A 53,706-nucleotide genomic window follows, 5' to 3' on the forward strand; every position below is an offset into this window, starting at 1 on the left:
AGAAACCAAAATGTCACATGATCTTCCTCCAATGAGCGAAGATACCAAAAAAAAAATGGTCGTAGGTTTTTCAACGATGCACGTGATTAGTTACCGGATAGGTTTGCGATAACACTAATTTTTGGTGATTGCAGTTTTATTAAAGGAGTAAAAACTGTGCACCATCTTTCGATGGATTTTTATTTTTTCTTTCTCTTTATAGAAAAATAGAGAAGAAAAGAAACCATGTCTCTTTAGAATTAATCTATAGATTTAATTCAATTGCACCCAAAAATTAAAATTTGGTGCGGCGAAGATACGAAATCCATCGCAGAAAAGAAGAAGAATCGTTCTAATGAGAACATATTTTATGATCTCATAGACATGGGTTTTGTTATTGTCAATAAGACAAATCAATAATATGCCAAATAAGGCTAACTAGATTGATTCAATAATCAATTATGTAGTTACCATCCAATAAAATAATTAAAAGATATAATACAAACACCTTAACAAAATTGGTGTATATAAAAAAAAATGGTTAGCAATGAAACCAACAATACCATTGATCCTGTCTGTTTACTTATGCATCAAAGTTGTATTAGTCCATCCAAGTAGAGTACATACAAAATGAAACCAAAAGTTAGCATAAGATTTATATTATACCATGCAAGCAAATCTAGAGATTTAAAAACCAATTACTAATATAAATTATTAGAAAGAAAATTTCCTTTTAACACCGATTCTCTGATGGTTTTTCAAATAGTGATTGTAGTAATAGTGGTAAAAAGGGGTCTTTTCAGACTTGTGAAGGTAACAAAATTTCTAGATTTAAATAAAATTTAGGAAAAATAGCAAACTGAAGTAAAAATTTATGGAGAAATAGGGGTTAAGATTCCACCAATCAACAATACTTATGTGATCTAATATTTTTTTACTATGCAATTTAAATAATTGGGTTGATTCTAAAAATTGCCAAGAGCAGATTTTCCAAAATATCAAATGTTAATCACAAGTATAATGCATCAAGAGTCTAAAACTAAGCATGCATTATCAAGGGAAAACACAGTTGATTAATAAAAACCATTTAAATCATTTTTATCAATGCAATTAATCATATAAAAATATTGCATAAATTAATAAAATAGAGATTACCACATAATTATTGTGAGAATGGCTTCCTCTGTCACCCCTTGGATTGGGTTTAGCTCCTCATCCCAAAAACATGATCATAAGATGTATTCATGGCTTAATAATGTGTTTTTATTGATGAAAATGGTGTAAAAAGAAGTTTGCAACGCTGTATAAATGTTACAGCGTCACTGTTACAAAGTGGAAGGGTCTTAAAAACAACGATAGTAGCACCAACTGCTGTAAAACAACGACAGTTGGTTTTGAAATAAGACTGCTGAAGAACGACGGACTCTGCGAGTCTGTTCTTCGTGTTCTTCAGGTTCTTCAATGGCAGCAGCAGCAGCAGCACCAATTCTCTGTAATTTCCTCTACTCGTCTCTAAACTCCTCCTAACTCTCTCCTAAGGGTTTCTAACCCCTTTAATGACTTGAAACAACTCTTATATATCCCACAGACCCCAAATATCTCGTATAAATTCCGACTTTTTCTTTCTTTTTCTTCTCTGCGCTGTTGAGAGAATAATCGCTTCTGTTGAGCTTTTTCACGTGCTGTTAGCTATAAAATAGCTACCAAACTCTTTCCTAGACTTGAATACCATGTACATGTTAATCCAGCGTCAAAGTCCTCCAGAAATCTCTCAAAAATCTCCTGAACTCGAAACAGAACACGTCTCTCTGTTGAGACTTTGAAACTCTCTCTCGGCCATTCCAGCCCAATTGGTTGGGTCCAATTGATTGTATCAGGCCTGTTTAGTCATGCAGAGTCCATACGTACCAAATACAGCAATTGAATCTCTTAAAATCACGTCCAAAATTCGATCTTCAAATCTGCCAGACGCTGCATGCATTTTCCCGCCAAAATTTGCTTTTAAATTTGAGAAGTTGACCTCCCCTTATCTGTGGCTGGTCTCCCTTTAGCAGATGCCTGGAAATGGGTCACCCCTTAGTAATTAGGTTACCCCTTATCCAAAATCAAGGGTCCGTATAGCAAGTGTCCTCTGGGGCATTTTCCGCACTTTTTTCGGGGTTCCTCCGGGGTATTTCTGGGATACTTCCGGTACACTTCTGAGGCGCTTCCGGTACGTTATCAACGGAGGTCCAAATGCCACATTTTTAGCCAAATTCGCCGCAAGAGATTATTTTCCAAAAACACCTACAAATACATAAAATAACCAAATAAGTACAATATCGAGTACTAACAATATATACAAATGAGCTATATTAGACACATAAATGCGTCTATCAAATACCCCCAAACTTATTATTTGCTAGTCCCGAGCAAATCAAAACTACAAAATAAAATCCTAACTCACTGTCGCAGGCATCGTCGATTGCATTTAGCGTATGCAATAAGCCTTTAAACCCCTAGGTGGCCCTAGTGGCCGAGTTATAGTCTCGGGAGGGCTTACCAGAGATATACCCACAAAACCTGTACTCCAGACCTTAGCTATCTACGCAGAACCTTGGAAGGCACTAAAGAATCTCCTTGGTTGGCATACTTATTGACTACAGGAAGAAGTACCCTGATGCGAAATTCCAATTGCTGTACACGAGTTTGCACTCAAGCATACTAAAATTCATATAAAGTGACAGAGCTCTACTCAGATAGTTGCACTATGGACATCATATTCGGAGTCAAAACTAATCACATGGATAGATCAAGAAGATGGATATAGAAAAACATAGATGGTTTTGATGTTTACTAAGTGAACGGCGTTTCCCATATCTGTCTGAAGGCCTCCGCCAAAATGAACCTATCCTAATGGATTGAGATACTAGTCTGACTAATATCAACACATTGGCATATACAAAGGTACCAGTGGTCGATAACCTAACTCTAGGTCAACACAACTGGCATATACAAGGGTACCAGTGGTCGACTTTATTGAATTTATTCCTTTTGGTCAAATGGTCTGGTCTCAATTTCTTTCTTCTTTTTTTTTTTTTTTTTTTTTTTTTTTTTTTTTTTTTTTTTTTTTTTTTTTTTTTTTGGTAACTACCATTTTTTTTTCATCTTTTTTTTTTTTTTTTATCTCTTTTTTTTTTTTTTTTTTTTTTTTTTCATGGTATCTCAATCACTCTAATTCACCCTAGCATTGGTAACAACTTGAATCGTGGGCCCCACCTATCACTTAGAGAAACATAGTTTAAAAACAAAATAAAATAAAAATAGAAGTGAAAAGGACTCAACGAGATATGGTGAAACTATCATGTTATTTCTAACACCTGAGCTCTGTGCTTTTATGAATAGACTCTTTAGATGTTTCCATCTAATCAGATTGGTTCCTCAAACTCCTACAATCAAAATGCTTCCATCCACTTAGATTAGTTAGTGCAATCCTCAATAGGCATAAATTTCTAGGCTCTGGAGTTTATTTATTGCAAAAATGTGACAAAAAGTGTTTCTTCCCCACCCCCAAACTTAAATCTAACATTGTCCTCAATGTTCTAAAGATGAAATTAAAAGCATGAACAAGGAGAAACTATTACCACTGGAGGAAAAAGAAATAAGGAAGGATATTACCGTATCACATGAACGCGGGAGCCTCCCAGTAAATGCTAAATTTATAGTCATTAGCTAGACATCAAATACCTCAAAAAGAATTGTCACCTTCCAAAGTCGTATACCAATAGTCGAAACAATTGTTGGTCCATAAGACCAAATAGAACTGCCACGAATAGGAGACAAATGCTCAAGATTAGAAAAATGAGCAGATAGAACACAACCTGATCTAAAGTTTCTCGCAAGACAACTGGATTTATCTCGGGTGACCACTTGGGCTTCATATGAGTGTCTCGGCAAACAGCTTCATCCGAAAAACGGGTCTCTAATATATGGATTTTTTCCTGGACATTATCAGGAGGATCGGGTTGTGGAGTCTGAATAGACTCATGGAATACCTCACTAGGCTCGAGTCCCAAGTTAGGGACTTCTAATAGGGATAATTGACGGTCACAAGAATCATTACTAGCCCCAAACTTAGGGTTTTCACTACTCTCACACAAACCTCTCATTATTGCTTGAATTTCCGGATCTTCCCAGTCCTTAAAATACTCAAGAGATTCTTCTAGTTCTCTACCCCCAAACTTAGAATTTTGTGTGCCTCTACAATGACTAGTCACAATGTTCCTAATTTCTAGACCATCGGGTTCTTGAAAAAGGTCAATTGCTTTCTCTAAGTCATAATCAGGTGGTTCATCCTCAGCTTGCTTCATATCTTCTATGGTCCACTCTAAGGCTTCCTTATTTTCTTGAAGCACGGTCTCTGGCCTACTTTCCTGAACACTATCCAAATCGGAAGCTATAATCACAGGGAAAGACTCGGGTGGGCCTAAAAATGTATAATTAGACTCCAACTCAGGAGGCTCTTTTAAATACGGTATTAAGATAGACTCAGAAGCTAGTAATGGTTCGAACCTAGTTTTCCATATATCAATATCTAACATAGGAACAGAATCCAACAAAGCATTAACTTGTTCAATGTTACTATTATCATCGAAATCCAGGCTAAAATGGGATAAACAACTCTCCAATGTATTTTCCGATACGATGTTTGGTAATGACTCCTGAACTAAGGTTCCTATCATGTTCACCTCTTCAATACATGTGTTATCTAGCTCAGAATGTAGCTTGTTTACATTAAAAATATTCAGCTCAATAGTCATATTACCAAAAAGATTCATAATACCATTTCGACAGTTTATGATCGCATTAGACGTAGCTAAGAATGGGCGACCTAAAATCACAGGTATTTGGTTCTCTGGGTCGGGGACAGGTTGGGTATCTAGGACCACGAAATCCACTGGATAAATAAACTTGTCGACCTCAATAAGAACATCCTCGATCACACCACGAGGGATTTTAACGGACCTATCAGCTAACTGGAGTGTTATCTGGGTAGGTTTCATCTCACCAAGTCCTAGCTTAAGGTACACATGGTATGGCAGTAAGTTCACACTGGCTCCTAAGTCAAGCAACGCTTTCTCAACACGGTACTTACCTATTGTACAAGCAATGGTAGGGGACCCTGGGTCTTTATACTTAGGAGTAGTGGTATTCTGAATAATAGAACTCACATGACTAGCTATGAAGGCTTTCTTCTGGACACTGAGCTTACGCTTTCGCGTACACAAGTCCTTAAGGAACTTGGCATAAGAGGGAATCTGCCTAATTGCATCTAATAATGGAAGGTTGATATTAACCTGCTTAAAAACCTCCAATATATCATTAAAGTTGGACTCCCTCTTAGTCGGAACTAGCAGCTGGGGAAACGGGGCTCTGGGAACAAAGTGAGGCTCAACAGGACCCTCATTGGTCTCTTTGGAGACTCTATCAGTCTCCTCATTTTCTGGCTCAGCAGGGTGAACTACAGCATGTTCACTATCAGGCATGGCGACCTTGTTGTCAACTTTCTTTCCACTCCTTAGGGTTGTGACAGCATTCACATGATTGTACGATTTCTCTCCTTTTGGGTTGGGATCAGTACGACTAGGGAACCTTCCATCTTCTCTCTCACTTATGAACTTAGCTATTTGTCCTACTTGAAGTTCTAACTTGGCAAGACTCTGGGAAGTATTCTTCAATTCTTGCCTAGTTTCTTGTTGAAAGCTCATGTGGTTCTTTGTTAGCATTTCATGGTTATTTGCTAACATAGTGAGAGTATCCTCTAAGGTAGAGATCTTTTTCTCGGAAGTGTTCTGAAACTGGGTTTGACCTGAAGAGTTCTTAAAACCAAAACCTGGGGGAGGCTGAGAATTGCTAGACTGGCCTTGACTCTGGCCCTTAGACCAAGAGAAATTAGGGTGGTTTCTCCAACCAGGGTTGTAGGTTTCTGAGTATGGGTCAAACTTCTGACGGTTCTCAAACCTAGAGTTGTTATAGACAGCATGGGCTTGCTCTTCACTAACCTGACCTTCCCAAAACGAATTATCGGCTCTATTCCACAACTAGAGACTTGAGAGGCTCTATTAGGTTCAACAAGGGACCTATTTTTAGTCTGACCCATTTCTAAAGCTTCTAACCTTCTGGATAAAGCAGCAAACTTAGCATCTGACGCAAAACTCGTATCTACCATATTGGTGCTACTTCTATTGACCAAGAGTCTTTTAGGGGGTTCAACACAAGATTCCCACTGTTGGGATTTTTCAGCGATAGCTCCTAAGAAGGCAAAAGCATCATCAGCATTTTTACTAGTGAACTCACCAGCGCACATAGACTCAACCATGGCTTTGGTCGAATAGTCTAAACCATCATAAATAATCTGTACAAGTTTCATATTATCAAATCCATGGTGAGGACACTGAGATAGGAGATCATTGAATCGCTCTAAAAACCTATACAGAGACTCTCCCTCTTGTTGCACACTAGCACTAATTTTCTGCCTAACAGCTGCAGTTTTATGCTTAGGGTAGAATTTCATATAGAAGGCAGCGATAAGTTCCTGCCATGTTTCTATGGATTCAGACGGTAGGTTATTAAGCCAGGTCTTGGCTTTATCTCTCAAGGAAAAGGGAAACATTTTAAGTTTCAAGACTTCATCAGTAAGGTCCTTTATCCTAATTGTCCCACAGATTTCCTCAAAGTCCCTAATATGAAAATAAGGGTTCTCATCATCTTTTCCTAAGAATATAGGGATCATTTGAAGAATACTAGGTTTTATCTCGAAATTAGCCGTAGTGGCTGGCAATTTAATGCATGAAGCTCGGTTGGTCCTAGTTGGGAACATGTAATCTTTCAAAGTTGCCATCGCTGGCACAACTGGAGTACTAGGGGTACTTTCCTCACAAAGAGACAGATTCTCAAAACTGAAGTTTCCAAAAACAGGGCTCTCAAAAGAAGAATCTTCGAGCTCCCTGCTTAAATCAGAAGAACTACTAGGTTTTTCGCTAATCAATCGACCTAGAGTATCTCTTTTCCAAGCCCTAACAAAATCGGGCATACACTAAAAAGAATTCAAAAAAAAAAAAAAAAAAAAAAAAAAAAAAAAAAAAAAAATCCTAACAGGAAGGTTCTAGCAATCACACAGCAGGATGACTCGAATTTACCACAGCAAACCTAAAGATTTCTAGCAAACAACAAGCATGATGGCTCCACTTAGATTGTTTCTAGACCAGCTTCTAATCCTTCGAAACGGAATTCGTTACAATTTGAGCAAACCCCTCTGGAATCAATCCGAGTTAAAGTAAGTTGAATCGAGGCGAGGGAAGCTCAGTGGAGCTTTGATACCCAAAACCTCACCGATCCAATGCGGCGCAGTCACGCATTCAACTCGCAGTAACCGTCAAGAACTTCAAGGTGTGCTTAAAAGAGTAACCAATATTTTTCGAATGATTGTCCTGTTAAGCTCGATACCCTATAGGTCTCTTTCTAGTCCAAATTTTAGGCTTAGGTTCGCTTTAGGTTTCGTTTTCCTAAGGCGGGCAAGAAGGGAGCGGTGATGAAATCCGAACCCTTATCTTATATGGTCCAGTCCTTGCCCTTTACTAGGAATTTAAAAACAGTCCATATTCAAGTCCTCAACATATATTCACCTTAAGGAGTCCAGTAACCCGCTTGCAGGAGATTCGCGGGTGTTTAGAATTTTACCTCCCGTACCAGACGGGCGAAGAACCGCTGAAGTCGACTCGGGCCACGACTCCTATGCCGTGTGCGAACCCGAGGGGCCGAGACGATATCGTAATCGTCGTCCTTCCCTGCAAACAGTTTATATTTAAGGGTACCCTTCCGTAGGGTTTAAAAATAAAAATAAAAATGTCCCAAAATTAATGTCCAAAGTCCATAAAAAAAAATACAAAAGAAAAGAAAGTCTAAAAAAAAAAATTACAAAAAAAAATGTCTCTCTTTTTTTTTCTCTTTTTATCAAAATAAATAAATAAAATTCTTCTTCTTTCGCTCCTTTAGCTTTGCTTTTCGCTCCCAAACTTTAAGTAAATCACCACAAGCTTTGGCAAAATTGTCTTTCGCTCCAACTTTCAAAAATCTGCAAGGAAACAAAAAAAAACCAAAAACGTAAAGAAGAACAAAAATAATAAAAATAATAAAAATCTAAAAAAAAATGCTAACTAAACACAGGTCCGCGTCGGCGGCGCCAAAAATTTGATGGTTTTTCAAATAGTGATTGTAGTAATAGTGGTAAAAAGGGGTCTTTTCAGACTTGTGAAGGTAACAAAATTTCTAGATTTAAATAAAATTTAGGAAAAATAGCAAACTGAAGTAAAAATTTATGGAGAAATAGGGGTTAAGATTCCACCAATCAACAATACTTATGTGATCTAATATTTTTTTTACTATGCAATTTAAATAATTGGGTTGATTCTAAAAATTGCCAAGAGCAGATTTTCCAAAATATCAAATGTTAATCACAAGTATAATGCATCAAGAGTCTAAAACTAAGCATGCATTATCAAGGGAAAACACAGTTGATTAATAAAAACCATTTAAATCATTTTTATCAATGCAATTAATCATATAAAAATATTGCATAAATTAATAAAATAGAGATTACCACATAATTATTGTGAGAATGGCTTCCTCTGTCACCCCTTGGATTGGGTTTAGCTCCTCATCCCAAAAACATGATCATAAGATGTATTCATGGCTTAATAATGTGTTTTTATTGATGAAAATGGTGTAAAAAGAAGTTTGCAACGCTGTATAAATGTTACAGCGTCACTGTTACAAAGTGGAAGGGTCTTAAAAACAACGATAGTAGCACCAACTGCTGTAAAACAACGACAGTTGGTTTTGAAATAAGACTGCTGAAGAACGACGGACTCTGCGAGTCTGTTCTTCGTGTTCTTCAGGTTCTTCAATGGCAGCAGCAGCAGCAGCACCAATTCTCTGTAATTTCCTCTACTCGTCTCTAAACTCCTCCTAACTCTCTCCTAAGGGTTTCTAACCCCTTTAATGACTTGAAACAACTCTTATATATCCCACAGACCCCAAATATCTCGTATAAATTCCGACTTTTTCTTTCTTTTTCTTCTCTGCGCTGTTGAGAGAATAATCGCTTCTGTTGAGCTTTTTCACGTGCTGTTAGCTATAAAATAGCTACCAAACTCTTTCCTAGACTTGAATAAGACCATGTACATGTTAATCCAGCGTCAAAGTCCTCCAGAAATCTCTCAAAAATCTCCTGAACTCGAAACAGAACACGTCTCTCTGTTGAGACTTTGAAACTCTCTCTCGGCCATTCCAGCCCAATTGGTTGGGTCCAATTGATTGTATCAGGCCTGTTTAGTCATGCAGAGTCCATACGTACCAAATACAGCAATTGAATCTCTTAAAATCACGTCCAAAATTCGATCTTCAAATCTGCCAGACGCTGCATGCATTTTCCCGCCAAAATTTGCTTTTAAATTTGAGAAGTTGACCTCCCCTTATCTGTGGCTGGTCTCCCTTTAGCAGATGCCTGGAAATGGGTCACCCCTTAGTAATTAGGTTACCCCTTATCCAAAATCAAGGGTCCGTATAGCAAGTGTCCTCTGGGGCATTTTCCGCACTTTTTTCGGGGTTCCTCCGGGGTATTTCTGGGATACTTCCGGTACACTTCTGAGGCGCTTCCGGTACGTTATCAACGGAGGTCCAAATGCCACATTTTTAGCCAAATTCGCCGTAAGAGATTATTTTCCAAAAACACCTACAAATACATAAAATAACCAAATAAGTACAATATCGAGTACTAACAATATATACAAATGAGCTATATTAGACACATAAATGCGTCTATCATTCTCCTTTGCTGATTTTCTTCTTAGAAGCTCCGAAATTGTACTAGTCCATCCAAGTAGAGTACATACAAAAAAAAAATCAAACAAAAAAATTAGCATAACCGTGCAAGCATATTCAGAGATTTTAAAACAACTACTAATATAAATTGTTAGAGAGAAAATTTTCTTATAACACCAATTCTCCTTTGCTAATTCTCTTCTTAGATATTTCAAAGCTCAGTGTAGAGCGTGCTCATAACGTGTTATAAACTAAAAGAAGATATAGAAAATAGAGAGAAAGAAGAAGAAAAATTCTATTAGATGTGTATGATTACAATAGAAATGCTCTCTGTTTATAGGGAAAAGAATATGAGCATTTACATGAGCATTTACAATGACATCAAGGCATGCACCCATTTACTACCTATTACTACTAATGGTGGTCGTTACAAAGTAAAGAGGGAAGAGAGGAGGTGAAAGGGTGATGGTGTAAGTGTGGTGTAAATCCACAAATATGTTATTCGATAACAGAAATCTATTTATTAGAGACTTATACTTTGTTACTTATGAGTCATGACGTGTACCTAATTAAGTTAAATTTATCCTTTTTATTAGAAATTTTTACACTTTATAACTCCAATATGAGGTTTACAAAAAAAAAAAATCTTTTTTTGATATTTGTGCATGCAAGACAAACTCGAAAATATCGCTAAATGACGCGTTTTTCTCAAAAATCGGTTTGAATCAGCAAAGTCAGCCGCCTCGATCGCTAAAAATAGGAATTGGCTTAGAATCGCAAATCACACCGATTATATAGCGAGTAGCATTACTCGGTGATTATACTGATCTGATTAGAGGAATTTTTGCAGCAAAGAACCTCAAGATTGAACATAATTTTTCAAAGAAGTATATTGAACATCGAAAACCCCCATTGTACTTCGAACATGGACTATGAATTTCCCTTTGTCCAAAATTCACAATCCATTTTTGGTTATTCTTGCAAGCAAATTACCAAACTGAAATAAAAATATTAAGAATCTCCATTAAAATATTTACCGAAAAAGAAGATTTTTTGGAAAAATAATATGAATTATCATTTTTTATGATGAAAAGATTGAAAATCCAAGAATGTGAAATTATCATTTTTTAAGATAAAAATATCGAAAATCCCAAGGTTAATCGCTATGGTCCCTTGATTCGAGATTCAACTTGACAAAAGCGTGGCCAAACCCCTTGATTCAAGTTGTTGTTCAGGGACTGCTTGAATCAAGATTAATGTGCCAACAAAAACTTAACTTTTTTGCGCTCAACCGTTGGGCGCCTCAAATCTGAGCCATTAACCATTGACCACCATTGACCATTAAATGTTGAAATCTAACAATTTCTTTCTTGAATTATCATAGCAGTTAGCAACTGATTCAAGCGGACACGGTTTCAAGTTAAAACTTGAATATCGGAGCGCCAAAGAGGTGAGCCAAACATTTTGGAGCCCAATGGAGAAAACATCGTCATACAATAAAATCCCTAAATTTCTTTGTATTTTCAACAACGGAAGAACTAGAACAATTGTTGCGATTCCAAACATTTTGTTGTTGCTTGTCGTAATTCTAATAGTTGTCACTAAAAACTATTATCAAAATATCATGATTTCTAAAAACCAGATAAGGAAATCAAGAATGGATGAAAAACAAAGATTCCCCAACTATGTAAAGAAGAATTGATTTTTTTTTTTTTTTTTTGATAAACAGGAACCTTTACATTAATTTGATTTCAAGATCGAAAATAAGAGAATACAAAGTAACAAGAACATACCGTAAGAGTACAATACCGAGAAATCCGAAAAGAGAGAGAAGGATTACCGGAGTAAGACAAATACAAGTATGAATAAGATCCGATTAAATCAGGAGAAGGATGGTTTTTCTCGGAATTAAATTCCAACCATTTTGTTTGTTTTTCTTCTTTAGAAAGAAATGCTCCCAAAGTAGGAGTGATTTGCTCAAATCTCTTGTAACTGGTGATGAAGTCTCCGTCATCAAAAAGACCACCAATGAAGATTTCATCGCGCGGATAAGTTGATGATGAAGATTCCGACGAGGAGTTCGTCGCTGGAGACAACAAAGATAGAGATTTCGTCGTTGGAGAGCATCACTATTGATCTTAAAATCCAACCTAATAACCAAGAATCGCCATTAAAGCAAAGATAAACCCCAAAAGAGTAGATAAAACCACCAAAACGGTGTAGCGAAGTAGAAAACATAATAAAAACTAAACAAAACTATTGACTAACCTAGAAAGTAAGGAATAATGAAGAAATATTCTCAAATTTAGTCCTTATTTGGACTAGATCCGAACAGAAAATGAAAATGGTTGTTTTCGATTGTTTTGTTGGAGAAGGAGTGAGAACGTCTAGAGAAAAATTCAAGAAGAATATGACTTTGAATGTGAATAAATCACAGTGAATTTCTTTTTCGAGAAAATAAAATTCAGAAAATTTTAGAGTAAAATCGTCACCTCTAATACCATGAGAAATATCAGAATGAGAACAATAACGTTATTGACCGGTATATTTAGCGACTGTATTACATGTCAGACACAAAGACTTAGTCAATATGATTTGACTAAATATATTCCTCATAACCTAGGTCCACAAGTTCTTGCCAACGCTACAGAAAAACTGAAACGCATAATATCCGTTTTCTAATAAGTTATACGATTTTTAAGCAAAACATCACCTTTTTTTTTTCTATGGACTCGGCGAAGTTACAAGGCTTTTAAAAAAAAAACGGGGATTAAGCCAAGGTTTTTTGGAGCTGTAAAACAGGTTAGTTGCAAGAAAGACACTCTGATCAGATTTGTTAAAGTCATAGAAACCTCAACTTAAGAACATATGAAATTCAAATTCATAAAAAATGTATTCAAGTACTAACTGAACTACGCAAGCAATGCCTGTGAAAACATGCGCAAAATGATAAACAGTTGCTTACTCTAGATGTACCCTAATTTAAAATTTCTTTATACCAAATCAAAATTGCTGCAGTCAATACTGCTAATTCCAAGTCAATACAAGACTCAGGAAAATAAAACGAAAAACAAGGTTACAATATAGAAGCAACGTGACAGTGTAGTTTATGGATACGATGACCAGTGATTACAGTGCTACCTAACTGCATTTCTAGAACCAAAAAGACTGATGGGTATGCCAGTAATACAAAAAGCTCCTAAAAGCTATCACCATACCTCACATCGCATTTGGTAGTGCAATGCCCAAAAGCTTAAGAAAGCAAATCGAGAAGTGAACCAGTGAAGCTTTTCTGTCAGTTCATCTCAGGCCATTTCATCTTGCCCATCTCACTGTTTTCTTCGTTTAGATTGGTTACGGTCAGGTTTTCCAGATTCTTTTCTCTTTCTCATTGGCCCTCTGTGATGCTTCAGATCTTTCTTATTCTTCCTAGCTTGCACTTGGAATGCTCTCCCAACCATGGAAGGTTGGTCTTTGAGCCCAAAACTCTTCGCCACGTGTCCTAAGTGAAGTCTCTTCACCATAAAGATCCTCTTCAGGTCACCCCGATGTGCTGTATACGCACGTATCCAAGAACAAAATGCATCCTTCGCCATCTGCTTCATCTTTTCCTGAAAGCAGAAACCAGATCAGTTTTGGGCCAAACCAAAATGAACATCAACAGTGCTGTAAACATACAAATTGCATAGACATGGGAAGAGATAAATAACAATTGATTGCGGAGTACCTCTGCACCAATGAAAGATTCGAGTGCTCTCTGCAGAATCAAAACCCATGGATGCAACTCCAATGGTACAAACTTCTTAACGTGCTGAGGCTTCTGAGCAGTTATAGGGAAACTGTCCAGGACCTTGAGAAGAGGATACTCTTTAAGCGACACACCATGCTTTTCCAGGTCTCTTAAATAATCCATTTCAACGGGTTGTAAAAATAACAATGCATCTCCTTTTTCTCCGAGTCGAGCTGTTCTTCCAACTCTGAAAACCCCAGCAGCAACAATGCCAGATAAGAGAACTATCCATTATAACCTTTTTATTGCATGTCCGAATGACTGCTGAAAGTGTGGCAGAAATGAAAGGCACGCAAAAAACAGTTTTCATATATCTTAGCACTACAAGATCTAGGAAAAGCATCCACACCACTCTCTTTTTTCGTTTTTAACCTGTTGATTAGGAAGCTCATAAAATATGAAATATACATACCTGTGCACGTATTCACTAGCATCTCCTGGAGAGTCATACTGAATGATACATCTCACTTTCGGAAAATCTAATCCTCTTGCAGCAACGTCTGTGCATAAGAGAAGGGCTGATTTATCAGTTTTGAATCCCTGAAACGAGGTACGACGGCCTTCCTGTTCCATGCTACCATGTAAGCGTAGAAGTTTACCACTGAAAAATTTCTGCTTCTGCTGTGTTCCTGATTCCGTGTCAGAGGACAATTGAAATTCACTTAGGAGTGAGTAGTGGAAATCCACAGCATCACATGTTGAGAAGAATACCACAATCTGTCCAATAACAAAATCAGTTCACATCAAGTTGCGAAGTCAAAGAAAATACAATGGAGGAGTCGGGGTGTGTTCCTCACCTTTTGAGAAGGTTCTTTCTGAAAAAGATTTTTAAGAATGGACAGAAGAACCACTAGACGGGAACCACAGGGCACTGCATAATACAATCAGAAGTTCAATTTAAAATGTGGTACCAATATTATACATGAAGTGTTCACCTGGTTTCAGTAAACAGAAAGAATACCTTTTACGTATGTCTGAACTAACTGAGCTGGTAGGTTATAGCCCGCATCTGAACCACTTTTTAGTGTCGGTACTTCAGATTCTACATCGTCATTAGATATTAAATCCCCTAGATGTTTATGTGATGGTTTTTGCATTTCACCAGAACTCTTCTTCTCATCAAGACCAACCAGAACCGGGTTTTCCAAGCTAATATTAGCTAGATGGTTAACTTTTTCATTTAAAGTTGCTGATAATAACAGGTTCTGCCTAGGGAATTTGGGAAGCTTAGACGCTCCGTCCGCCTTATCATCCAACCCATTTTTCTTTGACCCCAAAACATTAAGTATATCTTCTATCTCTTTACCAAAACCCAACTCTAAAATTCTGTCAACATTACAAACAGATATGCACTTCTATATGTTATACATCAAAACCGGAAAGTGCATCCATACATTTAGCTATTTATAAACTGATGGCTACAAAGGAAAAAAAAGACCAAGATCGGAAAATAGGATCGGTGATGCAGATCAGAAAGTAAGTAAATAGGATCATACCTATCTGCCTCATCAAAAATAATCCACCGCAAGTTAGAGTGCACAAAAGATGACGTATTCTTTAAGTGGTCCAAAAGGCGTCCAGGAGTTGCCACAAGAATAGATATTCCTGTAAATCAACACATGTCAAGAGAGCGTTGAAATTGCTCAAATAATGGAGTTTGCGGGAAAATCATACTACTGCAACAGTTTAGAAATCAAACTGGTAATCAGACATATTACCTTTGCGAAGCCTGGCTTTCTCCTTTGACCTGTTCTCACCTCCCATAACAAAACCTGGAACTATCCAATGAAATCGGTGCAGTAACTTTTGAAGGATTTCATATACCTGAATACACAATTCTCGTGTTGGCACAAGCACCAACGCTTCAAAACCAAAAAAAAATAAAATCTCAATGTCAATCCCAGATCGCCAACTTAGATCACCAGTAATCAACTTTTAAAACAATGAACTCACAGAATTAAGGCTTCACACGTACCCATCGTTCCATGAGACCGATCAATTCTCGGATTGTACATTTGCAAATGATGAATTAGTGGAACCAGATACACTATCGTCTTTCCAGTACCAGTCGCCGCATTCACAAGTCTATAATTTCACTTAAGGAACTCAAACCCACAAAGCAAATTCAACAAATGTCACTCACCACCGCCATAAAACAACAAAAACTCAAATTTAAGCATGTAAATAACAAATGTCACCCACCACCACCGCCGCCACCACCACCGCCGCCACCACCACCACCACGAAAACTGAAATTGAAGCTAATAAACGAATCAACAAAAAGGATACACATGTTTCCCAGAGAGAATAAGTGGAATAGCTTTAGCTTGCACCACCGTTGGAGCTTCATACCCCATCTTATCTATCAAAAAAGACAAACAAAACTTGAAACTTTACTAACAGATTGATTCAAATTCCATATCTTTCAGCATCAATTGAGCTCAAAAACATGCCCCAGATTGTATTACCTCATTTTCCCACAATTTTAATCAGCTCAAACTAGAAACAATCAAAAATCCCCCAAATAAAATCAAAAAAGTCAGAAAAAAAGGAATTACCTTTCAGCTCATCACATAAGGTAGATTGAAGACCCAAACTAGAGAAAGTACAAGAAGCAAACACATCATCTTCTTTAGGTTTCTCTTCTTCTCCTTTTTTCGCCATTTTTAGGGTTTTAGCAACTGCTCCTCTGAGTTTTCTTTCGAGGTTTAAGACTGTTTAACAGAGCAACCCAGATTCAACCTATAAGTCAAGCTGAGTGGGACCCACATAAAAAATCACATCCGTCCAATTCTAATCACCGATCATTGGATGTATTTTCAGCCGTTGGATAGAACTAATTTCACCAGATGAGATGTACTATATCAATCACGTCACCTCCAAAAATTGGATCTTTTTTGATAATTTCGATTAGAATTTCACAATTAGGGATATGGGTTCTGGAGAAATTGACGTATTAGAGAGTGGGTTATTATTGCCAGATTCAAGAACTGAAGATGAAGATGATGAGAGAGTAGTTTTATATTCAGCTTCATTTGCAGAAATGGAGGAAATTTATGTGAAATATCAAACGATTCAATGGGTTTTATATTCTTTACTTTTAGTATTAGCATGGGGGATTGGATTGTTCATGTTGATTTATATACCAATTAGAAGATATATTCTTTAGAGCTGAATTTCGTTCTAGAATGCTTTATATTACACCTAATTCCATTGTTTATAAGGTAAAAGAGTTTCAATTTTTAATTTTGTTGATTGAATCAATTTGAAACCCTAAGCAAATGGCTTGATTTGGATTTGATTTTGATTTTATTGGGTTTGTGTTGTGTTGTGAAATTAGGTTGTAAAGCCAGTTGCTTTCCCATGTTTTGGAGTGTTGAAGAAAGAAAAACACATTTTGCTTCCTTCAATTGTTGACATTGTCATTGAACAAGGTAATGTGATGATACTACCTTGGTCCCATAAAAAATGATACTTTTGCAGGCCAAATTGAAAAATGTGAAAGTATCACTTTTTCTGGGACGGAGGGATGACTTTAGGCCTGAGCGCTTAACTGTGGTGTTCTTTCTGCAGTTGTTTATGTTGTTTGCGTTACAGATATTTGTTGTAATGAGACATTGTTGTTCTTGTTGCTGTGTATTCAATTAGAATTGAGAATGTAGGTGTAAGGAGGTCGTGAGTGATGATGTTCATATCCATGGGGTTGCGAACCCAAGGGAGTTTAGAAAGGTGATTGATATTATGAACTGAGATTCGTTTTGTGATTGAAATTTATAGGCTATATTGACATGGATGTATTTGTGTCTCGGATTGTCGGGCGATGCACTCAGGTTGTTTTAACACATCTTGCAAACTTAAAGAGAGCGACTGTGTTGACGTCCCATGGGGTATGAATGGTTTACCTCGAGCTTCTTTATTTCCCTTCATTTCTCGAAATATTTTAGCAATCAATGCTTGAATGATTGTCTTGTACCTCGTATAACTGCAGTCACCATCAAGAACTCCCAGGACTGGGAATGTTCCTTCGTCAGGAGAACTTATATTGCAGAAACTGGAGGAGGTTGGAAGCTCTGTAAAGGTATACGACATTAAATACTTCTATTTGGCTTTATGTTATCCACTTATAACAATTGTCGACAAATCTGCAGAGGGTTGAAAATATAATTGAGGAGCAAAAGCATCCCAAATCGCAACCTGTAAAATGAAGACACTGGAATTTACAATTATTCGACCATTATATGTAAAATCGTTTATCAAGGTGTAAATAAAGCTTGCATCATGGGGTTCTGAGTCGGGTCCTAGAGTTTACAGTGCTGCTGGAGCTAGTCGTACCCCCTTCTGTGAGGGTTCCTAGTAATTTTCCTGGTTGAACTTGTTTGTTGTTTTACATTATTTGCTACCGGGGTTAACATCTAAATACAGCTTATTCCTGTATCTTGATGTTTCTCTGGGTTGTGGTATGTTGTAGTACTTCTTATCAATAATATAAATTTCCAGGATATGTTTGATTAGTGTAGACAATGATCTTCCTTATAGCAGTATGCAAATAACCTTAACCATCAATAAGGGAAAAAACGAAAACTTCGAACTTTCTGCTGAAGTGGAACCTGCGTAACATGAATGTAACAGACTGGAGTCTGCAGTAACAAGCTGAAGAAAAATATTTATATGGCTTCTTTGCCAGGATAACACATAACAAGGTTGTTAAAATTTCTGCTTACAATATTAAACTACAAAAATTGGAAACTACAAATATTGGATTCTGACATCAAGGCTGAAAATTTTTGTTCAAAGAAACTACTTGAGTTGTACCAAAATCTGTTAACCGTAAAACCTCACTCTAGTATTTCCCAGCAGTCTGCAGTTTTCTCCATGATAACACCTCCTTCAGTTGCTTGGGAGGCCATCCAAGGTGGAAATTGAAGCTATTCTGAGCAGGAGCTTCTTGAAATGGAAGCCTAGTGCATGTGGGACTCCTTGGTAGACAAACATGTGATTGGAGTGATAGTGACTGCTAAACCCTCATATCGCAATGAGGAGCACTGAAGTTCGACTCATTTTCATTGGGGTATAAGGGTTTAGCAGCCTTCCTCACTCCAATCACATGTTTTTCTCCAAAATAGCACCTTCCTTGAGGATAGTTTTGACAGACCTGCCGCTGCAACGGAGCCCAAGAACAGAATTATGGGGAGGAGCATTAAAGCTTGAATAATTTGCAGTAGCATGATGAGATTGATGAAGTTTTTCTGAAAAGTGATTTTGTGCATTCTTGGCATGTGCATCATGAACATTTCTAGAAAAGTTTTGTTGGGTACTGCCTGTGGTTGGCAACACGATATTCATTATTTTGGTTGTGCACAGCTTTTATACTGCTATCGTGGTGTTGTTCAGTAATACTTGATGCCATCGTGGTGTTCATGCAGACTTCGGCAAGAACCATCTTTGGTAGGCAGCAGGTGTATGTTGTCTAATCTGAATGGGTTGTCTTGTGCAGACTGCTGCGAGTTGACTCTGAAGTTGAGCAGCTAGTTTCATCTACAATTCGTCTGGTGACATCCTTCTTTTTGTCTCTTGCACCGTATTCCTTTCATTTCTCAACACCCTAAAGTCAAAAAATCAAATGTGTTAATGAAGGAGTCCTTATGGAATACCTACTAGCTGAACTGAAGACAAACTGCACATAACGTCTCGACTTCCTATTCTGTTCAATACCAACTTTCTTTTCTGGCAGGAGATGAATGTTCACTAATATTTTATAACCCCCTTGGATTGTTTAAGGTATATGGTTGGCTGCACATGAGTTTATTGTATCGGGGATAAGAACAATAAAACTGAACACATATCATGCAATTGCAAGAGCTTGGTTTCTAAGGATAGGAAAATGTTATTAGTGTTACTATAAAGAAATTCCACCAAATAAATCTCAGAAGGTATCTGATGTAATAGGCACGAATAAATCAGAGGTTGAACCGGTTTGTCCTGGAGCAGTTTTCTTGCATCGACTTTCTTTACACTTATTCACACTTATAAAAAAAGCTTGTGTCAATGAAAAAAAAAGGTTACTCCGGAGCAAAGGATCCAACATCTGATCGAATCGCAACAACTACTACATCAAACCCCTACAAAGCATAACAAGGTGAAACATTTCTTCTGGCCAGTTCATTTTAACTTATGCAGCAAAACCTAAGATGATAATAAAAATCAGGCTAAGTGTGAAGGTTAATTTTTCAATCAGATATGACTTTGGCTCTTGGAGAACCTCTAAAACTACCTAGTCAAACGATTATCTTTTAATAATTATCTTTTACCTTTCTTTAATAATATTAAAGATGAATAAAACACACGCCTAAACAACAACAGCAAAGAAAAACCGTAACTGGACTGACCTGTCTCATTGTTTTTAGCTTGTAAAGGTTTCTACCCTTAAGTGGTTTTACTCCTTTGCTCCATAACACAGCAATCTGATCAAATTGAACAAAGTTGAAGTTTCAATGTGCACAATGCACAAATTTTAGCCAATAATATTATTTAGTAATTCGCAGTAAATGTGCCAGGATAGCAATGTTACATATCCAACAATCAAGCTCACCGTAAATGTGTGTTGTTAGTTGGCAGAACCATAGTTTTCTTTCACAATACGACCTGCAACTGTTCTAGTCCCACAGGGAGGGACAGTCGCACTCCTAGATGCTATGTTATACCTATGAGAGACAATATAATCAAACTCCAAAACAATAAGCATGGATACCAAATGGCTAGAATTCAATACAATTGTAACTGCACCAAAGATAAATAGTTTGCTAGCTCACATTTCATAAACATTTTGCTACGTCTCCAGTGCAAGCATCACCTGTACATTAGTAGTAGTAGTGTTTCCTTTCTTACCTCTTCTTTTTGGTGGTTCTGCTAATACATGGTTATTGATAAAATCGTTTATCAAGGTGTAAATAAAGCTTGCATCATGGGGTTCTGAGTCGGGTCCTAGAGTTTACAGTGCTGCTGGAGCTAGTCGTACCCCCTTCTGTGAGGGTTCCTAGTAATTTTCCTGGTTGAACTTTTTTGTTGTTTTACATTATTTGCTACCGGGGTTAACATCTAAATACAGCTTATTCCTGTATCTTGATGTTTCTCTGGGTTGTGGTATGTTGTAGTACTTCTTATCAATAATATAAATTTCCAGGATATGTTTGATTAGTGTAGACAATGATCTTCCTTATAGCAGTATGCAAATAACCTTAACCATCAATAAGGGAAAAAACGAAAACTTCGAACTTTCTGCTGAAGTGGAACCTGCGTAACATGAATGTAACAGACTGGAGTCTGCAGTAACAAGCTGAAGAAAAATATTTATATGGCTTCTTTGCCAGGATAACACATAACAAGGTTGTTAAAATTTCTGCTTACAATATTAAACTACAAAAATTGGAAACTACAAATATTGGATTCTGACATCAAGGCTGAAAATTTTTGTTCAAAGAAACTACTTCAGTTGTACCAAAATCTGTTAACCGTAAAACCTCACTCTAGTATTTCCCAGCAGTCTGCAGTTTTCTCCATGGTAACACCTCCTTACCATGAACATTTCCAGAAAAGTTTTGTTGGGTACACGATATCTGTGTACACATATATCTCACTATCAGACACGTGTATATAAAAAGATACGTGGAAAGCATGCAGGACGAAACATCAAAACATGATGCGCTACGAAACACCAAATAAACCCCGAGGAGTTACTTTATCTCATCCCCAAAAGAGAAGCTAAGATCAACGGTGGAGAGAAAGTTAGCTGACACGGACGTGACAGGGGCAGAAGACACTTGTCTGACACGAGCAGACCCCTCAACTACCCACATTAAACACTCTGAGCAGTGTACGTGTCGATCAACCTGTGGAACGAGCGAGGATGCCTCTGCGGGATCAAGGGGCAAACGCAGACCTCTGCGTGATAGACGCAAGGACACAAGAAGATAAGGTTCCAACGGTCTTAAGAGATGGGTCCCACATTCTAACCTTATAAATACCCCGTTTGATAATCCTGACTCTATCATAGTCGATAATCCTGTTTTGTGCTTGTGCTGGTTGATCTTGATTTCGAGTCTGTTTTCTTCTGTTGTTCTCTGCTCCCATTCTAGATGTTTCTGCTCTTTCGATCACTCATTCTTCTTCCTGCAATTCTTCTACTTCTTCGAATTGATGACGGTTGTGTCTCTTTGTTCATTTTTCTCGCCATTTCTCTTTCGATGATCTTTGTATTATGATTATCACTCTGAAAACTACTCAAATTTTTTACTTATTATTTCAAATTCTCAAATCACAATTTTGAAACTTATTTTCTAATAATCTCTACCAATCAAGAACAGTTCGGGCCTGTTTCTAGCGCCAAAATGTAGTTGTCGGTTTCCTTACAACCACACCCTAGTATGATCTAAGAAATATATCACTAAATATGAAATTCAACACTTAACTTTTATTGATTTTTCTTATTGATTTTACAAAACTCTCAAGAACACTCAATGGGAAAACAATTCTCTCTACAGACTTTCTCTCTCTTACTTTCTTCTTCACCACTCCCAAAGATCTCTCTCCTCTACTCGAACCACTTGGCCCCTTATATAGGGAATTACACAGTGGATGACAGCTAAGTTTCCCAACATTTTCGGGTTTGGCATGCGATCTTCTTGCGGGTTCACAAAGGTCCTTCTCGCACATGCTATTCAATCTCGCTAAGTCTTCACCCTTTTCTCATGTTCGAGCTGACATCACTTGCTACGTCATTCTTCTGTTTATCTGCGACGACTTCGCATACATTTGTTAGTATAATTTCACCAAAACGTTATTGCTGCGATATTCTATTCCTACAATTTTAAAACGAAAGGCAACTTGATTAGAGGATGAAAAGAAAACTTTTACCTTACTGTTCTTATTAGAATGACGCATAGCTTCATAAGAAAATTCATCTAGAACATCCTCCGCATCATAAAAAACATCCTTGAGCCTTATTAACGACGTCAAGAATATGTTGGCACTAACGGAATATTCTTTGCAGAAACTGTGTCTTGCTGACTGGATTTGTTAAAGACGTGGCACTCGCTGATTAGTTAGTTCCGCTGACGTGGCATCCTGACACAGTACCGTTTCCCATGGACTTTTCTGTCAATGTTTTGCTACACTTTTGTGGCCTTTTCCGGAACTTTTTGAGATATTTTTCTGGGGATCTTTCTTAGGGTTTTACCGTCCCATATCTTTCGTATGTGCAGGTGGTGCAAGTAGCTACTGACTTGGAACTCGGACATGGTGGTGTGATTCCGACAAACTACGAACTCGAATATGTTACTGCTATGCTATCGGGGAACTGATTTTTTTCGAACTTTGGACTGTAACATGATGCAGATCGAACATCCTGTCAACAGTTTTAGCGATCTTTTTAGTGAGTCAGCTTTGATGGCTTCCGACCGTGAAGATGGACTGCAGCAATTGCGATCAACTGGACTGCAGTAATTGTGATTAACTGAACTGGAGCAGCTGCAATCAGTTGGACTGCTGTGATTGAAATCAAACCCACCCATGTTGCTTATCGAATATCCAGCAATAATTTTGATGATGTTTTTCGCCATCTTGTACCGTGGACCGGACGTCCTAGGGGTGGTCTCATTGATCTTAATAGTGATGCAGTTTTAGTGGTTTCCGAATATAATAGTTTTAGCATATCCGAACTGTGAATCTGGATCGCAGCAGTTACGATCAACTAGACTGTAGTAACTGCGATTATCTGGTCTGCAGCAGCTGCGATCATCCGGACTGCAGTAATGGCGATCAAACTGGACTGCAGCAGTTACGATCAACTGGACTGCAGCATTGATTTTTCAAGACGTTCAGACTGCTTTTTCACGGACACGATTTTGAAGCATTTTTTACTACTTTTCTCAATGGGAAAACACGATTCCTTTTCTCTTAATCCTCTTAGTCGGCGCCAATGTTTGCACCCAGAAATATTTCCAGGCACTAAACACGATGATTTTGGTATTGTTGATGAAAACAGGGTTAAAACATGAATTAGCATAAAAATGAGAAACACGAATTTAACGTGGTTCGGCATGGTTTGCCTACATCCACGGACGAATCCCCTTGGGGAGTGATATTTTATTGATATTTAGGATTACAGTGGATTTTTTCCGTATTCGCTAGCCCCTTTCCCCCTTTTCGCTCTCCCCTATTTATACAGTTGAATACCTAATTTCAATATAAACTTAAATGGCATTAACCGTTCATTCATGTTGGGTGCAATAATCAAAATAAAGAAAAAAATCAAATAAGCAAAAGTTAGTGATACTTAGCTCCTTTATAATGGAAGTGATCGATTGACGAAACGAACGAGCTTCCCATATCTCCACAACAGCAACAATGCAAAACTTTGGAAAAACAGAGTGAGTCACGTGTTCAACACGTTGCCCTTAAGACATTAGCGCCCGACTATACTCAAGAGTGATGTTATAGACCTCACGGGACGGATATCTCCAGGATAAAACACCCTACTACACCTACTACTAGCATATGTAGTAGATGCTCAACTTGAGCTTGGCAACTCCGAAAAACCCGTTAAGGAAAATCGCGAACGCTATAAAATATTTTCCCTTAGAGGTCCCTCTAAAATATAGAGCAACCCCTTTCCAATATATTTTACAAAAGTAGTGAATTTGTTTATATAATAGACAAATTCAACTTAAAAAGATGAATTCCCCGATGTGGGACTAAAAAGCTTATATAGTCTCTTAAAACAACTAAAAAGTAGAAACTCCACGATGTGTGACTAATAAGTTTCATTCACAAACAAAACAATAAATTAATTTTATTTAGTTAAAAATCTTAAAATAATAATTAATAAATATTGTTCCAACAATTCATGCCTCCTTGTCTAATTCTGCATGAAACTGCTCATTCATGCCTCCCTGTTTAATTCTGCATGAAACTGCTCATTCATGCCTCCTGAATTAATTCTGCATGAAACTTCTCATTCATGTCTCCTGAATTAATTCTGCATGAAACTGCTCATTCATGCCTCCTGAATTAATTCTGCATGAAACTGCTCTTTGCATGCCTCCTGAATTAATTCTGCATGCTGGCAGACTGTTTGATGGTTGACATGCATAATGGGCTGGCAGTATGGATGGAGACTGGCTGAGAGCGCATCTGGCAACATGGCTGGAAACTGGTTAGCAGCACATCTGGCAGCATGGCTAGAAACTGGTTGGCAGTGCGACAGAGTACTTGGCTGAAAATTGGTTAGCAGCACTGCTGGCAATATGACTAAACATTGGCTAGAGGTGCGACGTGCAACCTGACTTTGACAGTTGACTATCGGTTGACTTTGACCGTTGACCGAGCGTTGACTTTGACCATTGACTGGTCTTTATAATACTAGGCAGGCTGGTGGGCTGCTTTGGTTAGGGGGCTTGGATGACAGCTGAACATTGGCCCAGACAACATTCTGTCCCTATATGTGGCAATTTTACTCATGGTACAAACAGTCTTGTTGGGTACTCCAATTTGATTCGTTTGTGCTTTAGATTCCTTATGCAAGATACTTCGTTTTTGGATGTTTCCTCTTCGTGTCTCGTGTTATTAGTTGGTGGCGAGATAATTCTGACATTTGATTTGACAAGTCACTGACCGGGATCTTTGAGTGATATTCTTCAGTCCTTTTTCGTGCTTTCCTGTGCGGCCACGTGACTGAGTCTATTTTGGTGTACCTACAATTACAACACTTGATTTTTTTACTTTAAGCTGTTCAGAAATGAAAAAAATACAATTCAAGAGACGCAATGACTTCTCTTACGTTGCAGTTTCTTAGAATTGCCAACAAATAACGTATCTGTTTCTGATGACAGAACTTCATCAAGTGTCCGTGATGTATATATCACTGGGCATTCCATAGCCAACCTGAGAATGTCTCGGCACTAATGGTGCAGCAACAGGCGGGCGGTGTATGTATTGGATCAGCATCTCTTGAACGCTCAGGAAATTCTACAGCAGATTACCGCCATTTGAAGAAAAAAATAAATTAAGCTAAGTTGCAAAACCAATGACTTAGGTGGTGAAGGGACCACAGTTAGATTTTTATTTGTGTCGCACTTTGGAAACTTGAAACTTCCTTCCCTGCAGAAGACAAGTTCGCTAAAAACCCAATCTTCTAATTGTATTCAACTGCTACTTATTGTATTTAACGTCACAGAAATCCAATCAATCGAATTAGCAAATAATTGAGAATTTGCTCTTCTTCTTTTTTTTCTCTTTATAAAATGGATGAAACCAGTGTACAAATTGGTGGAATTCGATGAAGAAAAGTAGAAATTGATGTGTAACTAGAGTGAAGTTGCTCCTCATTACAAGAAAAAAAAAGACAAATTACAATTAAAAAAAAACAACTGAATTTTAGACTCCGATTATTCTTCAAGAAGGAAAATGAGTTATCAGCGTCCTCCTCCTGAAGCACGTCTTTGATATTTCAATAATCAAGATATACTAAACTGAACCGCGTATCTTAACCTGCAACACAAATCACAACATTGCAAGATTATTAGGATTTAGGAAATTTTTTAATAAAAATTAGAAAGAAATAAAAAAGAAAAAAGAAACACACAGAGAGAATGACAAGGTACCAATATATTGGTCATGTTGGTTGATCCCATTTGTATTTAACAGATGGGAGGTATTTGTTGAGATAATATAATATTCCGTAGGCTCTTTTTCAAGCTTTTTGCTACCACGTATGCTTAGTTCGCTGAGAGAAGAACTCCACAATCGTAAATCTGGAATAGATCTCAAATTACTGCACTCGTAGATCTGTACATCGTCAAGGCAAGGGAAGAAAATAAAAAACGAAAAAGAAACACAGAGAGAGAATTAGAAGGTACATATATTGGTGTGGTGTTGCTGGTAAGCTCAATCCCGTTTGTATTCAACAGATGGGAGGAATTGGTCGAGATAATATTCAAGAGTTTCCTTATCAAGCTTTTTGCAATTCCTTATACTTATCCCCTGAGAAAAGAAGTCCATAACCTTAAATCTGGAATGGAAGTCAAGTTACCGCACTCTTTGATCTCTACTTCCTCAAGGCAAGGGAAGGAATTATCAGGTGCAAACCATTCTTCTAAAACTTTCAAATCGATGATGTGCAACTGAGTTAACGAAGGGAATAATGTTGTTGTAGTAGTACATATTGCAGGACCTTTGCTTTCATCTTCTTCTTGATTCTGGTAATAAAGCTCCTCACCTAAACACTTGACTGAATCCATTTTTTGTATCTTAAGAATCTGAAGACACGGGAGTTGACCCAGACCTATTAATTTTACACAATTCTCGCAGCAGAAAAAATATAATTTCACTAAATTAGGAAGACACGAAGATGATCCCATCCACTTCGGAAGCTTTAAACCAGGAAAACCCGTGATAGAAAATTCCTTCAAATTAGGGTGAGGTTGGAGACCTTCCAGCACCATAAAAGAATTATTAACAACCACTTCTTCGTCTATGAAATACCATACTAGTTCCAATTCTTGAATGTTTTGCTTGTCTTTTAACTTTGCCCTTTCCTCCTCTACTTTACCACCTCTCACATTCTCTAGACTTTGTATCTTTAACATCCGAAGGGAGTTCATATTTGCTAATCCGTGGATAGAAGAAGAATTTGAATTATAACTGCAGCTGTCGATGGAGACATCATCTTCTTTCCTCACAGTAAAAGAATCTAATACTTCGAGGCGAGTTAGATTTTCAACACCTCTAGGCATCATTACATCTGCGCCTCCCCAGAATAATAAACATCTCAATTTCACCCAATTCTTAATGTCTTCGGGTAACTTACACCCAGCTGCAAAGTTCACATACTCTAATTTACAGATGTTGCTAGTCAAAGACTCTGGCAATTCTGTTATATTAGTACAACTCAAATCAAGTGACCTTAGTTGCGTCAATGTTCCAAAGCTACGAGGTAGTGCTTCTAAATTACAGTATAAGAAGTCGAACTTGGTTAGCTTATGGAGGAGAGAGATTGAATCGGGTAACTCTGAGATTCGTGTACTTGAAATATCAAGGGACGCTAGATTTTGGAGATGACCAATATTTGGAGGTAAGACACGAATACCCCTACAGTTATGGATATCTAAAGTCTCCAAATTGGCGAGCCTTGTAATAGAATCAGGTAGAAGGTTGGCGTCTGAATAAGACAGATCTAGATGTCGCAAATTAATCAAACAACCAATTCCTTCTTTGAGAATGTTTTGAACACTTTTGGAATAATGAAAGTTGAGAGTTTGGAGATTGTAGAGTTGATGAATGGACTCAGCATGAACATCTTCAATATCTGAAAAACTGAGGTCAAGGTACCTCATGTGTTTAAACTTGAAAGCAGAAGAAGATACAGGAGTAGTATTCCAATAACTATCCTCATCAAGCCGATGTATTACACGAAGATGCTTGTTACTTAGTGGAATTGGGAAAGCAAAACCTTCTTGGAAAAAAATCGTCCGCAATTTTTTAGCATTTTTGGGAATTTCTTCCATGAGGGATACCCGTAGCCGACGAATCTGGGACACATCATCATTCATTTCGCTTGCATTGAAAGTCTTCACTTCATGATTGCTAATGACACTTAACGCAAGATCATGCACTAAATCATGCATTTTAAACGATACAATGTCAGCTAAGTGTTCATCCCTTTTTGCATCTTGAAAGAAAGAATTAGACAGCAAACCAAGGAAGTAATCATTACCAATATCTTCGAGTGAGTTTTGATTTGCTCCAATAGATGGATGAATGAACCCTTCGGCCACCCACAATCGAATCAATGATTCTCGATTAAATTCCCAATCTTTGGGAAATAAACAACAATATGAGAAACACTGTTTCAAATGGGATGGTAAAGAATCGTAACTCAATTTCAATATTGGTATGATTCCGCCACTCTGATTTCCTAGTGTTTCTATGTCTTCGTTGTCTCTGATTGACAACCAATCCCTTTCATTCCTGTGTGAGTGCATATGACAACCAAAAAAATTTGCAGCAAGGGGCAAACCTCCACATTTTTTTGCTATCTCCTCTCCTATGATTTTCATATTTGGAGTTTCTTCTGCTCCACCTGGAGAAAAAGCTTTGTTCTTGATAATAGACCAACAATCAGCTTCAGATAATACATCTAGGTTGTAAGGAGGAATTGAACCTTGCACCACCGATGCAACTTTTAGACTGCGTGTAGTGACTAAAACTTTGCTGCCAACAGAGCCGCAGTCTAGGACAACCTTAAGGTTTTCCCATTTTATGGGGTCTTCGTTCCACAGGTCATCTAGGACTAGCAAATATTTTTTTCCTTCTAATTCTTCTCTAACTTTTCTTTCTAATACATTAGTGTTTGAAAAATCTTCGCATTTAGAATTAGTGATAGACTCCATTATGTTTTTTAATATTTTAAACACATCGAAGTCATCAGAGATGCAGACCCACATTATTTTTTTGAAGTATATTTCCACTGATTTGTCACTGTAGATAGATTGTGCTAGACTGGTCTTTCCAACTCCACCCATACCCACAATGGATATGACGGAGACTTTTTCATGTGTATTATAATTTACAGAAGATGATGGCAGTGATGTTGACGACGATATGCTCGTCGTCGTTAACATCCTTACTATCTTTGATTTATCTTCTTTTCTTCCTACAAATTTTGAAATATCCACAAAGAATGAAGTGGTTTGCCGGTTATGTTGCTCTTGCTTGTATCCAACACTGCTACTAGTTTGAAAATGAAATCTTTCCATATCAGCTGCTATTTGATCTAACTGTGTATTGATACCTTTGATTTTACGAGCCATTTTCGAACAAAAGGCAACTTGATTGGAGGATGAAAAGAAAACTTTTACCTTACTCTTCTTATTAGATCGATGCATAGCTTCGTAAGAAAATTCTTCGAGAACATCCTCAGCATCATACGAAACATCCTTGAGCCTCTTTAACCAAAGTTTAACCGCAGCATCTTTCAGCTGCTTCATCTCTGCATCGGATGTTACAGCAGCAATAACCTCCAATGTTTGTTTAAGCCTGTTCAGATCATCCTTGACGCCCCAAACCAGACTAATATCACTGCCAAGTACAGTAACCAGCTTTTTCAGTATTTCAGATGCACCATCAGTAAGAACACCGTCGAACGCCATTACAAATGGATATTGAACAGATTAAGAGATCGAGATTATTTATTTTTTTCTTTCGAGAAACAAGGTTAAGATTTTACAGAAGAGAGATGCACAAGATTGAATATGATTATAATGGGAATAGCAAAGAGAGAAGCAAGTGAAGAGGCTTACGAAAAGTGTTTGTGGCTAGGAATGTGTGGTGTGTATCTATTTGTAGAAGATTGAAAACATTATCAACAACTTAATTCACAAAATTAATTAATTGGATTAAGAAGGTTTAATCAGGTTTCTGGTAATCGAGTATTTTACAAGGGAGGTTCCTGGTAATCTATTTGTAAAGATATTTGACTTGTTTCAACCACACCACGTTCGACTGGTAACAATTAGGTCAATGTCAACAGTCCTGTCATTACAACATTGCTGTCGGTCGGTCAAAGAGGTCAATGGCAACAGTCTTGTCATATTTCCTGAAATGTGGAAATATGCTATGAATGTGCATAGAAAGATGAAGAAGGGTCAGATCACTTTGTAATTGGCATCTCACTTTATGAACATGACCAGACAGTAAACTCCCCTTGACGGCACAGCAGCAATAACAATAATCATCATCCAAATAATTCAGTAACATTATTCGTGAATCGTGACATTATTTTGATCGTGCTACATATAATATGTCTGACCATAATGCAATAATGTTTTAGATGAGTGTGGGTGGTTCTTATCAAACTCTCTAAATCACAAGATCAAGAAGAGTGCTTATATGGCTTCTTCAATTGTTGTGAGGGATGACACATAAGGAGGTTGTTCAAAAGTCTGTAATAATATATTACTATGGAAGAACTAAAGAAATAGCTTTGCCGAATCCGTTACAAAATTTCTTTCAGATTCTCCACAAATTCTGACAATCAAAAAAATAAAGAAAAAATGTGATTTTAGTGTCTCGAGAATCAGCAAGATGCCTGAGAAATTTTGTTCAGAAAAACTACTTCAGTTGTACCGAGATCAAGAAAAATGTGATTTCAGTTGTACCGCTGCACCGCAAAACCTTTCTGGCATACATCACCTTATCTTCTTTTATGCAAATACTTGCAGTTTTCTCCATGATAACACCTTCCCTGAGCGTAGTAGCGGCACACCTGCCGTTGCATGGGAGGACCTCCACGGTTGGGACTCCAAGGTGGACAATCAAAGCCGCCTCGACAAGGAGAATTGAAGCTTCTATGAGTGGGATTTCGCACAGGAGAATTGAAGCTTCTGTTGTTCGGACTTCTTGGATGAGTGGGACTTCGCGCAGGAGAATTGAAGCTTCTGTGGTTCGGACTTCTTGGTGGATAATTGAAGCTATTTTGAGCATGCAACTGCCGTCCACGGCTGGGACTCCAAGGTGGGCGATTGAGGCTTCCTCGAGCAAGAGCATTAAAGCTTCTGGCAATGGGGCTCCGGACAGGAGAATTGAAGCTATTCTGAGCAGGAGCATTGAAGCTTCTGCGTGTAGGGCTCTGGACAGGAGAATGGTAGCTTCTGCGTGTGGGACTCTGAAGATAAGAATTGCAGCATCTGCGGGTAGGACTCCGAGGAGGGGCATTGAAGCTCGAAGAATTTTCATTTGGGTACGAGGGTTTAGCAGTTACTCCATTCACATGTTTATCTCGGTCTTTATGAGGAAGAGATGTTTTAAGATTTGATCGAAAGTAAAAAGAAAGCACAAATAAAAATTACAGGAATTGTGAAGAGAAATGCACAAGAGTGCTACCAGATTGAGATTGAATTTGCTCTATGATTAATGCAAAAGCAAAGAGAGAAGAAAACGCAGAAACAGCTTAAGAAAAGTGTTTGTAGGAATGTGTTATGAGGGTCTATGGTATCTACCTATCTGTAGAAGATTGAAAAGCGGTAACTTAATTTAACACAAAGTAATTCAAGTCCATCCAACTAGCTTACTTTTAACACAAAGTGAATGAATGGACTACACAAAGTAATTCATGTTCGACTGGTATCAATTATCACTGGCAAGAGTCTTGTCATTATCACTTATGTGTAGTCCATTCATTCACTTTCCCTCCTTATTAAATTCTATAAAGAAAGAGAATTTAATAAGGAGTGAAAGAAATTACAGAGTGACTTTTACTGTTTTACAAGTAATAAAATAGCGGAAAGGCGAAAAACAAAGACTTGTGAGAAAATCAAATCCCAGTTGAACATAAGCCTATCAAAGTTTGATATAAAATTTTCACCATTCCGTTTTTACTGTATTCAGCCTGCACCATTAAAAAAATATATAAAAAAAAAAACAAAAAATTATTGAACCAAAGCGAAGTATTGAATTCTCTTCTCAGTTGAGCTGCAATGATCAAGTAAGTCACTAATATTCTTCTGATTTTTACCTTTACAATAATAAGGAAGCAATTTTTATTCCTTGGGTAATCAAATTTTCTTTACTGAACCTAAACTACCACGTACATAAGCTTAAAAAGTAAGGACGCGGTTATTCGGTTAATTAATGAATGCTTACCAGTAATTAATCCTAGACGGTGCTTCTTTGTTCTTCTTCTTAATTTAAGATAATTGTGCAATTTCGCCGTTGGTTCGTCAGTACTGCATTATGTGAATGCATTGGAATCGAACAGGTCTTAGCTAGTGTTCCAAATAGTTATGCTACTGTTCAAGACTTGACAGAGGAAACTACTATCATTTGGACTCTCAAAAGGTAATAATCAGTGTATGCACATGGGTGGTCTGGTTGGAGCTGAACCATGGAAAAAGCAAAAAGAATACAAATGCAGAAGTATGCTTTGAATGTGCAGAGTAAAGATGAAAAAGGATCCGATCACTTTGTAATTGGAATCTTACTTTATCAATGTGAACAGACAGTAAACCCCTTGACGCTACAGCACCAATAATTGATGCAAAAATAGTAAAACATACCAAGTCCAATAATACTCACGACATCAATGGTTAATATATCTACGGTCTTAATAACAATAATCATCTTCTAAATAGTCCAGTAACATTACTCATGAATCGTGACACTATTTTGATCGTGCTACATATATATATATATATACATGTTTTAGATGAGTGTGGGTGGTTCTTATCAAACTCTCTAAATAACAAGCTGAAGAAGAGTCTTTATATGTCTTCTTCAATTGTCGCGAGGATGAATGACACGTAACTGAGGTTGTTGTAAATTCTGTAATAATATATTACTACTATGGAAGAACAAAAGAAACAGCTTTGCCGAATCCGTTACAAGAGTGATTTTCGTGTCTCAAGAATCAGCAAGATGCCTGAGAAAATTTGTCCAGAAAAACTACTTCGGTTGTACCGAAATCAAGACAAATGTAATCTCAGTTTTACCGCTGCACCGCAAAACCTTTCTGGGATACGCCCCCTTATCTTCTTTCATGCAAATACTTGCAGTTTTCACCATGATAACACCTTCCCTGAGTGTAGTAGCGGCACACCTGCCGTTGCGTGGGAGGACCTCCACGGTTGGGACTCCAGGGTGGGCAATTAAAGCTTCCTCGAGAAGGAGAATTCAAGCTTCTGCGAGTGGGACTTCGCACAGGAGAATTGAAGCTTCTGTAGTCCGGACTTCTTGGAGGAGTGGGACTACGTGCAGGAGAATTGAAGCTTCTGTGGTTCGGACTTCTTGGTGGATAATTGAAGCTGTTCTGAGCATGCAACTGCCGTCCACGGCTGGGACTCCAAGGTGGGCAATTGAGGCTTCCTCGAGAAAGAGCATTGAAGCTTCTGGCAATGGGGCTCCAGACAGGAGAATTGAAGCTTCTGTGTGTGGGAATCCTTGGTGGACAATTGAAGCTATTCTGAGCAGGAGCATTGAAGCTTCTGCGTATGGGGCTCTGGACAGGAGAATGGTAGCTTCGGCGTGTGGGACTCTGAAGAGAAGAATTGCAGCTTCTGCGGGTAGGACTCCGAGGAGGGGCATTGAAGCTCGAAGCATTTTCATTTGGGTATGAGGGTTTAGCAGTTACTCCATTCACATGTTTATCTCTGTCTTCGTGCAAATACTTACAGTTCTTTCCATATCTACACCTTCCTTGAGGATAGTATTGACAGAGCTGCCGCTGTGAGGGAGCCCTCCCAAGAATAGAATTTCGGGGAGGAGCATTGAAGCTTGACTGATTTGCATTTGCATGATGAGATTGATAAAAAAATTCTGGAAAGTTATTTTGTGCATTGTTGGCATATGCATCATGGACATTTCCAGAAAACTTCTGTTGGGTTCTGCTGGCGAACTGAGATTGTTTGACCTTTTCAGATATGTGATTCTGCCTGTGCTTGGCGACCTGATATCCATTATTATGATGTTGTTCAGTAATACTCGATGGCATTGTGGTGTTCATGCAGACCTCAGAGAGAACCATCTTTAATGGGAAAGCTGGTTTATGTAGTCCAGTCTGAGTAGGTTGTTTTGTGTAGATTGTTGGGTGTTCATTCTGAAGTTGAGCGGCTGGTTTCGTCTCCAATTCATCTGTTGACATCCTTCTTTCCGTCTCTTGGACATTGTTTCTTTCATTTCTCAACACCCTAAAGTCAAAAAAATAAGTGTGTTAATGAAGGAGTCTTTACACGAAAACTACTAGCTGAACTGACTGCACATAACGTTTCGACTTCCTATTCTGTTCTGTACAAACTTTCTAGCAGGAGATGACAAACGGGTTAAGAAGTTCACCTCTGTCCAGTACTCTTCTTCCGCATTTCCTTTTGCTGGATTCTAGTTTCTCTGTTAGACCTAGCAAGAGATCCTCTGGAGTGTTTTTCTAGCAACACCTTCCGCCTCATCTCCTCATCTGCCCATAACTGAAATTTAAGAATAGAGTTCAGCTCCATAATACATACACTCCCGAACAACGGAAAGAGAAAAAAAAAATGTAACTGAACAGACCTGTCTCATTGTCTTTAGCTTATAAAGGTTTCTACCCTTAATTAGAAGAGGGTGGAGTGGAGGAAGTAGTTTCACTCCTTTGCTCCATAATACTTCAATCTGATCAAATAGAGCAAACTTAGAGTTTCAACGTGCACAATGCCCAAATATTAGCCGATAATATAATTTAGCTTCACTGAGTGCTAGGATTCTGAAGTCAATGTGGCATATGAAACAATCAAGCTCACCGTAAATGTGTGTTGCTGTTTGGCTGAACCATAGCTTTCTTTCACAATACGACCCACAACGGTTCTAGTCCCACAGGGAGGGCCAGTGGCACTCCTAGAAGCTATGTTATACCTGTGCGAGACAATGTAATCAGATTAAAAACAATAAGCATTGATACAAAATGGATATAGATTTTGTAACTGCACCAAAGATGAACAGTTTGCTTGCTCACATTTCATAAACATTTTGCTCGAACATTACGACATCTCCGGTGCAAGCATCACCTGCACTTCAATCCCCATCATAAATAGTAATCCAGTGACATGTAATAGTAATACCATATGGTATAATCATTCCTTGATCAAGCTAGGACAGGTTTCGAGATTAGGTGACACCCAATTATCTGTAGCTCAATAGCACAAATTCTCTTTGTTGTGGTAAATGAAAGAACCAACCTCCAATAATTTACTTTGTAGATCAAACTCGAGAGTACATCGATGCTCACACTTTTGGCACTGAAGTTCACCGGTAATTGTGTATATACCTTTTGATATTGTATCTATAACATAATAGCTTAATATGGTCTCTACTAGAGAGAGTTGCTTAATGACACACTGGTTGAACGAATAGCTTAACATGGTTTCTACTAGTGACTTAATATTTGTTCTAGTTTTTAACATTCTTTTAATGTAAAAATACCACCACCGCTCTGATAGTAATTTCACAGGTAAAATCCAACAATGCTCAAACAGTAATTCAACGAACACGCAAAATCTAACAATCATAACAACCTAACCTTTGCAGTTATACACGAAGCTGGATGCTGGATACTTGAGTTCTCCACCACCATTTATGATCCTGCACATACACACAGTCAATAACCAAATTAGATTATTACAACATCAGACACAAAACAATGTCATTCATTATTACCCAAGATGTTCCTTAATCCGATCAATAAGAACGTCTTTCTTCCCCGTTAATCGCAACCCGTTCTTCCTCAAATAAACTTTACATTGTTCAACTTTCAGTTTCTCAACCTGACCACCTGTTCTCCTCCATCAAACACCCAACACAAACCTCATTAAAATCCTATCCATATTAAAATCCTCATTGAAGCATTATATCAAACACCTTACCAGCAATAATCTTCTCAATAGTTTCATAACTTTTGGCATCTTTCGCATTAAGTTCAGGCACCTTAATCTCTACATCATCTGGTTCTTCTTCTTCATCATTTCCAGATTCAATAACCTTCGAAATACTATAAAAATCAAAAAAAAAATGTATTCAAGAAAATTAGCTTCATCTCTGAGGTTAATCAAATCAAATCAATGAATAAGATTAACATACGAACCGTGATTTAGTTTTCTTCAATGAAAGTCTGGACAGACTTGACCGTGTTTCTTCAAGAACATCAAATGTTGGGTCTTCTTCAGAATCATCATCCGCTGCAATTTCTTCACTTCCTGATGATTCTCCTTCTTCTACTCCTTCTTCATCATCATATTCTTCATCACTCAATGGTAACTTCTGATTAATCTTCTCCATTAATGGGTTTTTTTTTCTCCTTTAAATTTTTTTAATCAGATTGGGATTAAGATTAATGATTTAGTTGTTCTCTCTCTATCTTTTTTGAAGGATTTCTAGTTTCTATAAACAGAGAGAAATGAATTAGTATATTTTTTTGCCGTTAGGAATTCAAAATTTGAAAACTGTCTAGATTTACGGGAGAAACCCGTTCCGGGCCGGGCTATAAAATAGGTATGTAAGAGCAACTGAAGTGATGCGAGTATAACCAAAGATTAAAGAATAAATCGAACGAGTAAATTTGGGTTTAGTCAGTGGTGAGACGTTACGTTGCAGGAGTAAATTTGGTGGAGCGGAGATATAAGAGTTCGTCTGATATGGGGCGTAGGTATAAAATTCGCCTGGTTGGCTGACTTCAGGCGTAGCCTAAAATTGCGTTTGGTATGGGACGTAATATATAAAACATCCCGATGGAGAGACGTAACTTCAAACTATGCCTGAACGGGAGTAATTAACAAATACGCCTGGTGGGACGCAATCCGAACACAACGTCTTGTTTTGCATGGGGCGTGACGGAATAATAACGCCTGATGTTCATGGGGCGTGACGGAAAATTTACGCCTGATGGAGCGGTACAAAACTATCACGCCTGATGGGGCGCTTTCAAAAAGTTACGCCTGGCTGAACACGGATGCAGCTATTAATCCCGTCCCACCACACGCGCTTGAATCCGACGTGCTTAAATGGCTTCCCATCATTGCGCTCCTTGAACCGCAGCCTTGCTTCTTCGAGCTATTATTTTTTTCAGTAACAGTTTAGTTCATGTGCAAGTTAAAATTATAGAAAACTGGAGAAAATTTATAGAAAACTTACCGCCCTTTCAAGACCCCATCCAGTATGATGTTCACCTTCTATTTCCCCCACTTTTGCAGCGAACAATGACACCTCTTTGTTTATTGTCTGATATCATTTCTGCCATGAGCCCCAAGTCCGCTTCGGCTTATTAGGTAATATATGTTCAATATCATGAACAATGTGAGTCCATAATTCTGCTTTAGATTGATCAATTCCAACACCGGGATCTTGAGAGATTGATAAATGAATTTTACACATGGTTAAATCTTCGATTGTTGAAAAATTAGGACCTCGAGGAATTCGTGGTGCCATTAAACAGAGTCAAATGAAAAAATCCAAAACTAATTCGAGAGAAAATGCAAAAGATTTAATCAAAAATGTGATGATGAAATGACTCTGTTTGTTGTGTGATACATATATTTTCATCATCTGTATTTATAGGTATACGGAGCTTTAGTTTCCAAGGGTCTTAAATGTCCAACGATCAAAAAATTCCAACGTTCGAAATTCGCCAACGGCACCATGGGAAATTCGAAAATATTCGAAAATTTGTAGAAAATTCGAAAATTCGGAAATTCAAGAAAAAAATTTGGAGTGGGATGGGGCGTTGTTAAAAACTTACGCCCCATATAGAATGAAACGAAACTGTTGAATTGCGCCCCATATATAGTCAGGCGTGACTTCAAAATGCGCCCCATTTCAGGCGTGATTTATAACTACGTCCCGTCGGGCGCAATCCATTTACTACGTCTGTTTCAGGCGGAATTGAATCGTACCGCCCCATATCAGACGCAAATTTTAACTACGTCCCATTGGGCGTAGATTAAAATTGTGTTTCTATCAGACGAACCTGTTATTTCCGTCTCACTACCAAACGAAAATTAAGATTACGCCTCGTTTCAAACGCAACTAATATTTGCGTCTGATGTCTGGCGTAGATTTAAATTACGCCCGATCAAAACCAAACTATCGACCAAATATACTCTGCTCTTTGGTCGATGGTCTGGTATTTGATCGATCGTCCACTCCGTAGCGTCTGTGTTTTGGAGAGTAAATTTGGGTTTGGTCGATGACTGTGGTTGCTCTAAGCTCTAGGTTATTCGTTCGAGCTCGGCCTGCCCGGTGGGCGGTGGCAGGCTCATATCAATCAAGAAAAGAAAGAAAATCATAAAAAGAAAAAAGAAAAAAAGAATAATGTTATAAACGTGTATAAGATATGGTATATTAACGGTTACAGTTACTACTCCTCCAATGAAACTGTAATCATCAAAAATAGGTATTCTTTTTTTTCTTCTCTAATTTTTCAATGGAGAACGAAAAAACAAATCCATCAAACGATGATTATAATTTCTATTCCTTTAATGGAATTGTAAAAATTGGTGGTATCACAATCTAATTACCTTAACGGTAATTAATCACATGCATGGTTGAAAAACCTGCGGCCAATTCAATTTGGTATCTTTGTCCCTTAGACAAGGACCATGTGACTTATTTCTATGATTTCTATTTTTTTTAACAAGAAATCACTTATCCACCATAAACTGGATTTTCCCACTGTGATGACCAAAAAGGACAATATCTTTATATTTTGTCGATTCAATCAAATATAGTTTTATATAATAATAATAATAATAATAATAAACCATTAGTTTCTATTCCTTACAAGAAACCATTCATCAACCAAAAAGCAATTTTTTTCCCTAAAAAAAGAACAACAATAATAGCTTCATTATTTTCTAATGAAGCGTTTTTCTCTAATTCAAGGATGAAATATCGTTATTATTGGTTAAGACGATTGCAAACGCTAATTTAGCGGGGAACTGCTGCATTTCCGAGGGATATTTTGCAATTTTAATCCTCGTGGTAATAATCTCCAAATTTCGAATTGTTCCACTTGTTGTTGGAATATGGAGGTGCGCACCGGGCTTGTTAGCCTATATAATTAGTCCTTGAGCGACTTAATTGATCTTTCTATAAATTTCTTTTGCTAACATAAGTGTCCACAATTTTATTTTATTTGAAGAGTTCGCATATTTTATATTCTTTTGTATCAATAGATTTTGGGTTACAAACGTAATCCATGGTTGATGTTATATATGTATGTCTATTAAGACTACATTTTTTTATGTCAAAAGACATGCTTTATAATAAGGATGTGTCTCGAATTAATCGGATAATACTTTATGAAACTCGTTTTCGTATATGAGATGACAATTTCCGCCAGAGTCAGGGGGAGACTCTATGCTATTAGAGGTTGACATTAATTAACTTAAAGGTTATATCATTTCTCTCCCATAATGACGAAATCGAAAAAGGCTGCCATGTAACTGGCGTGAAAAAATCTCTATTGGCTTTCCAATAAGCTTAATGCCGTTTGAAAAGGAAAATCCAATTACATCGATCAAGCATGTAGGATTTTTATATAGGCTACAAATATGCTCCAACAGAGTCTATGATAATACGATTCACATTCTCAACATTCATATCTCCTTATTTTGAATAATAGGAGATTATGTCCACGGGCGCTGGTACCAGTATCTTTGTGATTTTTTTTTTCAAGATATACATACACTTGAGAATTTTGTGGGATCGTGATAAGTTAAATATTGTCGGATATTCATTTATAGTAGCTATTAAAATAATAAAGATGGTGGTTGTTAACCCCTCTGCAGAGGAATATCGACATATGTGATTGGTTGGAATACAATCCAATTTAGATTGGATTATTGTGATTTTCGATTGACGCAACATAAGGATCCTAGCTAGAGTTGACACCATAAAACTACCAAGCCTGAACATTATAGGTTGGTGTTAGTCATATTGCGTATTAAAAGAAATAATTCGTTTTAAGAGCGATTGAGGATTAAACGTTCAAACCCGAGGGTTGGTTCAACAATACATTGTTCTCCCTATATGATGCATTTTGCATGGTAGTTTTGGAGGACTCGTATTGCATTCATACAAGAAATGTGCTCGAATAACATATTCAAGTTTTTAATCTTTATAGGATTCAAATTGTATTCAGGCAGCCACTTGACTCGATTATGTCAGGTATAACCATCCTTTATGTGTGTGTTTTTTAGAATTTTGGTACAAGACCAAAAGTTCGGATTAATTAGTTGATGATATCAACTTTATAGGTCTCTTGAGGAGTCTTTCAAAACACCAAAATCCACGCTTTAACAACATAGATTCATTTTCTTTCTTTCTTAAATCTGCAGTTTAATATTATGTTTGCTTAAAACTTGTCTATATGATATAGACTAGAGTTATGATGCTTATATTTTATAATACTCATATATTTGAGTGAGCATTCACAAATCGTCAAAAGTTGTACTCTTTTCCTTCGTTTCATGTTTTGTCCCATGCGGTTTTCCTGACAAGGTTTTAACGAGGCAATATGTTGTTGACGTATAATTTTCTTTCAAAATGTTGATATATGTGCCAATTTGCCTTCGTCCAAATTTTTTTCCATTAGGTTTTATTGGCAAGGTTTTAGTGAGACAAATTAATTCAACATGGTGGTCATCCAAGGGGGATTTGTATCAAATTTCGGTTATTTGGTGGATTCCCACCATTAACTAGGTCATTTTGTTAGCCCAAGCTAGTCAACATAAAAACCCTTAGGAACTTGGATGTCATTCTGATCCACGTAAGGCATGACCACGAATACAATTTTTTTCACTTTTGGTACTGTATGAACATCTTGGTCCTTTATGGAAGAGACTACATCAACTACTTCTGCAAATCATCTTCGGGAAGTGAGCAATCCAAGAAGCGAGTTTTCAGTGTATTCAAAGAAACATGAAGACTCGAGAACACTATCATTAGAAGACTAACCCAAAAGAAGACTTCATCAACTGGAAAATTTCTCATGAAAGCATTACTATCTCCAGCATTCAAGAAATTCGTTTACCAAATTGGGAAGTCTCAACTCGAAGATTTGCAAGCCAAATTCAACTGAATTACTTATCAGGGGAGCATCATAGTATATTTTATTGGACTATCACGTTGTACTCTTTTTCCTTCATCAAGGTTTTGTCCCACTGGGTTTTTCCTTGTCAAGGTTTTAATGAGGCAACATATACATGTCCAACTCCGTTCTAAGTTTACTTACAATTGTACTCTTTTCCTGTCAAGGTTTTAGCGAGGCAATTAGCTTAGACACAATGTCATCAGGGGGAGTGTTATAAACGTGTAATAATGTTAAGAATATATGGAGTAAATCTCGTTTATTACTGATATGTCCTTGTGTCGAGCCCTATAAATAGAGGCTTTAATGTTTGTCTATTGTACTAATGAATACAATTTCTTCCTTCTTCTTCCCTTCTACTTTGTGTCTCCTTCTCTCTCTTCTCCTTTTACAAAAAAAAATTAATAAGACGTGCGAAAACGGAAATGATAGAGATACAATGTATTCTCCCGCATTTTATCCCGTAAGAGAGAAAATAGTGACCCACATTCCACCCTCATATCCCAATGGTAAGAACGCTGCCAAAAGCCGTTGGATTGGCACTCAGGATATACTACGGGGAAAAGGTGTGGCGGTTCTGTGATACACGTATTAGCACAAATAATAGAATTGTTTTTTTTTTTTGAAGGAAATAGGTGATGCCTCTCAATTTCATTGATATAGAAAAATTGTATACATCATTTTAAGATACATCATTGAAAAATATAATAAAATACACATTCTTTGTATCACAATAGTAAGTAAATTGTAATACAAACGTATTGAATACATGAATTTCAAGGAATTTGTGGATACTTGATGGATGGCACTTGAATTAAAATTAAGCCATTTGGATTTGAAGAATTTTTCTTCTTCATCATTGTCTTCTTCATTAAGATGGAATTGTCCCATACGGGAGTAATAAGCACAAAACAACATTATCACAATCAAATCCAGTATCCATTGTTCTTCACGAGAATGTAGAATTACGTCATGCCGAAAGAAATCATCCTTGATGTACTTAAAACAATTGTAACAATATTTTGAAAGGCCTATAAGGCTATGAGAAATCTCTAATGGATTTGAGAAAACCATGAGAGCAATAATGAAATTGAAATAGGAAAAAACTAAAATCGCATTGAATATCGATGTTTTATTTATAATAATACAAATAGAAAATATTTACTTATTGTATCCAAATATGATTGGAATATTTGAATGCTTCAGATAATATCCAATAGATTTGGAGTACAATCTTGGAGAATCAAAGATTTAGGAAGATTTGTTAGAGAGAATTTTGTGGAGAATGCGGTTACGTGGGAGAAGAGAGAGCTGATGTGATCAAGATTTGGTCCATTTCTTCACTATGCAATTGAGGCGTCATGAATTTATTATTCGAGTAAAACCCTTTTAGTTTCTTCCTCTCTCTCTAACTCCTTCTTCGTCAACAAAACCATCGACAACAAATCTTCTCTACTCAGATTTGGTCCATTTCTTCACTATTTCTGGCTTTTTAGGTTATTTAGTTTAGTTTAGTTGTTATTATGTTTTTTACTTATATACACCATTATCCTGGAGGTTTTGTCTACTCTTTTGAGGTTTGTCTTCGCTGTAATGGTGATTCTTGGTTATTAGATTGAGTTTTAAGATCAATAGTGATGCTCTCCAACGACGAAATATTCATCTTTGTTGTCTCAGGAAACGAAATCTTCGTCATCAACTTATCCGGCGACGGAACTTCATCGGTGATTTCTTTGACGATAGAAGCTTATCACTAGTTACAAGAGATTTGAGCAAATCAATTCTATTTTGGGAGCACATTTTTGTATAGAAGAAAAACGAACTAAATGGTTGGAATTTAATTCCGAGGAAAAACACTTTTCCTCCGATTTAATAGGATCTTATTCATACTTGAATTTGTCTTACTCCGGTAATCCTTCTTTAATTTTCTATTGTCGGATTTCTCGCTGTTGTACTTTTTCGGGATGTTCTTATTAGTTTGTATTCTCTTATTTTTGATCTTAAACTCATTGTAACCTCAAATTTCCATTAATGAAAAGGTTCTTTTTAATCAAAAATAATCTAATATCTTAATAAAAAAAATATCCAAGATATTAGCTAGCCAAATCTGAAAATACAGGTAAGTAAGTTGTCAAAGACTAGGCAAAAGCCTGATAGGTCTCGAGTTCGACTCCCTCCCCTGTGATACGTGAAAGAGTTAACTTTCATGGACATATTTGGGGAAATAAGCTTTCCAGACAACCAATTACAATTAAAGATCTTTTGTTGCATATTGATGTAGTTTGTTAATACTTGATGTCGTCGTGGTGTTCATGCAAACCTCGGTGAGAATCATTTTTGGTAAGGAAGGAGGTGTATGTTGCCAAATATGAGTGGGTTGTCGTGTACATACTGTTATGAGTTTATTCTGAAGTTGAGCATCTAGTTTCATCTACAATTTTTCTACTAACATCCTTGCTCTCGTTTCTTGGACAATATTTCTTTCATTTCTCAACAGTATAAGGTCAAAAAATCAAGTATGTTGATAAAGGAGTCTTTATGGAATAACTAGATGAACCAAAGACAAACAACACATAACATCTTGACTTCCCATTTTGTTCAATACATATTTTTTAGCATGAGATGAAAAACGGGTTGAGAAGAACCTTTTCCAGATTGTGCAAAGGGAAAACCACAGTCACCAGTGTAATTTATAAATATATGCGAGCACGCCCAAATATAAGCCAAGCAATGCTATTGTATAGTTTCACTAAAATGCTAGGATATCTGAAGTTAACTTTTCTTATCGAACAACCAAGTGTATATTGTCGCTTGGCAGAACCAAATATTTCTTACACAATATGACTTGTAATAGTTCTAGTTTCACAGGAAGGGACATTTTTTTTAGTCCTCAAACATATATAGTTAAGACTGACTTCGTATACGGTGGGGTTTTGTATAATACTATAATCAACTTGAATTATTATATGTTTTTATAACTCTAGGAAATAAACTTATGAAGCCAGCAACTTTGAGCTTTAGTGTTGGTCTTCTTCTGAATTTGGTGTTGCTAAATCTTGGTCCTTAATATTGTTCTTCGGTTTTGGTTATGGTTGAATCCCTATCTGTATAAGTCATCCTATTAAATATGGGAATGTTTCTGAGTTTAAGATTGCATATAATATTGAAAAGAAAAGAATGATATACATTGGACTTTTGATGGATTTTCTTTTTCTTTTTGAAGATACGCATGCAGAAGATCGTGGAAAAAAATAATAAATTACCTCGTCTGACTTTTCCACTTGTACATATTGTTTAAAAAAATAAGATGCTAACACACACATGTTAGATATGAAACTGATTCAATCGGAAGTTTCTACATAATAATTTGAGGCACCTCTTGGCATCTAATTTGCAAAATATTTAAGCCTGTATTGGTCGTGCCGTCTCTTTAAAAATAATAAAAGTGATTCAATCATCCTATCATCATACAATAATTTTAAATATAAAAATTAACAAGATAATAAGAAATCGAATGACTCAATAAATACACAAGTGGCCGAAAAGTATGAGCAAATAAATGATTCGTGTTAAGTAAATAAAGTATTTACCTCTATTCTTAAATTCTCCAAAAGTTTAGGAGGTAGAAAATATTTGGTGATGGATAGATGTACTAGATACTCTTGTAGCAATTTCCTTCTTTTTCTTTCTGTTCTTCCTTGTAATTACTTTTTTTTTTCTAGAATTTCTTTCTGTTAATTGATAGACTTAATCATGGTCAATTACTCAACCAACTTCAGACATAATAGAGCAAACATGCCAAAATTCATATGGATTGAAATAAAATACAGGTTATCGGGTGGATCTGAGTAACAGACCTAACAAACATGCAACTAGTAAAATTGGGGTAGATGAGATTATCTTTTGGGAACCTTAAATTGCATAAAATAGAATTGAAATTCCATGTCAAAACTTATAAACCCAAAATACTATATACATGCATGATTATCGTTGTCATGCACTTACTTGATTTGGGAAGAATGTTCAATTCTGTCAATTTAGGTTTGATAGAGATCGAATTTCCCCATTCATATCGCGAGATGGGGTTGATAGTGTTTGGTGTTGAATTGAAACCAAACAAAGATGTGATGGTAATCTGAAACTTCAAAATAAAGCCCTAATGGTGGAGTGAATAAATCAAACCAATCTGTAATCTGTTCAATTGAAAATGAGAAATCATTAATGAGGTTGTCAATCGATGTGGAGGGTTTGATTCTGTTCAATTGATTCTGTTCGATTACGATTCTCAGAGGGAGAAGAAAAGGAAAAAAAAACGAAGTCAAAAAATAAAAAGTTGTTGCTTACCCTCGATTTTGCCTAAATTTACGGGAGTAAAGCCAAATAAGTGAAGGCCAATGGAAAGAGTTATAAAAATTCGGTGTATATTTCGAAAGATATTATGTTTTTTAGATTTTTGATCTATTTTTAAGATAATTGTATTTCTGTAAGTACAGTATAAACTCTTTTAATTAATACTCGATTATTTAATAAATTTTTTTAAATAATATTTTTGGCGGGTTCCGAATTGGGGACAACGTGTCAAATTAATAACTCGCTAAAATTATAAGATAACACATTTTTGATTACCTATGTAGATCCCATATGAAATATAAATTAATAATGCATTATATATATTCAATACGTTAAAGATTTACGAAGACTTTTTGGAAAATAATTTAATTGTCTTCTGTTTTTTGCTAAAATCAATATCATATTGAGTTTCATCTCTAATTTTTCTTATAATCGTAAGAATTTTTTCCGTTGTTTGCTCATAGCTCAGCAAGAAATTATTCAATGTGGTTGCCGCTTTAACAACCTCGTTTCGTGAAAGGGACTATATTGTAGAACTTTCATCATCTTCTTCCACATCTTTATGAGTTCCCATAACACTCTCGATTATTTCTTCATTAGTCAACAATTATGTAACTTCATTTTCTTCCGGATAATTTAGGACATCTTAGACATTTATTGGATTTTGATAGGCCAACTTCTCGATCAAATTTTGCAAGTCTTGGGTGATTTCAGTGTATGTTTGTTCATTCATATTGTCTAAACTTGTGTTATTTGTTGATCCAAGTTTACAACGACGAATGCAGTTTGCAAGTGTACTTGTACGAACATCGATAGTCCATGTTGAAATTGCAATATGCATTGCATCTAACACATTTATTTTTCTGGATTGACGCCCCTAATTCATAGCCTTTCAATAGATCTCTATAAAATCGACGACGATAATGCACTTAAAAGCTCGTATAATCCATGCGTCACAAGGTTGAATTTTTGGAGTTATGTTTGGTGGCAAAAAAAAATCAACATTTTTTAAGTTATGTTCGGTTAATTAATATCTCGCTTAATTAATAAATTTTGATGGTCCCGACAGTATTAATTTATAAAGTTTCTACTGTATTACAGAAGGCTTCACCAAAATAGCTTACGGTTAAAAAATCTGGCGTCATTAGGGTGACTCGGAAAGAATTAGGGGCGACGTATAAGACAAAATAGGTTGAAAATACCTATATGTCCCTTCATAATCGGTAGTTTAGTATTATTTTTCTATCTACCAATTGTGATTATGTTCTTCTCTTCTTTGAGTAATCCAAAATTTAATTGGTTTTGAAAATTCTGAATTGGGACTACGACCATAATCGGTAGATAATGAACACCTCGAGACTACATATTATACAATCCGTAGATAATAAACATCACGAAACTACCGATTGTGAAAATAGAGAAATTCAAAATTCCATTGGTTTTGAAAATTTTGAATTCGGGACTACTACCATAATCGGTAGATAATGAACACCACGAGACTACCGATTGTATAATCGGTAGATAATAAACATCACGAAACTACCGATTGTGGAAATAGAGAAATTCAAAATTCCACTGATTTTTGAAATTTTGAATTTGGGACTACTACCATAATCAGTAGATAAATAACATCACGAGCCTACCGATTACACAATCAGTAGATAATAAACATCACTAAACTACCGTCTATGTTGATGATTTAATTTACGCCAGCATAAAACAAGACATGGCAGAAAAATTTAAGAAGGAGATGATGAAAGAATATGAGATGACAGCCTTAGGACTTATGCGATATATTCTTGGGATTCAAGTAAAACAATCTCCAGAAGAAATATTCATTTCCCAAGAAAAATATGCAGAAGACTTGCTGAAAAGGTTCAACATGATGGATTGCAAACCAATTGCAACTCCAATGGGTACCAATGAGAAATTGGTAAAAAATGATGGAGCGACAAAAGTTGATCCAACCTTATTCAGAAGTCTAGTTGGCTCACTGATCTACTTAACAAATACAAGGCCAGACATAGTCAATGCAACCAGCATTGTTTCTCGGTTTATGAGTGAGCCAAGCAAATTACACTATGCCGTTGCGAAGAGAATTCTTCGATATATCAAGGGAACAAAGGATTTTGGCATCAAGTATACAAGAGAAAAAGATAATGATTTAATTGGCTTCACAGATAGCGATTGGGCAGGTTCTATTGAAGACCGAAAGAGCACATCAGGCTATGTTTTCTGTATGGGAACAAAAGTTATCTCTTGGAGTTCTAAAAATCAAAATACGGTGGCACTATCGTCAGCTGAAGCAGAGTACATAGCATCAACAAGTGCATCATGTGAAGCAATATGGTTAAGAAGAATAATGACCGACCTACAACAAAAGCAAAAAGAACCAACAACTATACACTGTGACAACATGTCTACAATTGCAATGACAAAAAATTCAGTGTTCCACGGACGGACGAAGCATATAGAGCTACGACATCACTTCATCAGAGAGTTAGTAGAGAACAAGGAAATCGAGCTCCAATTCTGTCCGACGCAAGAACAAAATGCGAACATTTTCACAAAAGCAGTCACGGTGGATAAATTTAATCATTTTAGAGATAAGCTCAACATCACAATTAAGAGGGGGTGTTAAAAACATTTGATAATTGTGATGGGTAAATCTAGAATTATCTAGATAGCTAACTATAACTCCCATGAGCTTATCTCAATGCATAGGCCCAGTCTAGAGATATCTAGACTCTTCTAAGATAAAAAGAGTGCAAGCCCATTCTAGAGTCTTCTAAGACATTTTCCATTATGTGTATCTAGAGAATTCTTTCTCTAGAATGATCTAGGTCAATTAGCTCTAGAGATTTCCGAGTCTAGAGTATTCTTATTAGTTGGTCATGAAGTAGTATAAATAGAAGCAAATGTTGGCCTTTGTGGTCATCCACAACTCAAGTGAATGAGTAAGTAGTAAGAGTGAGAGCTAGAGTTTAGAGTAAGAACCAAAGTGCCTCTTTGTAAACAACTAGTGTAAGCCAAAATTGCTACACAAGCCTCTTGTAATATTTTCATTTTCATATTAATATAAGCCTCACCTTTCAATTAACCAACCTCTCTTCCTAAATACATTTCCATAAATCCATCACATTTCCGCATTGCGCCAACAACCACCACCAGTAACAACAAAAACTGAAATTTAAGCTAACAAACAAATCATCAAAAAGGATACACATGTTTCCCAGAGAGAATAAGTGGAATAGCTTTAGCTTGCACCACCGTTAGAGCTTCATACCCCATCTTATCTATCAAAAAACACAACCAAAAAAAAAATCACTCAAATTCTATATTTTTCAGCATCGATTGAGCTCAAAAACATGCCCCAGATTGTATTTCCTCAGTTTTCCACAAGTTTAATCAGCTTAAACTAAAATAATCAGAAATCCCCAAAAAAAGTCAGAAAAAGAATTACCTTTAAGCTCATCACATAAGGTAGGTTGAAGACCCAAACTAGCAAAAGTACAAGAGGCAAACACATCATCTCCTTTTGATTTTTCTTCTTCTCCTTTTCTCGCCATTTTTAGGGTTTTAGGAATCCTCTCTGATTTTTCTTTAGAGGTTTAACGACACAGTTCAACCTTTAAGTCAAGCTGTGTGGGACCCACAATAAAAAAATGCATTCTAATTACTGATCATTTGATGTATTTTTAACCGTTGAGTAGACTTATATCTAGAGCTGAGAAGTAGAATATCACATTACGAATCACTCTTTTTCTCTAAAAATTGGATCTTTTTTGATAATTTTGATTAGAATTTCAGGATATGGGTTCCGGAGAAATTGATGTATTAGAGAGTGGGTTATTATTACCAGATTCAAGAACTGAAGATGAAGATGATGAGAGGGTAGTTTTATATTCAGCTTCATTTGCAGAAATGGAGGAAATTTATGTGAAATATCAAACGATTCAATGGGTTTTATATTCTTTACTTTTAGTATTAGCATGGGGTATTGGATTGTTCATGTTGATTTACATTCCAATTAGTAGATATATTCTCAGAGCTGAATTTCGTTCCAGAATGCTTTATATTACACCTAATTCCATTGTTTATAAGGTAAAATTTGAAGTTCATCAATTTTTAAGAAAAGAAATAATTTTGATTTGATTCTGTTGGGTTTGTGTTGTGTTGTGAAATTAGGTTGTAAAGCCAGTTGCTTTCACATGTTTTGGAGTGAAAAACACATCTTACTTCCTTCAATTGCTGACATTGTAATTTCAGGGTTCAGGATCTCAATTAGCTTCTAGGGATGTCACTCATTGCCTGAGTGCGCTTTACTTTGGAGTTGTCTTTGTAGTTGTGTTGTTCTTGTTCTTGTTTGGGTGACTTATGTTAGTGTGATGAAATCTACGACATTGTTGTTCTTGTTGCTCAGGATATCTGCAGTCGTATTTTTGGTGTGTATTCAATTAGAATTGAGAATGTAGGTGTAAGGAAGTCGTCGAGTGATGATGTTCATATCCATGGCGTTGCAAACCCGAGGGAGTTTAGAAAGGTATTAAGAACCGAGATTCTTTTTGTGATTGAGATTTACAGGCTAAATTGTCATGGATGTATTTGTGTATACAGGTTGTTTTAACGCATCTTGCAAACTTGAGAGGGAGAGTGTGTTGACGTCCCATGGGGTATGAATGAGATCCATTTATCTTCTTTAACCGTACAACCCAGTAAGAGCTGGATAAACTTAATTGTTAAGTTAAACCGCCTTGTTAGGATAAGTCTTAATAGTTAAGAAAAAATAAAAAGGAAACATGTGTTTCCCACCAACTCAGCTCAAGGTTCTTGGCTATAAATAGCCTTCATGTATTCATTTGTAATAATAACGGAAATATTGTGAGATATAGAAGTAGTAATGAAATTAATAAGGGAAGTCTAGTTCCCGTTTTCTCCCATATTTATCCTATTTCTCTTACTCCACTAATTTTCATACAGTCTCCGTTATTAACCGATAAAACACAATACGTTATCAGCACGAATTGTTCGATAGCTACGGTGTGTTCGTTTGATCGATTAGAGGAGATGTAGCGGGAGCAACATATATAATCGACGGAGATTATTATTTTTTCTTCCCTAATTCTTTATATTTTATGTTCATTCAATATGTTCTTAACTTTGTAGTTATCTATATTATTTTTGTTGTGGTCAGGATACCATAACGGATTAAAGTTTCGATTTGTAAAATTAAATTGAACTTTATCCTAATTAAGGCGCATATATATATATCAACGTGATATATATTTTAATTTGTAATTCTTGGTAAGTATGGGATGGTGAGTATCGCAACTCCGTGAACTTTGTCAATTTTCTTTATCATTTTATTATGGTACTAACGGTTTTAATACCGGTAAAGCGAGAAATTGTCGCATCCCTGAAGGATAGCGTAAATTTCATTTTCTCAGCTTTGATAATCTCCAGAAATTTTGAAATAGTTCCACCAGAAGATGGAACATCGTGTGCATAATATGGGGACAAAATGTGTACTCCGCTAGTCCGTTGGTCCCAGAAGTGACCCGTTATAAAAGTACTAGCCGTTTCTATCAGCGGTCCCTGAAGTGACCTATGACTGATTTTGAGGCAAACATGCCAAAGTGTATCCATTTTTGCACACTTGTAAATTAATATTTCGTTGGCTATGAAGGTGACAAAATTGGAGATTTGTTGAGATTGTATTAGTACCATATTTGTTTGGATGTTTATCCTTTGTTTTAAGTTTTGTTTATTTTCTTTGCTTATTTTTGTCAGTAATGGATTCCAGAAGAAATCCATAAGATGTTGTCGGCTCCAGAAGCAGTCCAACATATATTTTGTGGCTTCCTGTAATAATCAAAAAATTTATGGGTTCCAGCAGTAATCCATAAAATAGACTCCAGAACTGGTCTATCGAAAAAATTGGATTTCAAGAATAGCCATAAAATTTTGGTCTATCGAAAAAGTTGAAGCAGTCCAAGATATATTTCTTTGCTTATTTTTGTTTGGATATCTCTGAGATATTTGTAGATGCAATAATAAGGGATGATACATTTTGGAGATTCCCAATATTTATGGGTAACACACTAATATCATCACAACCCCAGATATTTAAACTCTGCAAATTGGTGAGCATCGTAACAGAATCTGGTAGAAGGATGGCGTCTGCACAAGGGAGATTTAGATATCGCAAATTAATCAAAGAACCAATTCCTTCTCTGAGAATGTTTTGAACATTTTTGGAAAAAGAAAGGTCGAGAGTTTGGAGATGGTAGAGTTGATAAATGGACTCAGCATGAACATCTTCAAAAATAGAACAACTGAGGTCAAGGTACCTCGTGTGTTTAAAATGCTATATTACCAGCTTAATCTAACAGCTAGTTGACCGCATATCGGACGTGGAGGGCTAATCTGTCTTTTAAAATCCATGATTGATGACGTGGCTACTCCAGCCTGTATAATATGACAAACAATCAAATAGAGACGAAAATTAAAGTTCGCATTTTCCTCACCACCTACTGGTTAATTTTCTATTGTCTTCCCTGGGAACTGAAGTTACCGGCACCTTATTCCTATATATGGCTATATACTATTGTTGATTTGGTTCTTTTGAATAGATTTTCCTTATTCATCCTCTTATTTATACTAATTATCTCGTCATTAAAAATTTATCTTTTGAAACTAAAGCTTCTCTGATTATCGATCTTGCTAGTTTGGTTCGATATTAAAGTTGAATCAATAAATAAAGTTTCAGAAGCTTCGTCAACCTGTAACTGAATCATGTTATTAGCAAGTTCTCAAATAACCAAACCATTTCTATGATTTAAATACTAAATAGTTTGGAAATTAAGGACCTTAGACGTTTCATAGAGATCAATGATCCACTGTAAAACATGTATGTGATGTTTGCAGGGTGGATTCAATATCCTATATCTATCCAGTTCACCTTGCTAGTCTTCTTTCTTCTTCATTTAGTTCGATTGCATGGAAAATTAAAAAGTTTACCTCTCACCTACATGTACTGTCCACGTATTTAAAGCTGTCAACTAGCTGTTACGCAGCTGGTCATGTAGCAGAATCGGATCTTGAAAGCCGAAAAAGATTTTGAAGTAGTTGTCCAAATACTATCAGCACCAACTAGCTGATGTATTACACGAGGACGCTTGTTACTCAGTTGACTAGGAAAAAAAAAACCTTCTTTTTGGATAAAAATCGTGCGCAATTTTGTTGCACTGTTTAATGCATCAAACAAAATTGGTGGTTTTCCTTTCATGATTAACCGTAGCCGACGAACTTGAGATACTTCATTTTCCATTTCACTTGTATTCAGAGTTGCGAACTCATGACTACCAACTACACTTAGCGCAAGATCATGCACTAAATCATGCATTTTACACGATTCAATGTCACCTAATATGTCATCTTTGTATCCAACTTGAAAGAAAGAACTAGACAGCAAACTAAGGAAGTAATCATTACCAATAGCTTCTAGTGAGTTTTGATTTCCTCCACCGAGTAAAAAAAAGAGTTTTGATTTCCTCCATTAGATGGATGAATGAATCCTTCGGCCATCCACAGGCGAATCAATGTTTCTCTACGACATTCCCAATCTTTGAGAAATAAACAACAATATGAGAAACATTTTTTCAAATGGGATGGTAAATGATCATAACTCAATTTCAATATTAGTATAATCCTGTTTGGATTTTCAGGTGTATTGAAAACGTCATCGTCTCTAATTGCCAACCAATCGGATGACAAATATTCCCTTAAGCTACCCTTGGCTAAAAAAAGTTAGGGGGGGCTAAAAAAAATTTTGATAGCATGTGAACTTTAGTGAATCAAATGTAAAATATTTGGTGGGATGAGACGAATTATAGGACAAAAGTATGGGTACCACTGCGTGTGAACCATTTCCTATAATCCCCATTTGGTTAATTTTACATCTCCTAATTTTTTTCGTTGAGAGACACTTAATCCATATTATCTAATTCAAGCATTTTAAGAGAAATGAGCAAGAGTCTAGCTACAAGACTGAGATTGAATTGGCTTGGCT

At 36.7% G+C, this 53,706-nt stretch overlaps 5 protein-coding genes and 1 long non-coding RNA gene across 15 annotated transcripts; 2 read left to right on the plus strand and 4 right to left on the minus strand.

Annotated features, from left to right (window-relative positions):
• Nucleotides 1-12,813: 12,813 nt before the first annotated feature.
• On the minus strand, nucleotides 12,814-16,329 carry LOC113337292 (DEAD-box ATP-dependent RNA helicase 17-like). Of its 2 annotated transcripts, XM_026583003.1 has the most exons (11): nucleotides 16,189-16,329; nucleotides 15,920-15,992; nucleotides 15,606-15,715; nucleotides 15,349-15,492; nucleotides 15,127-15,235; nucleotides 14,592-14,956; nucleotides 14,428-14,501; nucleotides 14,230-14,347; nucleotides 14,043-14,130; nucleotides 13,568-13,817; nucleotides 12,814-13,451 (listed from the first exon to the last, which is right to left on the minus strand). In XM_026583003.1, exons 1-11 carry the CDS (start codon nucleotides 16,292-16,294, stop codon nucleotides 13,170-13,172), a joined length of 1,719 nt encoding a protein of 572 aa, XP_026438788.1. In that variant the 5' UTR covers nucleotides 16,295-16,329; the 3' UTR covers nucleotides 12,814-13,169. The 2 variants fall into 2 exon arrangements, with proteins under 2 accessions (XP_026438788.1, XP_026438787.1); XM_026583002.1 differs by having other exon boundaries at nucleotides 14,043-14,347.
• A 220-nt stretch (nucleotides 16,330-16,549) lies between these two features.
• LOC113337006 lies at nucleotides 16,550-20,824 on the plus strand. 7 transcript variants are annotated; one of them, XR_003354073.1, is made up of 6 exons: nucleotides 16,550-16,854; nucleotides 16,971-17,064; nucleotides 17,408-17,517; nucleotides 17,619-17,708; nucleotides 17,779-17,888; nucleotides 20,572-20,824. XR_003354073.1 is itself a non-coding variant. In XM_026582708.1 (5 exons), exons 1-5 carry the CDS (start codon nucleotides 16,819-16,821, stop codon nucleotides 17,833-17,835), a joined length of 387 nt encoding a protein of 128 aa, XP_026438493.1. In that variant the 5' UTR covers nucleotides 16,550-16,818; the 3' UTR covers nucleotides 17,836-18,141. The 7 variants fall into 7 exon arrangements, 2 of the variants coding, with proteins under 2 accessions (XP_026438493.1, XP_026438492.1); XR_003354076.1 differs by lacking the exon at nucleotides 20,572-20,824 and adding an exon at nucleotides 17,279-17,359 and having other exon boundaries at nucleotides 17,461-17,517; nucleotides 17,779-18,141; XR_003354072.1 differs by having other exon boundaries at nucleotides 17,619-17,888.
• LOC113337007 lies at nucleotides 18,887-20,314 on the minus strand. The gene is made up of 3 exons (XR_003354077.1): nucleotides 20,220-20,314; nucleotides 20,017-20,091; nucleotides 18,887-19,232 (listed from the first exon to the last, which is right to left on the minus strand). It is a non-coding gene; the product is annotated as an uncharacterized LOC113337007 (long non-coding RNA).
• A 5,052-nt stretch (nucleotides 20,825-25,876) lies between the features above and the next one.
• On the minus strand, nucleotides 25,877-30,014 carry LOC113337004 (disease resistance protein RGA2-like). Of its 3 annotated transcripts, none has more exons than XM_026582704.1 (3): nucleotides 26,542-30,014; nucleotides 26,287-26,436; nucleotides 25,877-26,173 (listed from the first exon to the last, which is right to left on the minus strand). In XM_026582704.1, the coding sequence occupies exon 1, from the start codon at nucleotides 29,830-29,832 to the stop codon at nucleotides 26,659-26,661; it is 3,174 nt and encodes a 1,057-aa protein (XP_026438489.1). In that variant the 5' UTR covers nucleotides 29,833-30,014; the 3' UTR covers nucleotides 25,877-26,173; nucleotides 26,287-26,436; nucleotides 26,542-26,658. The 3 variants fall into 3 exon arrangements, with proteins under 3 accessions (XP_026438489.1, XP_026438490.1, XP_026438487.1); XM_026582705.1 differs by having other exon boundaries at nucleotides 26,287-26,456; XM_026582702.1 differs by having other exon boundaries at nucleotides 26,287-30,014.
• Nucleotides 30,015-32,969: 2,955 nt separating this feature from the next.
• Nucleotides 32,970-36,543, minus strand: LOC113337005 (zinc finger CCCH domain-containing protein 62-like). The gene is made up of 9 exons (XM_026582706.1): nucleotides 36,285-36,543; nucleotides 36,067-36,191; nucleotides 35,861-35,975; nucleotides 35,724-35,785; nucleotides 35,160-35,211; nucleotides 34,948-35,059; nucleotides 34,721-34,819; nucleotides 34,508-34,635; nucleotides 32,970-34,362 (listed from the first exon to the last, which is right to left on the minus strand). Exons 1-9 carry the CDS (start codon nucleotides 36,476-36,478, stop codon nucleotides 33,204-33,206), a joined length of 2,046 nt encoding a protein of 681 aa, XP_026438491.1. The 5' UTR covers nucleotides 36,479-36,543; the 3' UTR covers nucleotides 32,970-33,203.
• Nucleotides 36,544-49,448: 12,905 nt separating this feature from the next.
• LOC113337105 lies at nucleotides 49,449-50,297 on the plus strand. Its single transcript, XM_026582789.1, has 3 exons — nucleotides 49,449-49,739; nucleotides 50,059-50,178; nucleotides 50,253-50,297. The coding sequence occupies exons 1-3, from the start codon at nucleotides 49,449-49,451 to the stop codon at nucleotides 50,295-50,297; spliced, it is 456 nt and encodes a 151-aa protein (XP_026438574.1).
• Nucleotides 50,298-53,706: the final 3,409 nt, after the last annotated feature.

The sequence above is a fragment of the Papaver somniferum genome, unplaced genomic scaffold, assembly GCF_003573695.1.
Source record: "Papaver somniferum cultivar HN1 unplaced genomic scaffold, ASM357369v1 unplaced-scaffold_158, whole genome shotgun sequence".
In the NCBI taxonomy this organism is placed as follows: Eukaryota; Viridiplantae; Streptophyta; class Magnoliopsida; order Ranunculales; family Papaveraceae; genus Papaver; species Papaver somniferum.

Coding starts and splice junctions, on each gene's coding strand:
- LOC113337292 (XM_026583002.1), bottom strand. CDS start 16,294: ATGGCGAAAAAAGGAGAAGAAGAGAAACCTAAAGAAGATGATGTGTTT. Junction 15,493..15,605: donor TCGGTCTCATGGAACGATGG/GTACGTGTGAAG, acceptor TTGGTTTTGAAG/CGTTGGTGCTTGTGCCAACA. Junction 14,348..14,427: donor AGAAAGAACCTTCTCAAAAG/GTGAGGAACACA, acceptor GTTATTGGACAG/ATTGTGGTATTCTTCTCAAC.
- LOC113337006 (XM_026582707.1), top strand. CDS start 16,819: ATGCTTTATATTACACCTAATTCCATTGTTTATAAG. Junction 17,065..17,407: donor TGACATTGTCATTGAACAAG/GTAATGTGATGA, acceptor TGAAATTTATAG/GCTATATTGACATGGATGTA. Junction 17,518..17,618: donor CTGTGTTGACGTCCCATGGG/GTATGAATGGTT, acceptor GTATAACTGCAG/TCACCATCAAGAACTCCCAG.
- LOC113337004 (XM_026582704.1), bottom strand. CDS start 29,832: ATGGCGTTCGACGGTGTTCTTACTGATGGTGCATCTGAAATACTGAAA.
- LOC113337005 (XM_026582706.1), bottom strand. CDS start 36,478: ATGGAGAAGATTAATCAGAAGTTACCATTGAGTGATGAAGAATATGAT. Junction 35,212..35,723: donor CTTCGTGTATAACTGCAAAG/GTTAGGTTGTTA, acceptor ATTGAAGTGCAG/GTGATGCTTGCACCGGAGAT. Junction 35,060..35,159: donor GAGCAAAATGTTTATGAAAT/GTGAGCAAGCAA, acceptor TGTCTCGCACAG/GTATAACATAGCTTCTAGGA.
- LOC113337105 (XM_026582789.1), top strand. CDS start 49,449: ATGGGTTCCGGAGAAATTGATGTATTAGAGAGTGGGTTATTATTACCA. Junction 49,740..50,058: donor CTAATTCCATTGTTTATAAG/GTAAAATTTGAA, acceptor CTTGTTGCTCAG/GATATCTGCAGTCGTATTTT. Junction 50,179..50,252: donor ACCCGAGGGAGTTTAGAAAG/GTATTAAGAACC, acceptor TTGTGTATACAG/GTTGTTTTAACGCATCTTGC.